The sequence below is a fragment of the Onychostruthus taczanowskii genome, unplaced genomic scaffold (genome assembly GCF_017590055.1).
Source record: "Onychostruthus taczanowskii isolate IOZ18803 unplaced genomic scaffold, ASM1759005v1 scaffold19, whole genome shotgun sequence".
Taxonomy (NCBI): Eukaryota; Metazoa; Chordata; class Aves; order Passeriformes; family Passeridae; genus Onychostruthus; species Onychostruthus taczanowskii.
In genome coordinates, this window is record NW_024499128.1 from 2,439,428 (window position 1) to 2,511,516 (window position 72,089).

Consider the following 72,089-nt stretch of genomic DNA (forward strand, 5'->3'; position numbering starts at 1 on the left):
TGCACCCACTGCTAAACTCCATCCAGCCCATGACTAATGGGGCAATAAAAAGTCTCCACCACTATTAAACTCTGCATTCCTAGAAGGTCAAAGCCTAGAGGACGTCATAACTAGGTTCACATAAAACACTGAGCTTCCTCCTGTTCCCACACTGTGTTAGACATTAGGTTATTTTTATGCTGTATCCTCAGAAACTGCAGGTACTCACCAGAACTGCTGAGCATGGAAGAGCAGTGAGGCTGGGGACCCCACAGCCCCCCACAGCTGTGGCTGTGCCTGGGCTGAGGTTAATGAGCTGCACTTGTACAGCCCATCCCTGAGTGCAGCCACACAGGGAGGTTCTGAAAACCCAATGGCTTTTATATTTTGTTCTAAGGATGACAGAAATGTGGTGCTTGTAAAGATGAAGAGGGGAACAGCTGAAAGAATCTGCAGGGTTTAGGAAAGTCTCCAAAAGTCAAATTGGAGAATCAAATCAATTTGTAAGGTTGGATGCAGTCTGGGAGGATGAGTTGAGATAATTTTTGTCACCATGAGCTTGTGTCATGAGAGGAGGAGAGTTCTTTGTGAGCAAATTGTTTGGGCTGTATTCTATAAATGGAAAGCACCAGCGTCTGGTCTCTTTATCTGCACATTATTTTGAGTTTTTTAGACACAGCAGCGATGTTAACATGTGGTTGATGGGTGTGACTAGTCAGTCTGGAGAATCTGTGAGTACACAAAGTTCTCCAAGTGCTCATAACCTCAGGTTTGGTCCTCAGCTCTGTCTGTGACAAACCTCTGACCCACCACAGACATTCAGAAATTTTCTTTCAAATCTATTAGCTCCAAAACCAGCCAGGGCATAGAAAACTCACATGCCATTTTCTTTAAAGTAAGAAAATTTCTTGCTAAGGACAGAGTAAATCTATGTATTTGCCATCCTTTAGTCCTCCTGGGGCAGTTGCAAACTGTCCCCTTGAGACACAATTTAATAATCTAACAATCTGGGTAGAACATTCACTTGTTCCTCCAGGAGAGCCTGTAACTTTTGGTTATTACATTTCTTACATAAGGTGCCTGATGTGTAATTATTTTTCATACATCAAATATTTGCAATAGCTCAAGTGTTATCTGGGTATTTTTGCCTTCCCTTCATAGATTCAGTGACAGCTTCCTCTGCAGAAGTGAAATGCTGTGGTAGAAAAGAGGTTGCTTGGGCATAAAAAGGCTGCTTGGAAGCCAAGTTGTGCCAAGGCAAATCTAAACTAATCACCACCACAGCATACTTTGATAAACTCTTTCCTTTTTCAAAGTGACTGGCATTTGGCAATTTCAAGCAATGTGACTCCCTACTGGAGCTATCTGAGCTTGTTCTCTCCAGTTTTTAGTTATTAATACAGACACTTTAGTTATCAAAGATTTGACAGGAATGAAGGATTGACCTCCTGTGATTGAAGATGCAGACAATCTCAGCTTGTTAAAATAATAAATGGGCACCTGTCAAAGAGACACTCTGAGCAAATGTGGCCCCTGTAGATATCTCTATTGTAGATTTTTAAAAACTCCTTCTGCTTCCTTGTATGGATATTAATTAATAATAATATTTTCTTTTATTGAGATAGATGGAACTGCTAATTACTGTTTCCCCATGAATCCCTCACTAGTACCATTTATCCTGTAATAATTAAACATCTCAAGGCAAAAAAATGGTTGGTTAGAAGTAGTTAGTAGTGATTTAAGTGCTGGTAAAGAATTGGCACATAAATTACGGCAAAGAAGGATGTAGGATCCATCTCTAAAGTGATCAGAAATAATAATTCAGGGCTTGGGGTTTTGTTGGGGGCCATTCTGGGCAAAGTAACACAAGTGCCTGATGCTGGAAGCACAGCAAGCTGTAGGAACACTTAGAGCCCAGTGCACAGCCTCAAGAGGCAGGAGCAGGGCTCCTGGGTGGAGCAGGGCCATGGGGAGAATTAACCCATTATCATTTATTTTCCTGTTCTGAAATAGCCTGCAAAGGAGAGGATATCCATCCAGTCTGAGATATGGGACCCCCTTTGTGGCAAGAGCTTCATTTTGTAAAGTACATAGGACCTTTAAGTGAAGGGCTTGAGTCACACCAACTAAGTTGCCATTTGCTTTAAGCTGGTACTCTTCCCATGAATTTCAGTGACTGGTGATGTAGCAGCACCTGTTCCTTTATGAGGTAAAGCAGGTTCACATAGATCCCCTACAGTGCTCGCGTTGTGCTTGAGGAGGCTGAGGACAGCAATTTTGCTCCCTTGACTCTTATTGCTTCTTGTGAGTCCCAGCCCCAAGCTGAGAACCACAAGACAGAATCACAAAACAGCAAAATGATGCACACTCAGCTTTAGCAAAAACAGGCTGAATGGTGCTGCAATAGGGAAAATTTAGCAATTCATTCACTTGTGTGCAAAGAAAAACCTGTAACTAAAGAATAAGGGAGAAAACATCAGTGGCATTCTCTCAGGAATCAATGTAGTGGCAGAAATCAGACCATTAGCTTTGAAATACTGAGAATAGGACCTGAATAACTTTTTTAACCAGCTGAGGACAAAGGAACTGACTCCAGTGTTCATTAGTCTAGCCAATAAAACAGTATCACTGCATCAGAGTCTTACAAAGATTGATGGAGATTGAGGCACAAATTTGATTTTTGTCTATGGCTAATAAAAATCATTCACCACTTTTCAGCCAGTGCAATATCTTTGGAACTACAACTAGACTTGGAACTCACTCCGTGAGTATATCATGATCTTCAAGAAATATCTAAAGTTCTTCATTTGTCAAAGTATTTCTGATAGGTTCCAAGATAGAAAGGTTTAACACAGCCTTGTGAGAATCACGTGTCTTGAGGAAAGGAAAAAAGTTCCAATATTCTCAGTGTGCTTTTTCAGACTTGAGATTCTGTATTGAGATCCATGCTAATGTATTTGTTTGTAGGAGTTTTGGGGGAAAATGAGTGATTTATCCTGGTTTCAAAGCAAGATCATATTTTGTCTTTCTAATCATATATTGTAATTTTAACATTCAACCTAACCATACAGGAAAAAGAAAAATAGCGATTTAGAAACTGTATTTTCAATTAAATTTAGCATCAACAACCTTAGATTGATTGAAGTGTATGTGTTAAACATAGGGGCCAATGTTTGGGACTAACCATTGTGGTGAATTTGTTCTCCTATTGAAGTACCCAAAATGCACAGGAGCCCTAACCTCACCCTCATTAAGGATGAAGTAGCTTTTCTCCAAGAAGTTAGTTAGGCTTCTAAATTTGTTTCATGACTTTTGTTAGGTTCACCATGAGGCTTCATCCTCTTTTTCATCAGAGACTCCAGGCAGGCAATTCTGCTTTTTCAACACCCGTTCTTAGCAAACTGTACAGGGTAAATATGTAAAGATGTAAGTCATATCAATAGGGTCAAAAGCAAACAATGAATGAGTGGCACATTGTATTGCACAGGGAGGCTGTCCTTGCACTGGAGCTGCACAGGTGGCTGGCAGCAACGAGGCACCCCCTGCTCAGCACTGACACAGCTGCAGGGGGAGCACGGGGCAGGTTCAGTGCAGCTCTGTCTTTTTCTTCTTGCTGCCTTAGGTTATTATGTTCATGGACCTTCACACTGTTCTGAAAGCTAGAACACAATGAAAATAAATATATATGCAGCAGTTGTATGTTTCCTGTTTCATCTTCAGAGAATGGATATTGTCACAGATAAGGAGGAGAATATAAATCATAAAATCATTCAAGTGTGTTACCACACCAGTACCATCTCTTTGCTACTACACTGTCTTCCATGACACTGATTCCCTTGGTCTGGAGGAAAGCAGCAATTTCTGCTTCTCACTTCATCAGCTGTCTAACCAGGCAAGCTTTTAAACCCCCAAACACTTTACTTGAAGTTCTAGATCTGCTGAATACAATGCAGAATTGCCATAGTCTTCTCTGAACATAAGATTTCATATTTTAAAGCATTAATCTATATAGGGTGGGGTGGTTTTTTTTTTCCTTTCAGCTTTCTTGTAGCATCCATTTTTAGCATAAAACCCTCCAGTGAGATCCCATTCCATACTGGCAGAAGCTGCACCATCTCTCAGTATCAATTTTGGGGACCCACCTTAGAGAACTTTCAGATGAGCAAGACTGCCAAGTATTATTAAAAACGTATTGCTGTGTTACTGCTTTCCAGCTCCTGCTGTGTCTTCCTAACAGCACAGAGTTCTTGAGTGATATCTTTAAGTCAAAACTGTCTTAAGTATGAATGAAAAGTTTCATTTGAAATTATGAATCAGTTCTTCAGCATACCAGGCATAGTTCCTTTGATATCAGTGAACTAACAAAGAATTGCTTCAGCTGAATATATGTGCCCTGTACATCCTTTCATTTCACAAGGGAACTGCTCAGGTGCTGCCAGGGCTCCCTTCCTTCTAGGTGTGTGGGGCACTGCAGGGGATGTCCTCTCTCCTGGCCTTGGGGAGGATGGAGCACATCCAAAGGAAGGCTGCCCACGAAGCAGAACTCACTCAAATGTGCACTCAGTGTTCTCATAGCAAGCACTGGAAATAATAATAAGGACTTCTGTCCCACAGTAAAAGCTTACAACATCTCATAAAGCACCAAAGGAAGGTGATTGCACACATGAAAAATAATCTGTTTGATGGCCAGAGGATCCTGTGAAGGCTTCTGTTGCTGGAAGCATCAAGTGGAAGTAGTCCATGTTTGCAGATCTACTGATCTTTCTCTGTGATGGAAAGAAGAAACACTCAGAGATGGTTCTTAAAGTAGGACTCGGCACCAAGGAGGTTCCCCAATTTGTTAAAAGTGCTATTTAAAGTCTCACATTATGGTGTTATGATATCTGAGTATCTTTTTCTTTCCTTTCTTCTCTAACAAGCACTGATAGATCAAGTCCTTTCTTTGGCACTAGAACTAGATGGAGTTTCTTTGCTCTTGCCTTGTCTGGTTAGCTGGGATCTGACAGGGCTCATCTAAACAGCTGAAAAAACCCTAAAAATGTGTTTCTAGCTAGCTCTTGGTCCCTCTTGCAGGCTGGAGCCAGTGATGTCTTTTTGCTCTGAGGCCATAGCCCCTCAGAGACAATGATTCTGGTCACTAAACCTTTTCTAACAGAGCCAACAGGAAAGAAGCACAACTCACTTTTGTGATGAACTTGTAAATTGAGCTGTTTCATATTATTCTGAGGGCAGAAATAGCAAGGCTGCTGTTTCCTTGCTGGTTACTTTTGGCTAGTGAAAGGCAGGCCACATGGCCATTTGTCTTGTTTTATAGCTGGAAACCTTGCATTGAGCTACGGAGAGTTCTGGTTGCTTTCATCTTTATGGGGGTTATTAATCTAAGGGCAGAGGTTGCATATCCTTACTTTAAGCATTGATGAAAAGAATTGACTAAAACCCAGTTGTTCTGAAGTGGTTTAAAATGTCACCCATTTTTCACTGCCCCTCTTTTTTTTCTGTAGGAATTCTGAAATCTATTCAGATGGCATAAAGTCCACACAAAGGGGAGCCAAGTGTTTTAGTGCAGGGCCCAGCATGCCTTGCAGATGGGGTATAATAAGACAAGAGCTGTCTTTGTCAGAGCTGAATCCATACTTTTCATGTACAACCTTTACAAATCGTGCCCATGTGGCAGAGTTTGAATTACTTTTTTTACAGCTCTAGAAAACAAATGCAAAAATCTTTCAAGTGCATTCGAAGTCATTACAGTTCTTTGCTGAACTGAATCAATTGTCATAACCTCTGTGGGTGTGTAAAATATGAAATTACCATTACTCTCATAGTCTTTCTGAGTTTGTAAATTAGAAGGAATTGATTATAGGTGCTTTTGGAAAGGACTCTGGTGTATTGAAAGTGTCTTGATGACAAACAGCAATATATTATTTGTAAGATCTTGCTTGATGAAACTGTCTTGTCCACTAATGGCTGTTTGTTATTGTTCTGACTTGCCTTCTAATAAATTGATGTGTGGGCTGAGATTTATCATGTGATGGCTGGAGGAAACAGGAGACTTTGCCCATTGAAGTGGTTGTAATACTTGTTTTATTTGATAATTTCAGATATTTTGAAGTTAGTTAATGTCAATATTTTCCAGTGGAGTCATTCTTTCCCCAAGAACCAATTTTTATAAATAGTTGCTGTAAATTTATTTTAAAATAAATACAATAGTCTGGTTTTCTCTCTATTTCATTATTCACATATTTTATTCAGAGGTTCTATAAGTTATGTTGTAGCCCTTTTCTTTATATATTGAAATTACTCCATGTCTTGCTATATTCTTATCTCCTTTTTTGTTTGTTTTCTGTCATATTTTGAAAAGTCTTTATATATATAGTGGAAAGTCCTTTTTTGATTTCTACTTCATAATGTTTTAATTCTAAATCTTCATCTTGTTATTAGCAGGACTTGTTCTCCCTGATTTTATTAGAACTGAATTGCTCTTCATTCATTTTCTAGTGCAGAATTGGCATCTCATGGTTTCATTTAGGCATGACATACAAGAAAAAGTGGAAATTGAAATGGGAGAGAGTTATTAAAATATAATTGCAGTTTGGTTTAAAGTTGGATTTTGAACAGCTGGATACTGATAAGACTTAAAGAGTATATCCAGAACCTGCTTTTCTGCTTTCCTCTGAACTCCTTCAGCCTTTTTTTAAGCACCAACAAAGTCTCCGTGCCAGCTTTGACAGACTGACCCATTCTGGCAATTTTTTCTGGGCTGTTTGCCCAAATAAGTGCAAAGAAACTCCATGGGCCATAGGTACACTTAGACAATGTGGTTTCAAAACAATTTAACCTTTAAATACATGTTTTCCATATTCTCCACTGTGATGCAGTGGGACCCTGTGTGTAGCTGTGGGATTATGATTTACATCAGGCAAACTTAGAGACTTTGAAGCTGTAGTTTAATATGTTTACATTGTTTAATAGTTTATATTGCTGTAGTTTAATATGTCCTGCAAATCATCTCAGCAGAAGAGCCAAAACTCTCCACGGGGAGATGCTGAGTTGGACACCATGGGATTCCTCAGGGTTGGAATCATGTTTCCTGCATCACATCATTGGGAAGCAGCCCTGTTGAAAATTCCCAGCGGTAACACCAAAGGGTTGTGATATAAAAGGCTGAACAACAATACTTGGAAGGAGCAGAGAGAAATCTGCTCTGTGCCATATGGGAAGTTTAAGATGCGTCAGGTTGTTAAAGATGATATTCCCATATTTTTCATTGAAGCTTTTAGAGGGAGATGTAATGGAAATAGATGAACAGAGGGACATATTTTTCATCAGGTGGGCTTTCTCTGTGTTGCATTGATTGTGTGTGTGTATCAGATGCCTGAATATATGTTGTATGAAAAGGTTACCGTTATGCTGCTTTATGCAATGTGTTTAGTTTTACACCGGCAGAAAAATAGCATTACAAACTGAAATGAGACATTAATTAAGACAAGAATTGGTCTTAGAAGAGTACAGTGTATGTTTGAATTTGACAGGGAAGGGCTTAAAGAGTGTTACAACAGCAACAAAGGTAGGATCTTGTCACTGAATCACAGAATTGTTCAGGTTGGAAAAGACCTTTACAATCATTGAGTTCCCTCAGCACTGCCAAGGCCACACTAACCAAGTCCCCAAGGGCCACATCTGTGTGGTTTTTAATTCCTTCCAGGAATGGGAACTCCACCACTGCTCTGGGCAGCCTGTGCCAATGCTTGCTAACCCAGTCTGAACCTCCCCTGGCTCAGCCTGAGGCTGTTTCCTCTTGTCCTATCTCTTGTCACTTTTGAGAAGAGACCAACCCCCAGTTTGGCTACAACCTCCTGTCAGGTGATTATAGAGAGGAATGGTCTCCCCTGAACCTCCTTTTCTCCAGGCTAAACACCCCCACTTCTCTCAGCTGCTGCTCAGAGTTGTACCCTTCCCCAGATCCTTTCCCTTCTCTGGACACACTCCAACCCCTCAATCTCTGTCTTGTCATGAGAAGCCCAAAACTGACACCAGGATTTAAGGTGCAGCCTCACCACTGCCAAGTACAGACACCTTTAATGCTTCCTTGGCATTGTAAGCTGACAAGGCAGTGAAAACTGTGACAGGTGGGGCTTTTACAGCTCTGCTAGAAATTGTGCCAAAATTCAGCCAAGTTCTAGTTCAAAAGGCAGCTCGCACCCTCAGATGACAAATTATACCTGGTCAGTACAAGGACTGAAAACAAGTATGTCAACCTTTTTTTTTTTTTTTTTGCCTCTGGGTTCTTTATGAAACCAAAGTGCTGCTTTCTTAGAATTTGTTTGAATAAAATAAACCCACAACAAAAAAAAAAAAAACAGCAGCAGTGATAAATGTCCAGGCCACCAAGTCCAACTGACCAATTCAAAGAGGTCATCCAGGTGTTCTTGTCAAGGAACAAATAGATGCTGGTTCCCTGCATGATCCTTAGTTACTCCACACAGTGCCTCACTGAAAAATTTCAGCATGTAATAGCTGTCACTCCTTTCAAAACCGTAAGCCTGTGATGTCTTTATATAGTGCAGCAGTGCACTGTGGCAAGCTTTATGGTTTTGACAATATATGCCTTTGCTCTTCTTTAAAACAAAAAGGGTATTGTTGAAATCCCTGTGGCTTTATTACATACAAGTGGCAAGCTCTTTACTTTTTCAGTAATCCACATCTGTCAGCCACTGCTTACGAGATAGCCCAGGGGTTATCTGCCCTTTGTTATTGCTTTGATTCCTTTCATTCGTTTGCTTGCCCAATTTAATAACAAGGAGAGATCCAGCTTCTTGATGATTTTGTTGGCATAACACCAAGCTCATCGGCACTTAACTCCACGGCGGTGCTGTGGTTGCAGCTCTGCGTGTTGGAAGCTGCTATATTGGGTCAGCATCTTTGCTGAAGCATCTTGCTGTTTGGTTTATTCTTTGTTCTTCCTCTGTTGCTCAGTAGTTGTTGTGCAGCAGCCATGTGGGCTTTATCATCTCAGAGAAATGTTTTGTAAAGCAACAAAATTTCCTCTGAGTGTAATGAACCATTCTGTTATGTGAATTTTGGGGTTTTGTCTGTCTAAATGTTTTAAATATGAGGGGATACCACTGCTGTAGCTCCTTGTTGTCTACCAGCATGCAGGAAAGCTGTGATACATAAATAACAGATGCAGAAGAGAACAGAGCAGAAAATTGCCAATTAAAGAACGTTGTATAACAACTCCTCCATCTGGGTCACCAGCAGGGTTTGAACCCAGAGCGTGCCCTGCTGCAGGCACGGGGAGGCTCTCAGCCTCTCCTGCAGCACCCGTGGAGGGCCATGCACAATAAACCTGCTCTCCCTCGTGCTGCCTCCCTGCTGGGGATGGCCAAGGAGGAGTTTCTCACTTAAACAGCACCATGCAATAAAAATGTGGCCAGTTTGTTTTCTAGTGCAGTCACAGCAAAACATCTCTCCAGACAATCGTTTCCTGACATTTAGCAGGATTGGGTTTCTCCCTCCACAGATGCAACCATGGTAACTAATTTTTTTTTTTCTAAAAGAGTTGATGTCTATTGAGTTGATGATGTGTGAATGTTTCCCACCTTCGTGCAGGTGCTGTTGCTCACCTTCATGAATGTTTTAACTTTGCTGATGGGTAACTTCTCCTTTCTGGCTGTGCTGTTGAACAGCCATCACCAGGCTGCCTGAGAACAGGCAGCTGCACAGAAAATACTGAGAAAGTCAGTGTGAAAGGCATTTCCCTTCCTCCCACATGCTCAGCACTACATGTCTGTAGTGCTTTGCAGAGATTGCCATCTTACATAGGAGAGTTTCCTGCAGTCATTGGTGCTGGGGATCTCTCTGATTCCACAAAAACTGATCTGGACACTGCTGGTAATGGTTATAGACAGAAACGAAGTCACCCACCTGCTTCTCTCCATGAAGGGAAGTAGTCATCAGTGCTGCCAAACAAATACACTTCAAACTGCCTGTCTGGTGTCTGGGGAATGCCCCAAAACAGCTTTGCTGCCCGTGCTTCCCACAGCCCTGCTGCACTGACAGACACGTCCCATCAGGTAACCCTCAAACCATCTCCTCCTGACAGAATTGCCCTGAGTGCCTGAGCAGCTCTCAGAGCGTGGGTTGGATTGCCACACTGAGAGTGGGGGCAATGCCTCTCACACTCCACTCAGAAGAGGGTTTCTGACACATCAGAGGGGAAGGTTCCCACAAATCCCAGTGTCAAGATGAATACAAGGATAACTTGGCAGTTGTACACCAGCAGAGGTGTTAGCCTTCACTGTCAGCTCTCAGAGTGATTTACAAAATAATTTTAAAAATTCATGAACCTCCTTCTTTATAAAGCGTTGTTGTGAAGTTGAATATTTTATTACACAAGGCAACCATCATTCACTGCTAGGGAAGGGTATGCGACTGCTGGTTTGAAAAGCCAGGATGCTGGGATGGTCGGCATAGGAGGGAAGGAGTTCTGGCTTGTATTTAGCGACTAATCACCTCAACAACACTTTCAGTCCTGGGTCTTCTAAGAAAGGAGTCCTGACATTCAGACCAATTTTTCAGATTTCCTTTCTATGTGTGCACTCTGGTTGTAATTTTTTTTTTCTAATTCCTTTTTTTTTTTTTTCTTATGATTAAAAATTCGTTCTTATAAGTTAAAAGCTGAACTAGTTGGAAATATAAGTTTTCAAGGTCAGATACAAGTTTTTCACATGGTTCACTGTGACTGCAACAGCCCACCCAGAGCAGAGCAGGACAGCACACCTCTACTGAGCTTTGCAGGCAACTCCTTCCCAGTTAAGAACAAACAAACACAGCACAACAAAAAAGCAAATAGTTCCTTTTTTGTAGCAGTGAAGAAATACAGAATTGTCTGTGTGGATAATAGGCCACGAGCTTTGTCCTGAGTTTGTCAGACCTTGGGACTGAGGCCTGTCAGGCCCACCTTGTCTGATCTCTTCTTGCTCTGCCTTTGCTTTCCTTGGTTTAGCTGGGATGGCAATTTCTATAATTGATCAGGAGTCTGTCTCTGGTTTACTTTTGTTTGTCTGTGATGGAGACCTGCACTTTTATATAGAGAGCAGTAACAAGCAGGTGTTCTGGGTAGAATGGGATATTTATGACTCCAGCAGAATGATGCAGTGTAGAGAAATACAGGCTTGGTGTGACAGCAGGGATGAGAAGGAGGTGCAGAATGCAGCAGGGAGGGGTGAAAAACATGGAATATAGGAGATGGGGTAGAGAACTGACACTGAAGACACGGCAGCTGTAAACAATTCATTAGTGGTCAGTTTAAAAATATGCAAAATTGTCTGTGCCCTCTTTACTCATAAATAAGAATTTGACTGTAACATATTCTACATTACTGTGTGGCACTGCAATAAAATAAAATTATTGCCTCTCATGTTAAGAGGTGACTGGCAAACCTGGTCATGGCACTAAAATCCAAAGCCCCCAGGATAATTTAAAAATGACTGCCACATCTCCATGAGTCATGTAAACCCACTCAGCTGCATTGAATCAAACATGTTCTGGTCAACTAGAGCTTGAGCACAGCCCGTAGAACAGGATTATTCATGAAAAGGACCATAGGTTGGGTTTTATTTCTATGTCTTTTATTGAAAAAGCAACCTTTCCCCCACAATTTATTAGTTTAAAGCCTGGTATTGACCTAAATTTGAGATAGTATTGGTAGAATATAACTCTGTGCCTCTGTGGTTAGTTACAGCACAAACACCTCCACATTCTCATTTTTCAGCCTGTCAGTCCTATGCTTTGGGCCCCATCTCAGCTCCCTCAGCAGCCCATCCGCTGGAACCGCACCCTGGGCAGCCACCCCAGAGTGGCACAGGCCAGTCCATCCCTGTCCTGCAGGATTCCCTGTCCCAGCTCAGGGGTTGGGCTCTGCTGGCTCAGTGCTCTGGGCACAGCGTGCTAAGCCCTGGAGAACGGGATCTTGGTCAGTGCTCAGGGAGCACCACTGGCTGCATGCTCAGAGTTTTACCTTTCCTGCAGACACCTGTTGTACTCCAGCAGGTTGTACTTCAGCAGGTCTGGGCCCACCTGTGTTTGTGTGCAACAAAGGGGCTGGTTGTCAGCTTTTTTTTTTTTAGAGGTTGGTTATCAGCTTTTGTTAATGGCTCCAAGAGATCGGGTGGTGGCACAGCAACATTTGCCAATGATCAGAGCCTTCACTTCAGTTATTTTGGTAATTGAAACTACTAAACATCCCCTCTAAGGTTTTCTTTTATGATTTCTGACCTTTGTAATACTTGAGCTTCAAGACCCAGCCAGGAGAGAGGTGCCTCTCCCCAGGCACGGGCAGCCTGGCAGCGCTGGAGGTACTGAGTGCTCGCCCTTCACACTTGAGAGACCCAGGTCTCCTCAGTCCCTGCTTGCTGCCAGGAGTGAGGGATGTGGTCTGTATGGCATCTGATGTTGTGGTGAGCTGTAAAAGCAGGTCCTTGGGGCGCCCTGATGCTGGCATTGCTCATGGGAGGTGGCAGGTCCTGGCAAATACACAGCTTCCCATGATACTGAATGGGACCCCGTGCTATGGTGAGGTGGCAGCAGACAGTCACAAATCAGCACTCCTGGGTTTTGGCGTGTTTTAAACACCACTGAATTCAGCTGCTGACCATCAGCCTAGGCACTCTGCTTGTGAGGATGACAACAAGCCATTACAGTGTGAGAGGGGAAGGGCACCTGCTTAAATTTTGCTCTAAAAGGGACAGTGGTCGCTCACAGAGAGTAACATCATAACTATGGAGGGCAGGAGATTAGCAACAGGCTGTGAGTACTCTTGACAGGGCAAATGTCCCGTCAGGTGGGTAAAACAAGCAGAGAGAAAAGCATCTTAAGTGCAGTTTTAGGAGCAATGACACTTTCTTTAAGAAAAGACAGCAAAATAGATCCACTGGACATGAAAGAGTCTAACCAAAGCAGGCCCTGTTGCACCATGGAGTGAGAGAATATCAAGCAAAATATTATTAACCTGGACATATGCATGCTAAAAATATATCTCGTGATAATGTGCAAGTATTCCCTGATGTAACACCACTAATTAAAAAAGAAACAAATGTGCAAATCTAAGCAGAAATATAGAAATAATGTCTATCAACAAATCAACCATTCAGGAATTGTATGCTTGCACAAATGGGGGTATTGGAAAAATGTGTATATGTTAAAACATGCAAAAAAAAGAGGGTATAAAAGGGTGGGAAATTTATATGGGAAACAAAAAGAAATATATATGGTTTAGGTACTTATTTATATGGGTCTGCATACAGTATATAGAACAAGCAAACAAGATGTCTAGTGAAAACAGAAAAAGTCCCTGTGTCCCTGAAAATAATAAATGGTCAGAAGCAGATTGGAGCTGCTTTCGGAGAGCTGAGGTATGAGCAGAACCACAGGAGTGATAAGAAAGATAGTGAAGAGCTCATAAGTTTGGCCACCCTGATTCAGCATTAACTACTTGCACCATCCTCATGGTAGCTGTACGCTCACAGCTAATTTAGAGTAAGATTCTTAAGGGCTAAGTTAATTGCATGTGTAATGCTAATTTTTCATGAAGACTAATAATTAACCTATATTGGTAAGTGAATGTTAATCTGGTGTTGTTCTGAAATATTGGAACTGGCCTGATCTCAGTCTTTTAAACACACCCACCACGTGGATCTGTTAATTGCTGGTTAGTACACACAAACACAGAATATATGTGTGTGTGGTCAGCTGCAGGAAAGCAGAGAGGAAAACATGCAGGACATGAGTTGCTGTAGCCTTGAAAGCCAGGTCAGAGGCTCTGGGCTGTGGCCCATGGCAAGGTCAGTAACACAGCTGAGCTAGGCAGACAGGGAACTGTCTGTGACTACTGACCACGGCCAGCAGCAGGGGCAGCCAAAAATCCTGATTTCTGATACAGAATCAAAGGTTTCTCTCCACGCCTCTCTTTTGCCACCAGCTGCTCAGCCCCTCTCCACTTCAGCCACGAGCACGAGATGAATGCTGCTCCCTGTAAGGAGCTGCCAGGAGGGCACATCCCCTCCCGAGGTCTCTGGAATTGTCACCTTCTGCCTCGTTAGAGACTACACCAGAGGTCAGCCTCTGGAGTGCAGCAAACTTCAGCCTCCCTGCCACCAATATGCGAGTGGAGAAAGGGAGGGTCAGTGGTGCCATGGGCACAAATTAGAGAATTGCATTTTCAAACTGGCAGTTTCAGGAGTTTCATATACCACTGTATCACATGTAATGTATATATACTCTTGTAAAATGTATGATATATATCAAAAACATTTAACATCCCTTTTCTATCCATTCCTCTGCCTCTTTTCTGGGTAATTTTTCTACCCCGGCACAGATTCTGAAACTTTGAGCAGCTGCAGAGACCTTTTAGTTAACAGAAATATTCAACCTGTCACATAAATATTCTCATAATTATTGTTTTCTTTGCAAAATTTTTCTCATCTTGGGCAAGTAGGAATTTTTATATCCATAAAAGTTTTGCATTTTTGGTTACCTTTGTAAGCACTGCTGTTTGAATAGGGAATTTGCCACCAAGACAACATTTCTCTCCCTGCACTCTGAGCTCACCTTTGTGTTTGGGACACCTTCAGATTGCCTTGTGCAGGGTACCCCACCCCTCAGACATGTTTGCTCAGCACAGATTTTGTTTTCACTTGAGATGCATGTATGTACTCAGAAATATTCAGATATTATTTCTTTGAGGTCTCAAGCCAGTTAAACTCTTGGGTACCCCTGGCCAAAGTCCCAGTGTTGCTGACAGGCTGAGGTAGCAGCATCTCTGTGGGGACAGGCACACCCCGTGACCTGTGGGGCCTGGGGAGCTCTGGGCCCGTGTCACAGGTACAGGTGCTCTGCCTGTTGCCATGATTGCACGGATCACACAAACACAGCTTTTCCAGGCACCATAGTTAGGGATAGACATGGGACCCCTCTGCTGTGTAACTGTGCATCTCCAGAGGGAGGGAATGAGTCCCTCGTGTGACATCTCCCTGCATTTGCCTTCCTGACAAACTATTTTGCAAGTGCAGGGAGGAATGCTGCTCTTTATTCAGTCACTTATTACATGAGGCTGTGGTACTGTTTGAATCACAAATTGCATGCTAATGGCCTAATTCATAAACCATTGACATTTTTTATGAGCCCTTAACATTCAAAAGTGAAGAATTTGTGCTCAAAAAATAATTTGCATTGCAAAATTCAATAATTTAGTTTCTCATATTCATTAATGCCTAAGCCCACACCACATAACTTATCCCAGTCTAACTACACTTCCCAGAACACTGATAAAAACAGGATACACACTAGTTCACCTAAAGGGCTTCTATTTGCAACTAACTCTTTACATGCACTGATTGATTATATTTGTAGAGAGGAAAAATTCAGCTCTGCAGCAAGTGTGATGAATGCACTCAGCAATGGCTGCTTTGAAGCTGCTTTCTGCTCTAATCATGTTTTCCTCCAATGGCATTAACTACCATAAAATATGAGATCATAAAGGGTAACGATATCAGACAACAAAATCATCCTGCAGACTGCTCAGTCCCACTGTATTAGGGAAGGATTCATGTTTCATTAATGAAAACTTGCTTTGCTTTTGACCTGATATCGCTAGTTGTTGAAACCAGGCGAGAAAACTAATAATAAATGTGTAGCTCCTAAATCATCCACAAATTCCTAGTGCTGTAAATCACCCCCTTTCACAGGGGGGAAACTGAGGTATATGCACAGTAAATAGCCCAATAACTCCTGCAGGGTCAGCTGGACCTCCCTGACTCTGTCCAGTGCTCAGCACAGCTCCTGTGGGATGTGCACATGCCAAGGTGATTGGTGTTATCTAAACAAGATTTATAAGTAGTTTTTTTGTACTGAAAGCAGAATAGGTCTGTCCCCCTGGGTCTCTGTCCTTCCAGGGAATTTGTGGATGGATGGCGTTGCACAGGAACTCCCAGACAGGGCTTTTTAAAGGCGGGTGTTTTGGGGGGTCTCTGCATAAGGTAATGTTCACATGGGGAGCCCAGTCTCCCAAAAAGGATGGGTGGTTGTTTCCTGGGTGAGGTGGGAGTCTCTGTTTTAGGTGTCCTTGCAGAAGTGTCTCCAGCCGGTTTAGGTGAGACCCCAAAGTGCTGTCGCTCAGCTGGCCTGTGGTCCTAGGGGACTGTTCCAGCGCGTTTAATTCATTGCCATTGGTATATCTTAACTAAAGACAAAACATCTCTTAAATAGCTTAACTACTTACAAATGACTGCAACAATTTCCATAAACTGTTTACAAATAGTGGTGCACAGCTTGATGCCTTCCACAGCAGAAACCATCACGGGGAGTCTCTGGAGGGCAAGGCTGCACTCTCCACCCAGTTTGTTAACTAACACATTTAGGCATTCAGAGTGGGCTAAACACAGCAGGAGCTGCCTGGGGCAACTTCTGCAACTGCCCAAAATTCCTCCCAGAGAGCTCCTACAACAATAATGCCAACATTTAATCGTGATGGTTCAGTCAATCACCTCCTTTCCAGCTGGCCTGCTGTCCCAAGCCAGTCCCTCACCCATCTGTGCAGAGACTGCCTAGGCCTTCCTGGGCCACCCAGAGAATCTGTGCTGACGGACCTGGGTGTGCCCCAAGCACAGCCCCAAAACCAGCTGCACCACAGCTGAGACTGGATCTATTTATTACTGACCTATCCCTTCTGTCCCCCAGTTCTGCTGCAGTTTGGGGTGTGAGGTGGTCAGGTACCCTCACACCACAGCGCAACAAAAGCTGTGGGCATACAGCTGCAAACCCAGCGTTACCAGAGTAAGGATTGTGCTCCATCTGCACGGGCATTTCAAATAACAAGCTTTACGTGCATCTTGAGGGATTTTCTGTTGCATATTTACTCAGTTCTAGTAAAGAGAAAATGATAATTGACAGGATAATTCACCAGCATCTGTTCCATCCCAATATAGGGTCTGAACTTACTTGCATTTGAAGCTTTCTCCACAACACAGTAGAGAAAGAGATGCTTATTGTAGATCAGTGAGTGCTTTCCAGTGTCATTACCACGTTGAAAGTGACATTTATACAGTCTCTTTTTTGGGTTGGCCCTGAGGTTGGAGACACAGCATGGGAAATGCAACATCAGGAATTTCATAGACACATCCTTGCGAAATGGTCTGCAAGACTCTGGCCTCTTGTTGTATTGTTTCTTTCTTATTTTCAGTCAGGACTTCATGTTTCTTTGGAATATTGGTATCTTTTGAAACCCAATAGCTGAAGTTGCTGATAATTAATAAAGAAACAGCTACAATATATTTGCAGAACTTCCTGCCTGAGGTTGGCTGTTAAACTGACCTGAATCACAGTTCCATAATTATGTGATGGTAAAGGCTTTGGGAGCTGCTGAACCATGGACACTTCAATTTTAAAGGTCAGATGAAATGCTGATTTGCTATAAAACAAATCAATATACACACACCAAAAAAAAAAAAAAAAAGGTTGAAAAATGTGAACTTCCACATTGCCAGTAGAAAACACGTGGATTTGAGACTGGCAGATTATGTGTGGGTGTAATGAGTGGATAACAGTTCTTCCTTTCTTTGCTAAAGCTAAAGCACCATGAGGCCTCAAGGACAGCTCTTCCCACACAGCACCCAGTGTTGGCAGGGAGGTCTGAATTGGTAGGAGGCAGTCAAAGGACCTTTGCCCATTAGGTCAGAGAATTGCAGAAGCTGCCTTTGGAATTCTCCACACAAAACATGTGTGAGCATTTTCAAATCTCCAGGCAAGCTCTCTTGTGTTTTGCCTTTCTGCCGTGTGAGGAAGATGCTAATGACACATTTACACATTTTTAGTGATCCCTAGGCAAGTTTCCAATCCCTTAAACTGTGCTGGGCATGTCCTTTTTGAACTATGCTGGCAAACTAGAGAAAGTGGTGTGGAATGTTGGGGTTCAGGTGGGCCCTGGTGAGCTCTGCCCATCCCAGGCTTTGCTCCTGTCTGGTAGCACCACGAGCAGTGGATTGCTTTATCCCTGCAAGAGAGCAGCTGGGCAGACACAGGACAGCCAGCAATCCCCCTGTCACACTCTCTGGGCTCCCAGCTCCTGCCCAATGGTGCCCTTTTCCCCACCCCTACAAACTGCTGTCTCACTGGGACCCAGAAGGTTTGGGCAGAAGTTAGATGAAATCTAAGATTCCCTAATTTGTCTCATGGAGCTAAAGATAACTTTTAAACCCTAGTTGGGCACCGTTAATATTTTATGCACAGCTGTGCCCTTCTCAGATGTCAGCATTGACACCAAAAAAACATGCAAGTCTGGCTCCAGTGAAAGCTGAAAAGTTGCAGTTCTTTTAATTGAATAATTTTGGCAACAAGAAGGGTGGAAGATTCTTGAGGCATTTGAGTAGTCTTGGGTCAGTCATATTTTTCTGCTTTTCTCTCTAGCTATATGCTCTTGAAAACATAAACTGAGAAAGAAGAGTTGATCTCTGAGTGTTCATATGATGTGATATTTAAAATAGTTTATTTATTTGGAATTTTAAATTTTTTTTAATTAACAAATTAATAAATCTCTGTGAAATCTAGAAAATAAGATGTTCATAAGTAGAAATGGACAGATCTCAAATACCACTGCTTAATAATACAGTCCTAAAAGGTGGTCATTCTTATTTTGAGCAATACTTTATTCTTTGTTCTTTGAGCAATACTTCATCTCTGAGGACCAAATAATTGGGTGACATAAATGAAGGTAGCTCAGTGGTGTTTGTCTGACCAGTATGAACTTTAATTTTTCATAGGCACATTTCAACATCTCCTCCTCCAAGCTGGAAGCTGTAATTATGAGTCTGCCTTTTATAAGACAGAGTATATTTCCCTTAAAAATGCATAAGCCTCCCTATTATTGCTACACAGCAGATGGAGTGGCAGAACAGAGCTGCCTTGTGGATTGTTAAACCAAACCATTGCTGGGAAAAAACACCACTGAAGACCAAGATCAGTAATCATTTCAGAAAAACAGGTTCCTGTGCCCCTCCAATATATTTCTGTGTTACCTCCATAGCAGAGACTGATGAACACATGTATTTGTATGAAATGCAGAAGCAGCATGAGCTTAATGTTACAACTGCTTCTAAGTGCAGTTTGCATTTGTAATTTAAAGTTGTTTCAAAGTAGTGAAGGGAACTAGGGAGTTGTTTGGGGCGATAGAATATAGAGGATCATTACAAGCACTTGCAGATCATATTTTGCTTGAACTAATTCCTCCTGATACTTTAATATCAAACATAACGCATGCCAGTTTTACATCTCAAATATATTTGGTATTTCAAAAAATAATTAATAGTGTCAGTTTTATTAATGTGTTAAAATATGAATTAAAAACATGACAAATCAACGTGAAACAGCAGTCTGTTTTAATGAATATTTCATAGTGTGCATCAATAAATCATAGATCAAAGGGAATGGAGCATATTCTGCAATACTACTTTTCTGTCAATGTGGGGTTACTAAAAGTTTTACAAGTTGTTTTGGCACTTACTTAGTTGCACATTTGAATTAACATTTTAGGAGGGAAATAAAAAAGTTATGGCACTGAATCCCAGGAGAGTCTGGTGTTCAAAACACATTGTCCTTCTTCCTTATTAATTAATTTCTTTAAAGAATCTGCGGCTGACCACAGCGTGGCAGGTCTGTGTGGTGTGTGCAGGTATCTGCTCTGCCTCCCCAAACCAGGCTTTTCCCAAGCTTCCCATGTGGCCACTGGCAGGTGAAACTTCTCCTTACAGAGCATCTTGACCTCCTTGTCCATCTTTGTGACTGATTTGCTGTGTGCACTTTGCTCTGTGCAGATTTCTGATCTCTCTGCTTTGCCAGAGCATTGAAGGGCTCAGATACCAGTGCCTGCATTACCAACTGTGTCTGCACATTTAACCTCTCAGATCCTTTGATGATGTATGTTATACAAACAGAAAAACTTGATGGAATGACAATATTTCATTGTTGGTGGCTGATCAGGCACAGAAATGCAGGAGTCCTCCTGTGGCTGCTTGTGGTCCTGGAGGGAGAGGTTTCTCCCAGCATGTTCAGATCTCTCTTGCTGGACTGTCCTGATGTGCTGCACTGCACAGAGGGGAACGAGCTCTGCTTGTCCTCGGTGTCACCCAGCAGCCACCAGCCCCATCACCTCAGTGCACCCTCCAGAGCTCTCAGCTCAGCACCACCATGGTCCCAGAGCTGCTGGCCACCATGGTCCCAGAGCTGCTGGCCACCATGGTCCCAGAGCTGCTGGCCACCATGGTCCCAGAACTGCTGACCACCATGGTCCCAGAGCTGCTGTCCACCATGGTCCCAGAACTGCTGGCCACCATGGTCCCAGAGCTGCTGACACATCTCTCCAGAAGATGGGCACAAATTTCCTGCAATGTGCCAAGTAGATGCTCCCACACAATATATTTATCTGTGTGATACCATCAAACTCCCTCTCCCTCCCTTTTTCTAATAGAAAACCTGAGAGGATTACACACATTCATTTAGTTAAAGATGCAAGGCTATTCACAGTAATTAGCTACCACTAATTAAGTAGTGAGATCAGGGATAGAAATGGAGACAGAAGTCATTCAGGGTATAACTGCTGAGTGATGTGATTTTGCTGTACTCCAATGATATTCCACAAGAACGATAAATTCCCAGATCTCTGCAGTGGACAATGAGGAGTTTAAGTCTAAAAATTATTACACTAATGTCAGGAAAGGCTACAGGATATCTTTGAGGGTATAGATAAGGGATCTGTCCTTCTTAGCCTCATCTCAGAGATGAGGTGACAGTACTGTGCGCTGCCCCTTTGATTCCTCTGGGAGAGCCCCAGCAGTGCTGGAACATGGAATTCCCATGTAATCCCAGCTAACAGAACAAAAAACCAACCAGAAAGGGGGAAGCCCTCTTGACCATCAATTTGCTTTCATCACAGTGAAAGCAAATTCAGGCTTTGAGGGCAGAACTGGAATGCCAGAATGTGCAGAGATTAATCTGTAACTAAGACCAATTGCTCCCTATCACATTCAATATATTTGATATAATTATCTTAAGAACAGCCTCAAAATGTTATATTGTGGAGCCTGCCATATGGAAGACATGCTCTTCTGATAGCAAGCATATCAGACAATAATATTGAAGAGACTTCTGAAGAGTTTTAATTAATCTGTCTCTCTTTTTTTTTGTATAATTGACATTATGTTGGGCTCATTTGTTCCGTGGAACCCAAGCACTTGGCTCTTGGTTACAGGACTTTAATGGATAAAGGTTTCCCTGAAGAGAACTACTAAAAGTCAAGGCTCTCAGCTTTTATGAAAATGACTGCAGGTTACCTTAAAGAGAAGATGGTTTCCTCCACTATGTGAAGCAAAACTTCATAGATCAATGCTGACATAAGATGGGGCTTAAATGGGTAATTTTTTTTCAGGCATTTATCTTCTCTGGCTGAGATCCATTATTTTATTGCCCCGGTTGGAAACCACCACACTGCATGACACAAGCATGGTTTTAATTAGTCTGAAAAGTTTTAATTGGGAAACAAAGGGAGATATCTTATAGATTATTATTGCAACCTTTAATTGTGTGACTCGAGAGACCATTAATTATCTTGATGGGGAGATGACACACCTTTCTGAACTATGACACTCATATTTACAACACCTTTTACAGAATACAGTACCTGTTGACTTTCTTCCAGCCTTTCATTAAGGAACTGCTGTGATAGGAATTAACTACAGTAATTCCATTACAAAACCTGCTGTCCAGTGGAATTTTTCTGGAAGATTAGATTTCTGAAAGGGAAAAAGGCCATTTAAGCTAAGCATTTCCTCAAGGCTCAAAGTAAATAACCGATGAAGAAGGTCAGAATGAATTTAGAACTCTTAAAGGTCTGCTGTACACTTGCGTGCAGTGTGCGAAAAATAAACAGTGCCGCTTTCCAGTACAGTGGTTTTTATTGTTTTAAATGTTTCACATTTCAGTTTAGGGGAGAGATGAGAAGCGCAGAGGACAGAATGTGATCAAAATTATTTTACTTGGAGGAAGAGCAGCATTTTAAGCAGACATTTCAAGGTTGAAGTGATACTGGTAGCAGTTGCTTGGCATTAACAACAAAGACTTGTTAAACCCATTGGGGCAGAACAGCAGAACCTGGTGACCTGGGGTTCAGCCCCTGCCACAGTGCATTCACCACGTGTAGGGAAGGTGCAGAGCACAGGGCTAGGCATGTACTGAGTGTTTATTATTAACACTATACCCACTGTCAGCCTGCAGTGGGTGGCATGCACTGCCTGCTTTCAGCTCCTCTTTTACAGCAGAGATGCTGTCAGGACCTGGTCATTTTTAGTAGTTCTATAATTGAGTCTGTATTGAGTAAACTAGTTGAGAGACTTTTAACCTTACTTTATATTGCCGTACTGGAAATTCAGGAGATTACTTTAAACTGTGTTAATGTAGTTGTATTGTTGTTTTTTGGGTTTTTTCCTGGAGGTCAGCAGTATCTACTCAGTTTCTGTGAAAGGAAATTAAAATATTCCCTGGGCTACCACAGGCTAACTAGATACTGAGTTTATTTTAAAAGTACAGCCAGGTGACCTCTTTTTTTGACCAGGAGCAGGTGGACAAGTGGAGGCTGGAGCTTTGATCCCATACAAACCTCCTTCCCTGCCAAGCTTCAGCTAATACAGATCAGTGGGAGACAATATTGCACTCCTGCTATTGGGGCTGGAGTAATGAGAAAAAAGGGTTATGTCTGAGTCATGGAACCTCACAGGTGTTTCACAGGGAGCTGCTCTGAGATGGAGCTAACGACACAATTGAAGTTATTGTACTTTTCTTGCACACACCAAAAGAGCTAAAACTAATCAAAGCCATCTGAACATATGCTGTGCACTAACCAAGAGGACATGCCCTGACAAAAATCAGAGAAATGGATTCCCCTTTGTGTGTGCTCTCTCTGACTGACCTACAAGTGGGGAAACAAAGTTTTAACAAGTGCTTTCACTTGGGGAAATCTTTCCACAACTACAGAAGTCATTAGGCTTCATCTGCAGTAGCTACAGTCATTGGAAGCAAAGTGGCCATCAGCGATGCTGGAATGTCTCTACAGCAGAGCTTTTGCAAATTAAGAGTCTGATGCTGCATACTGATTGAATGCTGCAAACTACTTCCCCCTTCTCTGTCCTTTATTTCTTCTTCTCTCAAGTTGCTGTCAGGAGTAATCCCTCTTCTAATATACTGAGATGGGGAAAATCTCTCTTCAGGGTTTTTCTGGTTGGTTGTTTGTTTTTCAATTAATCTCAGGGAGGGCTCTGCTGGGTTGGTGACATTGGTTTGCTCCTCACATGTGCAGCATTGCAGCCGTGGCTGTGCCCAGTGCAGGACGTGCTGAGGGCAGGGAGTGCAACACAGGGAGCATTGTCCTGCAGTAGTGGCCATTCAGGCTTGACACCCGCTCCAAAAACATACATGTTACTGTGCTGTGGGATACTCATTTTAAAATCTGTTCCCCTGATGGTGAAAATAATACTGTTCTGTGAACAACTCAGCAGTTCTAAAATATAATTATTGCCTGAGTGCATCTAACAGTGATGACACAACTCAGGGACCACAGTGACAACTGAAAAGAATGTGCCTTGGGGCACTGGCATGTACAGGGCTACATATATATTGGTGGGGAGGAAAAACTGGTGTACAAATTTCTTGGAATAAGGTGGATACACAGCATAAATCTTTAGTATTTATTTATTAATTTCTTTATATCTCTTTAGATGTAGTCTACTTTCCTACCTGGAAGAGGACCTGAATGAACATGGCCAATCTGAATGCCTTAAACTTCTGGGGAATTTTTTCTCTTGGAAGCCAGTGTCAGCTTCACATCTTTGTGCGAATATGTGACCATGAATATGCCCATTTAATTCATTGCACTGGAAATACAGCTATTATTTCAGATTTAGCTAAATACTAGAGCATTGTAAAAATTCTTTGTAACCAAAATAAGTGGAAGAAAATGTAACTTGGTTTAAAATTATCTTAATACTAAATTTTAATACATTCTTCAAAAATTCTATTTAATGTGTCTCATCTAACTGTTAGTTTTATTAACTGCCTCTTAAATGTTTAATTTGGGGGGGTGCAAATAAGAGCAGAGCACACAGTGAAGACATCAGCATGAATAGACTCACTGGCTTTGTATTCACGTCAGTGCTGTAGGCAGAAAAGTGCAGCAGGCTGGACGGCAGGAACGCTGTAATTACTTATTAAACTGCAAACTTTAATCACATGCTGAACCAGTTTTAATTTTAACAAGCATTAACTGTATGAACTGGTGCTCTCAGCTCCAAAGCCTGATGTCTCCAAGATGACAGAAAAGGTGCATGAGAAGCCGCGGGTGACAGTGGCTGAGTTCCAGACTCTCTGCTGACCCTGAGCACAGGAACTGCTGCTGGAGCTCTGAACCTTCGTCTCCACTCTCCTGGGCAAAGAGGGACCCAGAACCATGCAGTGACCTCTTAGCCTCAGGGGCACTGGGACAAAAATCCCAAACTTTTGAATGTTCTCCTTTTCGCCCCCTCTTTCTGTTCTGACTTTTGTTGGGGTTTGTGTGTTTGGAGGTGGTTTTTTTAATATACCAAGACCTTATGCATGAATTGAGATTTTTTATTTCTTGTACTTTAGTATGTCAGGAATTGAAAATATCACCAAAAACTCTTTCCAATATTTGTGGGCTTTTCCTTTTGCAAGCAATTTTGGTTGTCGCTACAGATGCATCATAGAAGTAAAAATCACCACTTTTAGTCACTGGTGAGCGAGAGGAAAAATTAAGCAGATTCTTGCTTAGGTGTAGGAGGAAGTAGTTTAGGGTTAGAACCACATTGTTTAAAAAAAATCCTTATCTCTCATTCATACTTGCACTTGCCAATAGTTGGTTCTTATCTAAAGACCAATAAAGCCAATGGAAATATCCTCCCAGGGGTATTTGGCATCAAAAAAATGTGTGGACCTGGATTTTCAAAGGACCAAAAGTAGATGACGAAAAATTGTCTGGTTTTATTTTCTTCATGTTCCAGATTTAGATGCATTTTTTGAAGTGTTTGGAACCAAGAAGGCACATGAGCAGCTGTGCTCTAAGAGCACAAGGATCTTGCTGTCTTTGATAGGGTTCTTTGCTCACCTGAAACAAAGATCTTTGCTAATCCGGGGACATGTGAGTGACTCAGGAAAATCTGCTCTGAGAGGGTGAAAGGCTCATGGCTGTGCAAAGCTTCAAAGTAAGATCTCAGTTTTGTTTAAGGTGGGCCTGGCATGAGCATGTGCATTTTGGTTTTTTGTAACTTTCCTCTCTGCCCCTTCATTTTTCACATTAGCAATAGCTGCTGATTATTTGAATATCCTCTTGGTGTTCTTCAAGGAAGACAAAACTCACCATTAGGAACTGAAAGTCTCCTGAGAATAAAATCCCAAAGAGCCATTGAGTATGGCAGAATTAAATTATGTGAAAGATGATCTTAGGCACTGGAAATTACTGTGCAGATCTTCAGAAAGAACCATGAAAGGGAAAAAAAATAACAGCCATATTTCAGTATAAAATGAAGAGTTCACTATTTGGAACTATTTGATTCCTACCTCTGAAACCTCCTACCTACACTGTGGGTGTGTTCAAGGGTCCCAGGATGAGGGAAGAGATGAAAATCTTGACTCCATATTTCAGAAGGCTGATTTATTATGATATTATAGTATATTAAAATGCTATACAAAAAAAACTATACTAAAAAGAATAGAGAGAAAGGATCCATCAGACAGCTAGAAAGAAAAGAAATGGAATGGTAATAAAATCTTGTGACTGCTCACAGCCTCGACAGAGGTGGCTGTCATTGGTCATCAAGTAAAAACAATTTCACATGCTGGGTAAACAATTCTCCAAATCACATTCCAAAGCAGCAAAACATGGAGAAGCTGAAGCTTCCCAGCTTCTCAGGAGAAAAGATCCTGGCAAAAGGATTTTTCATAAAATATGTCTGTGACACTACACCACTGCTTTCTCCTACTGGCTGAATGTCGACTCCAGGTTCCAAACATCTTTGTTTCCAGGAAGGGCTTATGGTCCTAAGACAGCCAGAATGGCGAGGTTTGTAATATTTATACCAAAGCTAGGTTTTAAACTGGATTTCCAGTGAGCATTCTCACAGAAAGGGCTCTGTCATCAGACAGGTTGCAGGGAAACACAATCTCTGTAATTGATAAATAAAGCGCAAAGGCAAGGCAAAAGTTTGGGGCACCCATGCAGCTTGATGCATCCTGTTAAATTTCTGTGCACCTCTCCACAGAATGAAATAATTTGGCTGAGATGATCAGTGACTCCTTTGTGCTCTGAGCTGGGTGGAAACTGCCTCATTTCCTGAGCTGGCTCTGGCACCTGCCTCCATGGGTTTGTCACTAGGATTTCTCCTTCCTCAAAGATGGGTAATGCAGTTATCCCAACACATTGGGATGCTGACAGGCAGCATCAAATCTCATGATAGCATATAATGACTCTCATTTTCAAACAAGAAAGAGAAATGGTGGTTATTGGGAAATGTTGTTAGATTTTTGTATTAAAATCTTGCATAGTAACAGTATAATTATAATGTGTCATCTCTGGCTCAGTAATTTGACAATTCAGTTCTTTTTTGGGGGGCAGATGGCCTACAACATACCATATTTTTATAATTAGTTTATTCTCTGCAAACTCAGTATGTAATTACTCCCTCATTCATTACTAGTTTCTTTGAAATCTTCCTTTTCAAGAACTAATAAATCCTCCAACACAAGCGAAGCTTAAATTTCTCTTTGTACTCTTCTCTATCCTCTCTAAGGAGCTTTAATACTTACCACCCTGGTTACTTCACACTACACATTATTTTAAATACATCTTCATCCTTGCCCTCTGTGCCTCTTGGCCACCTTTCTTTTTTACCCCCTTTTTTAAAGAATAGTGAATTTTAAGATGACATTTTCTTGCCAGCAGTGTAGGTACATAAATAAGCACAGAGCTATAGGCAGATGTGTATATCTGTGTGCTACATTCCAGTGAGTGATGTGAGAGCATTCTACCTCACAGTGCAAGTGCAGCAGGCATCTGTAGAAATAAAATCACATTGTTTCTTTTTTAGCATTTGAATCCCTGCTGCAGCACTTAGTTCATTTTAAATTGTTTTAGGCAGTGACATAATCTTCTGACAGTAAAGTTTCTTTCCAAATCCAGAGCCTCCCACGTAGTTGCAGGTGCTTCAAAGTCTCTCAAGCACTCCTTTGAGCCCAGCTTAAAGCTCTGCTGTGAGCTTTGCTCCCCAGGAGCAGCCCCTTTGTTGTGGTGCTTATCTGGGTACTGCCTGTGGCCTGAAGCTGCTGCTCCAAAGTGCTTCCCACACTGAAATAACAGGCTCAGATTTTCAGGTTACCCTCGAAATAAATCAAGTGTTTAACAATAAAATAGCACAAACTTGAGGGGAAATTTGGCTTTTTCTATCCCTCTTCCTTTTAGGCAAGGTTGTGTTCTGTCTAATTTCAGACTAGCACTGTTATCTTAGATTTAAACCATATCATGGAGGCTGAGATTTTCAAAGCAGCTTAAAGGATTTAGAGACATTTTCCATTCAAATTAAGGATCTTTGTTCCAAAATCCTTTTCATCACTATGTCTTGGTGTTTTTGTAGATGTTCTTTAAGCAGTGCTTCACTTCAGTCACACAGAAATTCTTTGTGCTGCTACTTAATGTTCCCTAAAAGGGCAAAGAGGAAAAGGAGTGGGAGAATGGGAATGCTGTGCATTGCATTTGCTGTCTGCAGCATCTCAGGCTGAGTAGAGCTGCTCCAAAGTGCTTTAAAATCCTCTGTGCCCCATGTGACACTGGCTTCAGGTGTTCCCCTGCATCCAAGCATGTGGGAGTGAAAAAACATCAGGACTTAAGGTGGCAGCTTCCTCTCCTGCTGCCTCATTTAGTCACTGTCATTACCAGCTGTTCTTCTGCCTGTTTCTTCATCCCTTTCCTGCCTGAGTTGGTCCTAGGCAAGAAATGAGGCAGTACTGTTCCACATAATCCTTGCTTTCTTCTCTGCCTGCACAATACAAGCTCCTGAAAACAAGTATGTTATGGGGAGCTGTCCTCTGCACCAGAACTGATGGCTGCACGTTTACCTTGTAAGAAACGACTCGTGGTGAGCTGCATGCCACTGGAAATTCAGATTTTCTTAGGTCAGAGTAGCCTTGCTGCATGATATCAGTGGCCTGTTTGGTTCAGAGATTATCATTGTGACACTGGCACATATTAAGAGCTGAAAGAGACTCTGTAGAAACCACTTTCAAAAAACCTGCACACAAAATAAAATACTTTACATTTGCTAAAAATTTTGCTATAGAACTTGAGACTTGACACAGCCTAAATCAGTTTAGATTTTTTTTCTTTCTTTCTGATTTTTGCTGTTAGTGTAACCATTAGCGTTTCAAATCTATATAAATTTTAATGTTAATTATGTATGTGTCCAACTTCTTTTAAGATGCATTATATATATTAAAATCAGTCACTTTAAAAATGAATACATTCTGCTGCAGTGGATATCTGAGATTAGCTGAAAACTTAGTCTGGAGGATTTTGCCTTCTTTTAGGTTCAGAGGATTTTGTCTTCAGTTTTCCACAGGGCACATATCAGAAGTGTCACACCTACTGAAGGTACAGTGTCAGCACAGCCCACCCTTGGCAAAGGAACAGGAAAACACCACCAGGAAAATAGGAGTGTGAGTGTAATTATTGTGTGTGTGGCTCCAGTCCACAAGTGCTCATACCAGCTTGAAAAGTTCTGTCCAAAACCGTTCATGCTAAATGGAAAAATGGCCAACAGCCAGATTCAACAGCTACCAGGGAATTATTAAATTTAAAAAACAAACAACTAAAAAGGAATAGCGATGAGCCACACAGCACAAAATCAGCAGCAATGAGTGGCTCTTCCAGTGCATCACACCCAAAATCTCCCCCTGTGCGCTTCACTGATTGGTGTATGAAGAATCCCCACTGGAATCTGGAACATGGTGGTTTGACTGGGCAGGTACTGTTCTGCTGAAGGGACAGCACAAGCTTTTTATAGAGACAACATTTTAGATCCTGTTGAGTCACAAATAACTCTTCAGGAGTTACTGTTTTACTCTCTGATGTTTGTAAAGCACCTGAAAAGGCACAGGGTGAAATGCTGAGGCAGCCTATCTGAGTCAGGCAAAACTATTTAAAATTTCCCTAAATGAATAAGAGCCCTGATGATGGAGTTATTCCCACTCAACTCGAGTTCCCTGCCTCAACAGGAGCACAGCCCTGCCTGTGACTTTCCAGACACGGGTCTGAGTTTCTCAGAACATCTGTGCTGCACCTTCCCAGTCAGCCCAGGCAGCACCATCCTGACAGTTTTTCCCCACAGGCAAAATTTGACCACTCTGCTGCAATTTAAACCAAAGTACCTTCAGCGTGGTGGCTCTGTGCATCCTGCTCAATGAACACCTGCTGCACTGAGGGCATGATGGCTGTAATTGTATCCAGGACCTTTAAGAAGTTGTATTTTTTTTAATGAACCCATTATAAACCCTGCGTTAAAGCCCATGTTTTTGCTGTGATGTTTCAGTTTCAGCCCATTTCCTCCCAAACTGTAAGCATGCAGCTCCATGAGCAGTGCACCTAATGAAGCCTGCTTTTCAATAGGTTTATATCCCTTTGGTTGGGTTCCCTGCTGCCCAGGACCATGCAGGCTCCTTGCCAAGCCTGTATTGCACTCTCCCATTTCTGCCCACCTTCCACACCCACCCCTTGTGTGGGAACTCTTTGTGCCTAGCAAATGCAGTGTCAGGCTGTTTGCCCCTCAGCAAGACCTCTTTCCTCACTGAGGTTTCCTGTACTGGAGATTGAGAGGAATTGATTTGATAGCCCTGCCCCTGGTGAGTGTGGATCAGATCAGAGGGTATCAGGGACAGATGAACATGCATGGTCATAACTTCAAGAAGCCAGACTTTTTGTTCCTCTCTCTCCTTGGTTTTTTTTTCCTTAATTCCAAATTGTTCCCTATGCAAATCTTTGTCTCCCTGATGGATGTTTGGTGCTGCAGTAGCAGTTGCAGGGCACAGAATAAGGCACCATTGCAGTTCAATGGGAAAATGTCCCAGCCCTGGCCCTCCTTGAAAGCTGAATTCAATTATTTATTGATAAAATCCCCTTGACAGGTAATTTGCTTCAGTATTCGGCTTCTGCAGTGCAGTGTAACGTGGTGTTAGATATTGGAAGGAGAAAGAGATATAATGGAATTCACTTTATTTCTCTTTCTAAACTGCACAGGCTTCTTTTATTATTTTTTTTCCTTTCACTATATTGAAGCTTTCTAAAAATCTGCCAAGTTCATTGTCAGTATCTGTTTTTAAAGCCTTACAAAGCACACATAGATCCTTAAGTTCCTTTCAAATTAATTGTAATACTGGAAAGTTAATTTTTTTCAGTCTTTCCTAGTATTTTCAGGAAGAAAAGGCTGAAAATCAAACAGGAATTTGTATGCTCACATGTTCTCTGTGCTTGTAATGGTTACTACCATCTGTGACCACCAGGGAGACAGCAGATTCAGTGAGATTTATTCCAGTAAATATCTAACAAAATACCATAATTATTAAGTAGAATTTTTTTTCCTAAAGATTAAAATTTGTCTGTCCTCAGGTCCTTTGCTATAAAGGACAAAGTGGTTTGAGGTGTAACAACCTTTACTAGCAGAAAATTATGGATAGCTTATCTGTAGAGAAAGCTTCATCTTAATTGATACCCATTAGCATCCAGCCCAAACTTACAGAAGTAATTTGTGGGGTTTGTGCCCACAGTCTAATCATGGGCATTTGATAGATGTTCTTATTTTTTATTATAGATGTCCTTATTTGTTATTCTAGATTTCCATAAAAATGTTCAATCCCTTTCTGAAATCTGCTAAAATAAATTATACCTACCCGTTCCTTGCACACTGCTTACAGAACAGAGCTACAGAATGTTTCTGTATCATCTTTGATCTCTGAAATGGAACCGACAGCCTCTCAGCAATAATCACACTCATGAGATTCCTGATACTTCCAGCCTTTTACCTGGATGGGAGAAACAGCATTTGGCTTTCTGGTCCACCTCTGTAAGGATTTAGCTGCATAACTTTAAGACCAAACCTTGGAGTAAATTCTGCTGGAATTTAGCATAGATGTGTGAACGGGGTTTTAACTTGTCTGTGTCAGTTTGCTGAACTCATTCAGACATCCCCAGCTGTTAGGAAATGCAAACTGCTTTGTGATCTTCTCAATAAATCTTGACATTGTATTTAGCTTTTGAGGATGATGAGACAAGCCAAAACATGAGGGAGTTGGTAGAGCTGAAAATGCTGCACAATTTGCAGTCTTTGCTCAAAAGGCAGAATATCCATATCCATATATCCTTTACTGAAGTGCTGTGTTTGCCTTGGTGTGACCATTCCACAGAAGGTCTGGTGTCATCCTGTGCTCTACCCATATTGATTAACAAATTCCCTAAGAAGCAGAATAATATTCTTACAATAACAGCTCATTGACAAAGAATTGGACTTCTGGGACTCCTTGAACCACCAACCTGAAATCTGTGACTGGTCATTGGATCCAAAGGTGGATCCACCATTTTCTGGAGTAAGGGATATTATAACAGCAAGTATTGTAACCTAGAGGGGTTTTACTGCCATTCTTTTGACATCAGACTATTGCACTGGCTTACAGGAGGACCTGAAGGGTTGTTTAATACCTATGCTAACAGGTAGTGGGGAAACATACAGGAAAGGGTGGCTAATACATTCCTGAAGAAATATGGATGAGAGGACAGTATATGTTGCATATACTATCCTCCCATATCCATATATCCTGGTTTGAGTAAGCCAAAAAACATTCCAGAATCCCATTCCTTAAAATACATTCTGGGAGAGGAATTTGCAAAGTAGTGTGGTGTAAAAAAGGAGTAAAGCCAAGGCAGGTTGCTATTAGGAGTAAACTGGCTGAAATAAAAGTACTACTCTAATGAGCCACTGTATTTAATAGCCCTCTTCTGAGACTGGTTTTAAAAGGGGGAATGTGTTCTGTAGCACCTGCATGCTCTTCTGCCTTGCTGACCGTGTGCTTAGGCAAGAAGTCATGTCACCTCCATTGCTAACTTCTGTGAGATGAATTTTTCTGTCTCCAAGTCTGGGCTGCTCTTTGTCTCACTGGCCCCACAGCCAGAGCCAGGCAGGCACTGCCATGGAGCAGAGCAGGCTCATCCTAAGGGCTGCTTCTCCTTGCTTCTGAGGAGCCAGACCTCATCCATCACCCACAGTTGCCTTTTCCTCCGTGCTGTTGCCTGCCAGCCCAAACCTGAAGCACAACTACCCAGCCTCTCCAGTCCTGAGCAGCGTTTGGCAACTCTGGCCAATTATTTGCACTGCCCCAAAGGAAACTGGGAAAAATCATCTTTGGAAGCAGACAGATTTTGCTTGCTGTCACCAGAAAGGTTACTTTCTTTAGTCTCTGAAGGCTTTGGTGGATCAATTCTTGTGCATGGGAAAATAGATTAGAAACTCGCCGTCAGGTACGCTGTGCACAAGATAGACAGATGGAGACAGTGGTATCTATCTGCTACAGGGAATTGTCACAGGGGCACAACTCATCGCACAGGTTCTTAGAGGGCTTAATTTGCTGCTGGTAAATAATCTATTTTTTATTACCTCACATCCCCAGATTGTCAACATTCTCAGCTTTTTGCCACAGCTAATTAGACAGGCAAAAGCCTTATAGCCTAAAGAACAAGTCTGAGCTAAGCACCTGCCAAAATATCTGACTTTTTTTAAGAACTGGAATGTCAAAGAGTGAAGGGGCTGCAGATCACATTTAAACGCTTTGAGCATCAGTAAGATGATTAGACCCATGAGGCAAACGTTCAGAATTTCTCTCAGACTCACCACTGAGAGAAGGCAAGATAAAACTCTGATAGATAAAAACTACTGTGCAACGGTACCAAAGCTAATTATTCTGCTGAACTCTTGGAGAAATCTTGCAGGGATGTGTTGACAGCATGCTCTGTGTGGCCACTTCTGTTCAGGAAAGCAATATTTAATTGCATATGTGAATGAAGTATCTCCGTGTAAAGTATAGCTCTTGGAAAATAAATTGTCTGAACCAAAACAAAGAATGACCTCACTGTTAGCCAAGAAGGGCTGATTTGGCAGGGAGAAGGGAGATTTTGTTCTTTTTTTCATGGTGGTTTTATTTTGGTTTTCCCATCTTTATTTTAAAATCCTGTTTTCAAACAAATAATTTCACAAGGATCTTTTACAAAAAGCTCTGCACCAGGGACAAAAGGCACCAAATGATGCCCCTCTATCAGGCGTGCCACGGCTAAGGAGTGCAAGCAAATAGCAGCAAAGGTATCCTTGCAGCCCCTGTGTGTCCTCAGTGGACAGACTGGTGGTGTTAATGGCTCAGTGTGTCCACGTCCCACATTCCTGGTGAGCCTGCTCCAGGCTGGCTCCACCCAGCACAGGGACTGCAGCACCTCCTTACCCTGCACTTCATGACCAGGAGCAGGTATCTTGTGTCCATGAGGCTGATGGGGTGTCCAGTATTTGTGCATCTGAAGGAAGAGGTGATGTTAGAGATACTGGAGAGGGAAAATGGCTCCCAGCCTCTCCAGCCTGAGCAGCAATTCAGCACAGTGGGACTGTCACTGTTTAAGGAGTGGTGCAAAGCTATTGACTGCCTTTGGCTTATGAGCCCCAGCACCTACTTGTGCCTTTGGAAGTCATCCCAGAATTTGCTGACTTGTGATTACTCATCAGGGACCCCATTCTCCCAGCTAAAGTGAATAAACTGCTTTTCCCCTATATTGACTTTTACTGCAATAACTTTTTGTAGTTTTCTGTTTCTGGTATTGCAGAGAGAGAGATGGAATGGAGTTCAAGCAGGGAAAGTCGAGATATATCATCTGCATGCACCAAAGTATGAGCAAGTCACCAGCTGATGTCATACATTGCTTGATGACGTTGATATTGCTGAAAAAAACCTCTAGGACTGAAAATAGTAAGCATAAAAGGCAGATTGTGTGTTTCTTTTCCTGATTGAAAAGAATGTGATAAATTTCTTTTGCTTCCATTTGTAGTCATGGTCTTATTTTATATTGATTTGCTGTTCTTAAAATAAATTTTAAAAAAAATCAACTCCAAATAATTTAGGGCTACAACAAAACCCACTGTATTCTGCCAATGCCTTCTGAGTAGCAAACTGTAAGGCATCTTTGTTCTCATTCTCCATGCTGAAGATGTTCTCTCTCTCTCTGTCACTTCCATAATTTCTATCTAGAAATAGAATTTATATATTCTGAAACCAGCCACACTTTGGGATGGATTATACCTTCTCCTTTGTATGAACTAACTCTGCTTGAAACTCAGCCTCCAATGCCAGACCACTGTACCACGCACAGAGGAATCCCTTGTGCAGAGTTCAGGGTTACACCCCCCAGAGCAGGCACAGGAAGGGGCTGTGACTGTGTGTGTGCAGATGATGCTTTATGGTAACCCTGCTCTTCTGTCACTGCATGAGAGCCTTTCACACAGTTTCTAATTTGGGTACCACTAAGCACTGCAAGCTGTCTAAAGTGTTTGTTGCATAGATGGGCTCCCAAAGCTCCTGTTGAGGAGGGCAGGAGCAGAGCAGCTGGGTGGATGGCTGGCATCTGGCCAAGGTCAGCCAGCACAGATGGGAACTCTGCATGGTCATGGGTGAGAAGAAAAGTCAAAGTGCTGACATTTTTCTTTCACTTTTTTGAGTTGAGCCTTGAATAATTTTAAGTGCTTCTAGTTATCGTTGCTTACCTGAGTTTTTGAAATTCAAGTTCTCTTTGTCTGCCTATTCTATTGCAAAGAGAGTAAATTCTTGTCACGATTCCTTTCTATCTGAGATATTTTGTGGTGTTTTCTCTCCTAGGCAGAAATGTCTGTAAGAAATTGGCAGGGCTCTACAGCCATGGTCTGGCTTTGCCATTCAAAGTTTATCGTTCTGCTGAGAAAGCCTTGAGGATTTCACATCCCAAAGCAATGATGTGAAAATCAAGGTAAGCAGTGACTAAATTAAGTGCAGAGACTAAATTAAAATTGGACACTGTATTGTGTGCCCATAGCTGGAAAGGGTAAAATTAAAACCAAAAGGCACTGTAGCCACTCTCTTTTCTTAGCTCTGGATTTAAAATTCTGGCTAATATCTTTATTCAGATCAAGGTATGCTTGATTCTAGGACAATATTGAGTCAGGTTTCGTGTGTCAACAGGAGAGTCAGCCTTTCCTTTGAGAAATGCATCCCACACATGGGCACCTACTGCAAAAGGTGGGGTAGTGATAGCAGAGGTGAGAAGCTGAAGTGGTCTCGCTCACACTCTCTATTTATTTATTTCACATAAATATGCACATGTAGGTGTCTTTCATATCCTTCCTTGTGTCTTTTCCATAGGTCTTAGTCAAATTTGCTTTTTTTAAACTAATTTAACAGCTCCCATATCCAGTGAGAGCTGCTCAGGCTGAGCACGGCTTGTTTGCAGCTGGCACTGAGCTGCACAGCTTCTCCAGGGGTGCTGAGGTTTGGGCAGGGCCCTTCAGTGCTGCTGGCTGTGGGATCCAGAGCTCACCTGGGGCTATGTTCAGGTTACACACGGAGCCAGAGCAGCAATTTATACAGCAGTCTGTGGTGCACCTCCACCTTTCCTGGCAGTCAGGTTAAGCCATCTCAGAAATCCCAGCCTCGACAGGGAAATCACTCAGTTTTCTGGCTCCCCTAGCCTGGAAATGCATTCCCTCTCTGCCAGGACTTGAGAGAAATGCATCCATAATCCACTACTCCTGTTTATAGGAGCAAAGCTTGCTTTACTGCTCTTGAATTTAAATAAAGGTATTTGCACATCCCTGATGAATTTTTTCCACCTGTATTTTTATCCATAATAGACTGCCTCTGTACTAGCAGTGAGTGATCAATTGTTTGGGGGTTGTTTGTTTTCAAGGCAACGCGTGGGTGATTCTCGATCCTCCCCTGTGACAGAGCCTGCTGTTATCAATATGTTACTTTCCTTTCACAGGGAACATAGCTTGCAGAAGGCATGGAAAATAAATGGGGTCTGGTTTAACTCTAGTGACAATCAGGGAACGTGCCTGGTAAATCAACTTCCAAAGCCTCTCCCCCTTTGGAAGTGGCCAGGGCAAGACCTGCACTTGCAAGGTGCAGTGCAGCCTGAATTGTTTTATCTTTTCCTAATTAACAGGAGTTAGTCTTTCAAAGTATCTGCAGCAAGTGGGAACCAGGCGGCTGGAGTGAGTGCCCTCTGTGGTCTCTAAAGATAGAAATGCCTTTGCTTTTCAAGGAGAATAGGAAGATTAGAGAGAGGCCTGACTTGGGCTGTCAGGTCTCTAAAGCAAAATCCTTCGTGGGGCCAAAAATTCAGGGCCCATGGAAGTGTGTGAGAGCAGTGTTTTCTCACCTGTGAGCTCAGCATGTGCAGGGAGCAGCCAGATGGAGACAAGCACTCAGCCCAACACAGATGTCACCCTCAGGGGTGTGGGTGGCAGCTCTGACTCCAGCAGCCCTTCACTCCTGGCCAGAGGGTGCCAGAAAGTTGTGTGCTGCCAAGGACCAGAGATGGTCACGCTCTCTGTACATCCTTTTCCCCTTCCCCATTTTGTTTATTTGCTTTATTAAGGCATGGAGACACAGAATAGTCCTCACGTAGTTTCTACCCTTCCTACTGTGGAGGGGTTTCTGTCTCATTTAGTGGCTTTAGGCAGTGCTGAAGTTCAATGAGGAGGAGCAGGGACTCAGCTGGAAATGCCAGCATGCCTGCCAAACTGTCACCCGAGGTGTTTTCAGATGAGGATGTCTGCAGAAATTACACTGAGGCTTGGCATCACCAGGCAAAGTGACTCTCTGAGCTCCACTGCTGACTAATGCAGACAGCATAGTCCGTCACCCCATTAAGGAGCTGTAGCTGTACTGAAAAAAAAAATTAAAAAAAAAAAAAGAGTGGAATTCTGTAGGAGCAACTTTTATTACCAGGAAAGAAACATCTCCCATATAAAGAGTCAGTCCACTGCTGCAAATTCCGTTAATTTTCCTCGTCTTTCCCCATCCATGTCACTCCAGCATGGTGTGTGTCCTGCAGCAGGATGCTGCCACTGCCATGGAGGTGCCTTAGGGCAGCAGCACAGCCTCTGCAGTGGGCTTCCCTGCATCCTGCTGCCTGCAGACCTGCCCTTTGGGCTGGCTGGATGCGCAGGGAATTCCCCTCTGGGCACCAGCAGCTCTGCAGGGCAGGACTGGGCACCCTCCCAGCCCCAGCCTCGATCCCTGCAGCTGGGCAAGGGCTGGAGCTGCTCAGGAGCCCTGCTGAGCTCCTGCTGCTCTTGGGCTGCTCAAACACAGCTCCCCTTGGAACAGCGGTTTCCAAAAAGTGCCATTCCTCACCACAGTGTTTCATTTCTCCCAGAAAGGTTTGGTGGGGAGGTTTTTTATTGGTTTAAGTGTAAGGAGGGGGGTTCCCCTGGCTATCCACAAGCTCAGTTTGGTCTCTCTTTGTCAAGCTGTGCTTTTTCTGGCTTATGCTTCATTACCAATAATAATAAAGAGTTTTCTGAGCAAGAGAGATTTTAAGGCTTTAGCATTTTCACCATTCAAATGTGAGTAGACCTAAATCCTCCTTGCCTGTGTGGCACCCTCCCTCAGTGGCACTAGCACAGCTGAGGATAAATAAAAGTTTTTTCCTACAGTGAAAATTTCAAGGGCATTGTTTCATCCAGGTCTAGCTTTATGTGTCTGTAACACTGAGATTTTTCACCTCTTTACAAGACATCCTGCAGATTTCTATCTTCTTTCTGTATATCTTTTTCCTGGTAGTCTATTTGTATTTTACTGGCTTTGTTTGTGAGGCTCTTTTCTTTCTATTTCATCCTCTTGTTCTTAGTTTTGGATTCCCAGATTTTCTCTGAGGAACCATCTGGAGCAAAAATATATCTGCTGTCCCTCTTAGGTCTCACAACTGAGAAAGCTAATAATAGAATTTCTGTGCCTGGTCCTTTCCCTGCTCTCTCTTACTATCCTCTGCAGTTGATGATGGGTTTATTGTCAAATTTAAACAAATAGGGAAAGATTGCTGGTCCAGCTGGAGGAGTGCTGCTTTGTGGTTTGTTTGACTGGGAGATATTTTAAGTTGGCTTGAACACACTGATTGGTAAGACCAGGATTGCTGAAAAGCAAATAAAACCTTGAGGGGGTTGGAGACTTTTTTTCTTTATTCTAAAGAATATATTAGCCTTCAGTTCACAAATAAATCACAAGTTCCAGAAAATCTGAGTCTCTTGCTTGAGCCTCTAACAGGGTATGAATAAATGTGTGCTCTGTTGCAGCATGAGTTGGGAGTTAGATATTTCTGCTTTGCTAACCCTGATGGCTGTGTTTGATTCTGCATTTACCTTAGCCAAACCTGAGGAGTGTTTCATTAATTTGGGGAATGCCAGAGCTTTTGAAAAATCAAATATCTCACTCATATCACCTCTTTTAATTTCAGTATTGGTCCAGTCAGGGGATGTGAAGCTATGTTGTGGCTTTGTGCCCAGGAGCAGCATTTCAGGTATTTGTGTGCTGCAAGGCAGCACAGTGCATTACTTGCAATAGCTGGCTGCCTTGCAGAGTCCAGTAAGGCTGATTTCTGTGAAGGCAGAATAGAAACAAGTTAACTCCCTCTATCAATGCAGACATTTATATTTAGAGCTGAGTTTCCTAGTCTTGCTCTGCCTGTGCTCTCCCCCAGCACTGCTGGCAGCAGGGGTACAGTGCATTAACTACAGGCAGTGCTCAGCTCTCCTCATGACATTCCTGTTCTCAGTCACCAGGGATTTTGGGGACAGGACTAAAGAAGCCTAACTATTGCCAAATACTGGGAATTGAGCCTTTGGAAATCTTTTAAGAACCTTTTGGTTCACTCAAAAAAAAAAAGTCTGACTGCTTCTGACAAATACTGGGAGTTTTACAGTCTGATTTTCTGTAGGAATCCTTACTTACTTTCTATAGATTACTCAGTCTCTGTGTGTGTTTTCCTCCACCAGAAATCCCTGAGCCTATTGACAGACTTAAACTCAGTCTATCACAGGTTAGAAGTCCTAAAATAAAAAGATAATTAAATTCCTGTATGTTTCCCTGAAAATAGTCAGATGCAAGAGACTAATGTTGGAGTATTCCCAGTAATAGTTTTAATAACTTCTGAACTCTGTTTTGACATGGACTTGATCCCCTCATATCCTCCCCAGCTCAATGAATTTTATGACAGTTAAAACCTCAGTGTGATTTAGTTTATGGTTTTGTTGTTGGGGTTTTTTTTATTTAAAAGGTCATACAAGAGACACCAACAAATAACAAGGAGGATTTCTCCATTGCTTTTGCTGATCAAACAGATCATTTTTCTTCTGGAGTGCCCAAGAGATTTGGATCCACACTGGGCTGATGGAAAGCAGTCTTTGGCACAACTCTCAGATGTTCATCATGGGCTTTCAACCAGACCTCTGATTCCACCTCTCAAGTCACTTTGGTTAAATTTGTCTTTCAGAATTAATTTTAAACCCAAATAATATTTTTTCTAGTTGCTGAAATAGCCTATCTTTTCTTTCTTTTTTTTTTTTTTTTCTTCAGAAAATGTACATCCCTAGCTCTTAGACAGAATGAGAGAAATGTTTAAACAAGTCAAAGATGCCATTTTGGGACTAAACTATTAGCATTTACAAGGAAGAAATTATTTAATAGATCTATCATCTGTGTTAGTAAAAGAAATTCACAGTAAGACATTTACAGGATTGTGGCTTTCAACTACATTCCTTGAGGCATTTTGATTTTATCTTTAAATCCTCACAATGATGTTTTGGCACTTGAAATGGCCCTGGGAACACCGAGAGTCTGGAGAGCCCCGTTGGCTCTCTGGGTGCTCAGTTTGTAGGGGGTGTGTCAGAAAACATGAGCCCTGTTCAAAACAGCTGGCACTGACATGTATGGATAAAAATATGTTAAGATAAAAATATGTTAATCTTTAAGCACAGGGTTTCTATAACCAACGCTGTCTGTAATTATTAATCAAGCATTACACAGGATAGCTGGAAATGCTCCTGGTTTTGTCATTCCTAATGATTCCATCTGCTCTGTCTCTCTTGTCATTCATGATTTCTTAAGTCAGCCTTAAATCCTTTAATCAATTTTCATAATATATGCTGCGAATCTTGATTGTAAGTATATGAAGAAAACTCTGAAGGCTCTCCAAATCTTGAACCCAAAATCATATTTAGCATGAATGCTGTTTGCACCCCAGCCAGGAAAGCTGGGAAATGCTTGCTCTGCTCCCAGCCTGAGCCAAGCTCCAGCAGCCACAAGGCTGTGCTGAGAAAGAAATGAGATTCTTTCGAACATGGACTGGAAATCATCTGAGGACAAGACCACGAGAACTTGCGACACTTGCTGTGTGTTACCCACGGCTGGGCAGCCTCTGAGGAGCTGAGGAGATGCTCCCAGAGCTGGGAGGGCTCAGCCACAGGAAGGTTATTGAGCTGGGGACACCCAGCCAGGCCCCAGCATGATCCCAAAGGAAGGAAGGAGTGTCCTCCCAGGGGACACAGCCCAGGATCCAACCATCCCACAGACAGGGGCTGTGGAAGGTGCAGAGAAGGGACCTGGAGCTCTGCAGAGCCTTCCTTCCCCAGCTCCGGCAGGAGGCTGGAGCTGCAGCTGTTCCAGCTGTTTGATTAGCAGTGAGCTGCTGGCTCAAGCTTCACGTTGAAGACTTGGGATGTTTGAGCTTCATGGGATTTAGGGATTTCTCAGTGCTGAGCAAGACCTATAAAACTGATACTTCTGTGGGCCAGCAAATAGCAAACCTGAAAGCTTCTAGAAAAGTCTTCTCTGCTAAAAAAAAAAAAATGCTCATTAGTTTGGTTTTAGGGTGTTTTATTATTTTCCTCTTTGGAGATTTTTTTTCCTAAAGTCACAATCTAGACAATGTGGCATAGCTCCCAAATCTGAAATCAATTTGGCATATCTTCACTCCTCAGTTTGGTTTTTTCCCCTCTTCTAGGCATCTTTAGAAGGACATTGAACATAGAGAATTGGAAGGGATGGGTAATTTGTTATAGGTGACTGAAATATGTGAGGAAAATTAGATGTACTTAGTAGACAAAGGTCAGAATTAACATTTATGTATCTGAACACATACATTTAGAGGAAATGGCGTGTTAAACCTGAACCTCTATTAGCAATGATCACAAAATTCAAATAAAACATTTTCATATTAGGAAACAGGATTTTCTCACCAATTTGTTGCATGTTGGCTGTTCTGGTATCTCCAACTATTTGAGGTAATGCTCAGAGAGAACCCTGGTTTCTGAAAACGCCAGTCCCAGATAAACAGCCAAACTCAAATGCTTTGCTGAGCTGATTTGCAGACACTAGGTCTGAAGCATTTTATTTTTGCTCTGTGTGCAGACCCTGAATCCCTGAAACATGTGTGATTCACTTAGAATTAATCTTGTTTCCCTCCAGACTGCTATTTTCTCCATAGCTTTATTTCCTTCACCCCTTCCGAAATGAACATAAGCTATCCTGTATAAAAGGTAGTTCCTGCCTGGCACAAAGAACTCAGAGCTTCATTCTGGTGTGAGGCTATTGCTGGCCAGGGCAGCCTTTCAGTGAGCTGACCCAAATCCTACAATCCCCTCAAAAATACATCTAAACCTGCCTGTCTGATTTCCATCAAGGATTGGGATTCTCAGGCCTGGTTGCTTGGCTTTATTTATTTTGTTCCAGTTCAGCTTTTCAGCACATCACAAACACATTTACAAATACCTTGAATTATGCATTTCCCATGGGGTGAAGTATCTTTAGTCTGAACCCTTTGTGTTTTCTTATATCTTATTCTGGTGCCGTAACTCCCCAAACAGAAGGTAGCTGTAAAAGCTAATTTAACACAACACCATAACACAGTCCATGGTTTCTGGGGACAGGAAGGCAGGGGTTGCAATGTTTGGGGGTTTGGTGGTTGAGGGGTTGCAATACAATAAGACTTCTATTTTCCTCTGCAATAAACCCTAAAGCCCACACTGTGCAACCCCCCAGAATGAGTTACCTAATGATTATTTCCAAGGGATCCGTGATTTGCAGGCGCCATCATCTGGGCACAGCCTCTGTTTGCAGCTGGAATTAACGGAGCCGACTCAGAGAGACAAACTTTGGAGCCTCGGCAAACCTGCAAATGGTTCCTGCTAATTAAACACCATTTTTCTCTAAATAAATATATGTGTCCGTACCCCCCAACACACACACTGTCTGTGAGTGTTTAGAGATGATAAATACTAGGTGGTAAAGATGGATTAATCCTTCCTTAAAGATTTAATTATGTCCTCGACTGTTGGGACTAAATCCGTTAAATCAAGGTGGAATTTCTAATCTATCAGCATGTCTATTCCAGGCATGCTGGTGTGCACCACAGGCAGCTCATCTGTGAGATACAACCCCGTGGCTCCAGGCCATGAGACCTTCCCGGACTGCTGGTTCAACTTTGTGCCTCTTGGGCACAAAGAATCATGTAGGGTTAAACTAGAGTTAAACGGGAACCCAAACCCTCTTTGCATGCTCAGGAGTTTCAGTCATTTGTCTGATGGTGAGGAAGGGAAGACCACCCTTCTCTCATCAAAAAAAATCACTCTTTTTCACCCAGTGCAAAGAAAAATAAGTCTTTGCTCCCAGTGCCTCCAGGGAGAGGAGCAGAAACTGCACTTGTGTGACTTCAGGCACAGGGTGCAGGAACTTCCTTCTGAGATAATAGTTTCTTCCACAATGACCTGAAGAGCCTGGGTTTCATTTGCTCTTCTTTTTGAAATCTTTTCCATGCTGTTTGGGGGATTTCCTCTTGCAGAAGCGTTCCAGGGCACTGGTGTTTCTCAGGGGTTTCCATGGCTTTGACAAGAACAGGACAATGGGCAGTTTGACCCCAAAGGTAAAATCCTGGCAGCTCTGAAGTTGACAGAACCTCCTAATACTTCTGCTCTGGATATTTTGCCTTTGCGGAGTAATTCAAATGGATAAATATCTAATGAAACATAAGAAAAACATTGGATTTTAGAATGAGAATCACTCTGGAAACAGCAGAATTGGTGTGCTGGGACAGAGCAGATCATACACACATGTTTTTGCTGTTCCTTCCCTCCTGCTTTCTTTTCTAAAATTCCTATAGGTCCCATGAGGAGCAGGAGAATAAACCTGTTGTCAGTTTTATTGCAGAGCTGGCTGCCTAAACTGATGTCTCACTGCAACATGGTTATAAAAAGGAAAAAAAGAAAAACTGCCAAAAAGCCTTGGTGATGTAAATGATATTCCTGTTGGAAGACTCTCCAGGAAAGGGCCTCTGAAACAGGAGAAGCCTAATACATACAGCAGTATTTTCAAAACACCAACTTAAAAATTTAAAGCCCTATGGCTTTTTTTTTTTTTTTCCCTGCTGTAAACTGTAAGCAGAGCTGCCTGGGCTGTGCTTTGAAGAGGATGGAGAGAACAGATCAACACAGAAAACCACAGCAGCCTGGTGGTGATATGGTGATATGAATTTTAAATTACCCTGCAAGACAAATAATTTTTCCATATTTTGGAATGCAGCCTGACCTAAAATTTTCATTTATGTGTTCATTATAACTTCAGGAAATTACTATCACTGACACCCCTGATTTCTAGTTCCCAACATATGGTGTTCTTTCTTCTCTTTCTCCTTCACTAAGGGAGGCATTTTGATGATATAACTCCTTGTGTCATTCAGATGAGGCACATTGTTGATACAAATTGTCCCAAGGTCTGGCATGATTGCTCAGTTGTAGGCTGTGTGTACTCTCTCCCCAGGAATCACTGCATCCCTTTCCAAAGTCAGGCTTGTCATGTCGTATTTGAAAATGTCAATACACTTGGAAATTTCATTAAAATCTCAACGTTGTCTTGGGTTTGCATAATTAGGATGGCAATCTCGTGAGAATACTTTTCCCTGTGATGCCACTTATATTTCTTCCTTATAGCCAGGCAGAGAGCAATACCAATACAAAGCTCACTGAATTCATGTACATTAAAATGAAAAATAACCAGGGAAAGGTACTGATTTCAACATGTCCAGAGTTCAATTTGGTTTATTTGGGGACCTACATGCTGAGCTGTTCATTTGTTACACTCATTCCAAGTGGCCTGTCACTGATGAGATGCCAGGCTTCCCAGAAGAACAGTTCAAGGGATAAGCATGCTCTCCCAGAGCCCTTAATGCCACCTGAGAGCCAGAACTGCAGCTTCTGTGCAGTACCAGCTCTTGCCTGTTCTTCATTGCCAGTGCTTCCTTCAAAGGGGATTTAATTACCAACTTTCTCTGCTCTCTGCTTGAAATTTTAGAGAGAGAAAAAAAAAATGTGTAAGGATCCATTTGACCTCTCTTCTGAAAAGCAGTGATGTGAAATGAATATTTGTTGGACTATTGATCTTTGCTTGTTCTTAAATACACTGCAGCCTTAATAAATGCCTTTGGTCCATCCCTCAGCTGGTGTAAATTACCACGGCTCAATGCAGCTGAGCAGATTTACATCATCTGAAGGCACAGTCCTTGGCGTGCTTGAGCAGCTGCTTTTCAAGAGCGTGGCAGCTCGTGTGCCACACTTACAGCACATCTCACCCTGCAATCCAGCCCTGGCCTGCTCTGATCAGGCATCTTTGGGGAAGAAGGGCAAGCACCCTTGCTTTTTGCGGTGGTTTGCGTCCTGTTCTCTGTGTTGTTTTGCTGGGCACGTGAAACAGTGGGGCAAGGGTGACTTTTGGGGGGCCTGCACACCCCTCGGCCCTCGTGCCACGGGGTGGGAGGGCTCCCTGTGCACCCTTGTGCCTGCTGCTCCTCACCCCTGAGCCAGCCCCACCGCCAAAGTTATTCAGTGTGCAAGCGCTCTCATTTTTATGGGCACTTTATGACTCTTCTGTGTGGAACATATAATTTTAATGGGTGGAAATCAAATTAACTCTAAACCCCACTTGACTAGTGCTTCTTGTGAAGACAGTGGAAATTCTGTTTGCTGCATTCCCAGCTCTCCAAACCGTGGTAACCTCTTGGCCTCCAATGCTTGCTGTGTGCAATGGGAGCCCAGAAATCTGTACCATTTCATTCTGCTTTGCCATTTCACAACAGTCTGGGTTTTCACAAAGTGGAGAACTCAACTAAAACACTGTCTCACTCCCCACACCACACCAGCACATGTGTGCACTGATGGAGACAGGACTTATCTCCCTTTGCAAGCTGCTAATTGTGAAGTCTTGCAACATAACAGGGAGTGTGCTGGGATATAGAAATTCTAAATAAGACACAAATCAAGACCGACTTTGAATTTTAAGAAACTTTTGTCCATTACTTGGCTGTATTCCTCAGCCATTTGAGATAGTCAAAGGGAGTTGGGAATAATTGATCCAATATAAATCTCTGACTTCAAATGCCTGCCCTCTTCTTGCATGTCTGATCTCCTCTTCCAGGCCTGCTGAATGCCTCTGCTTTGTATGCATTTCTGGATGTGCTTTTACCTTTGCCAAACAGTTTCTGTTAACTAGTTGTAATATAAGCAAAAAATTGCAATTAGATGTTTTATTGATTTACTCATGAAGTATGAAAATTGTTAGGTAACTGCATGTTGGTAAACACTGTTTGGCACCTCTAAAATGAAAAATAGATTAAGATTATAAAATACCATAAAAGGTCCTGAAGACTGTTTCTTTATCTGTTGGAAAGGCTTGCAAGGCACAGTTATTTATATATAATATCTTCAAGAAGAATTTGGTTGGGAAAGGAGGGGGAGATCATGTTTTGGGTTTGCAAATTTGATGTGATTTTTATTGCCATTATAGGCATCCCTCTCAGCTTTTCTTCTGTCAGACAGTTTGTCTTTGCTGTCTGTGTTTGATATTCACTGTTTCTTTGCAGGTGCATTAATTTTATCTGTAATTCAGTTTGCTTAAACCAAAGTAGCACATTTTGTAGGTGGTCAGGGCTCATGATTTCATAATGCAGATTATGCATTACTGCTAACTGGCTCCTTCTTTTAACAAATCTTGCTGTACAGTGTGAATTCATGTGAAGATGCACCACTGTGTGGACTTGCATTACCTGTGGCCTGACGATTACTCCTCAGTGGCAAGGTGTGACATTACTTACCCACTCTGTCCCCACAATGTGGTCTTGCTGTCATTTGGGAGGGGACTGAGGTGATCCGAGGCACTACACTTATACAAAAGCAAATGAAAATTTGATATGTAGCCAAGGACAGCATTTGGTGAGACAAATGCATGGTAACATCCTAAATCAAAGAAATTGCAGCAGAAATTACAAGGTACAGTTATATTTCCAGTGTTTCTGGCAGTTTGGAGGTTTAGGTTTGTTTGTTTTTTAAACCAAGTTTAATTTTTTTGTACAGACATTACCAGCCTCCCCTGAGCAAGCAAGCAGCAGAATTTCAGCTCTCCTTTTCAGTCAGGTTTAAATGAGCTGAGCCAAGCAGCCAGACCTTGGTGCAAATGTTATATCCCATTGAGTCAGACAGCTGTAAAGGCCAGTCTGGGTTTTAAGGTCTTTCCAGAGCTAAGGATTCCTTGTAGCTAATCATTCAATGCTTGTCCTCTCTTCACCCTTCTTAAGAGTATTTTTCACTTGAAAGTTTCTGTTCCTTTCACTTGAATCAAGCTTTGGGTCTCCAGTGTTGCTGTAAACAGTTCCCAGGCAGCTGGGTTATCTGCATTGGCACCAGTGAGGGACACTTGCAAGAGCAATTTTTTGGGGAGGGGAATAAGTGTTTGATCAGGAAATCAAACAGGGAGAATGAAGGTAGGATTTCATGCCATTGTTTTACAGAGTTGCTTTTTTTGCTAGCACTGTGCTTTAGTTAGCACAGACAGGAATTTATGCTGACACTGCAGAGCTGAAGTTTGAATCTTTTCCAAACTTCCTTACTGACCAGGAGCCTTAAAGGTTTTTGAGAACTACAAAGGAACATCTGTGCAACAGAATTCATTGAACGGATGTCTGCCAGAGCCTCTCCAGGGCTACCTGCACCCTGCTTGGTTTCCTGCTATAGATTATTGCAGAGGGGATTTTGGCATCCATCTGATTCTGTCAGATCTTCCAGCACAGAGCATCTCTTCTGATCTCATTCATTATATTTGTTATAGTTATTTTTCAGTACATTTTTATCTTTCACAGGTTACAATTCTAACAGTATTGGAGGGCAGACTCTGTGGTGTCTTTTAGGCCAAAATATTCTTTTCTATTACACACCTTTGACACTGATACCGGTCCCATGAAGAGTTACCCTGATCTAAATCTCCTCTGGTCTACTTTGCAGCAACAGAAGCCAATACAGCTTGAACTTTCTCACGTGTAAACTTGCATCTAGACTCTGCTTGTTATCCCTTCTGATTTTCAATATTTACTCTTCAAGCAGTTTATTAGAAATATCTTTCATCTTTGTAACAATTGCTTGCACTGAAAGATCCTCTATGATCAAATTCTGTCGTGGTGCTGCTCTGGGAAAATGGGGAGTCCATGCAGATAACAGGAAAGAACTCGGGTTCTTGCAGCATCAACCAGCACCTTTAGCATGGTGCAGTCCCAGACAGCCTCCCATTCACACCCAGTGCCTGAGAACAGGGTACAAGACCCTTCCCCAGGGGATCCCCCGCTGTGGTGGGGACAGCAGCCTCAGACAGCAGCAGGATGGCTTCTCTGGAAGCCAAGAGCACCCAAAATTGATGAAGATCATCTCAGAGGGAGATTTCTTTCCTGTGCTTGTGCACATGAACTGCTCTGTAGTGTTTGGATGGCGTGTGTCACCAAGTCACCTCTGCATGCTCATGTACATGTGCCACTGCCCCACTTGGGTAAACTGGGATTATGCTGGGGGTGTGGAGAAAATAAACCTTACCATCTGTGCTCCTAAAAGGAAGTTTGTTACTGACCTATTTCACAGGGAAGGTAAAAAGCAAGACCACAGCCTACCAAAAAGAAAATATGTATGTAAGTGACTCAGTATATGAAGCCTCTAAGGACTTTTTAATTATTTTTTTTTCATAAAACCGAATTAGCTGAAAGCATCTCAGGGTAATACATAAAACAAGATGGCACAGCTGTCAAGCCTAAATTCTGTGCTGTTTTATAGGATTATGCTTCATAGTTACGGGAATGATTTCTGGGGTGGATGTGGGAAGAATGAAGAAAGGAGACCCCACCACTTCTCTGCAGCAGGTCTTTTCCACGTGGGTCCATGCTGAAAGCTTGTACCATGACCTGCATTTATGGGAAAGCCTGCTGGGCAGCTGGCTGCTCTGGCACTTTAAAACGAAACACTGGGAATGTAACAAGTTCAAACCTGAAGAGAAATCTGAAAAAATACAGCTTTGGCTGTCTGTAGAATAATGCTACTCTCTAAATAATTTGAAAAATTGTGTGTGGACTTGGATGTGAAAAACAGAAGTGCAGATAGATGCCTAAACACGAAAAGAAAGAAAAAAAAAAAAAAAAAAAAAAAAAAAAAAAAAACCACTATGAACTGTTAGCAGATTTCCTCGAGTTCACATCTAACCTTCAAGACTGGGTTAGGTTTCCATCCAGTGAAGGAGGGCATGCTGCTGGATGCTCCTTGAGCAGGTATCTGCAAAGAATGGGGAGGAAAACTCCCCATGTGTCATTTCAAGCCATGCTACCTGTTTAGTTTCTAAAGTTAGGTTAGCTTTCCTGGAAAAGGAAATATTGAACTTCCTCATGAGGGACAAGAAGAGTTACTCAATGTTGTAACTCTCGGTATTCATGATCTGAACCTGTCCTTGATGAGCACAGAACAAGCATGAGCCTGCTGTCCCATTTTTGTCCCTGTTTTGAGTGAAAGGTCAGATTAGATGACCTCTTGTTGTCCCTTCCAACATGAATTCTTCTATAATTCTATCCACCTGCTTTTTTCTCAAAGCTTGCTGTGGTTGTCAGGATTCCTGACAAATCACACTAATGGAATAAATACTGGGCATTTTCAAGGATAGTTTATTGAATGCCCAGGAAAGTACAAGTATTCAAATATGTACCAAATTATGCTGGGCATAAAAGCATCCTAGTCAGAAGATATGTGAAAGCAGAGACATAAAAAAAAAAAAAAAAAAAGAAAGAAAAAAAAATCAAACACAAAACCTTAACACATAGAAAAACAGAATAGAGGATGGGAAGAGAAAGGAAGTAAAAATTTGGTGGCCACAAAGATCAGACACAGTCTGTGTTTGGAAATTCATGTTACCACTGGTGAATAATGTGTGGTGGCACTTCAAAGTGGAAGAGGTTTTGAATGGGTCCAAGGAACCTCCAGAGCCTTTTGAAGCCAGAGGCAGAGATAATGAGTCTCTGTATGTGTTCCTGGTAAGCTGTTTTAGTTGCAAGATAGATTAAATTTAGGAAAAAATAAAACCTTTAAGCCTCCAGAGTTAATGTTGCAGTTGAAATAATTTTTCCATTCACCCAGGTGTTGGGTGCCCACAGAGCCTTTGTGGTGCTGGAAGACCAGACTGAAAATGGTAGGAAAGGACAACAACCAGGATGTTTTTCTGGCTGTGTGGTTACTGCCAAAGCCAGGCTGGGACACTGGAAGTGGTTTTGTTGGGTTTTTTAACAGTGCCTTGTAGGAATCAAGGGACTGCCTGCAGGACCACTCTGTTCCCATGCAGCAGGCTCTTTTCAGAAGTCCCCAGAGCAGTTCTGATAGCTTTCCCTAGCTGTGTCCTGACACAGCCCATCCCTCCTTCTGCAGCTCAGCAACCCAGACCAGGGCACTGGGTGGTTCTTTCCCCCAGGAAGGGAGGTGGGAAGGCAGAGTCCAGCTGCTGCAGCATCCCACCACAGTGTGAGGATCAGGACACTCTGCTGGGTCCCCAGGGCTCCCTGGGTGTCACACTCAGGGATGGTCCCTGTGAGGAGCAGGACACTCTGCTGGGTCCCCAGGGCTCCCTGGGTGTCACACTCAGGGATGGTCCCTGTGAGGAGCAGGACACTCTGCTGGGTCCCCAGGGCTCCCTGGGTGTCACACTCAGGGATGGTCCCTGTGAGGAGCAGGACACTCTGCTGGGTCCCCAGGGCTCCCTGGGGGTCACTCAGAGGCTGCTCTTTGGGCTGTCAGTTTGGTTTCTGTGTGATTTCTTCCTCAGCAGCACCACAAGCCCACACCATTTGTCACCCAGTCCTAAAAGCTGACAGGGATGCATTTTCCAGAGCCGAGCAGCATTTTGCAGGACATAAATCTTGAAGGTGCTTGGGGAGGGCAGGCTCCATGAGGGCAGGCAGTGACCCTTTGTGCTGCCCTGGGTTTGAGGGGTAAGCCTGTGCTGTGGCTGGCTCAGTCTCTGGCCTGGGATGTGAAATTCTTTGCACGTGTACAGATGATGGAATGGGAATGTTTCTGTTCATCTACAAATCCAAATTTCTCGTTAAAATTGGTCATTAGTGAAATTAGTGAAAGTATCTATTAATATATTCATTATCATTTGCGAATCTGCTGCAGGCCTACCAGCTCAGGAATCAATTTAGATGGCCATTTCTGTGGCTTTGGCTGTAGAACACACACGGCTGAGTTAATTCACATTAAGCATTAAACCCCTTGCAGTTTTTGCTCTTTTTAACAAGCGTTAGCAATGCATAGAATTTTTTTTTTTTAATTTCAAGTTTATGGGCTAATTTTGGCTTATTTCAATTTTATATTTAAAACAATTTTCTTCTTTAACATGTTTTCAGGGATAATCTATTATTGAGAGCACTAATGACCTTGGATATTAAGTTCTAACTTTCATTTCCCTGTGGCTGCTTGTGGTATCAAAATGGAGGAAGTACAGGGCAATGTTGGCAGCTCTGATTCCTTTTCCCTTCAAATGGGCTCATACCTAATGCATTTTTCTTTGGATTGTTTTGTTTCCAGTGGTGTTTCTTCTGAAAATTGCATTCCTGTCTCATCCCATGAATCACAGCTTATGTCTTGGCGTGGGTTTTAGTGTTTGTTTCCATTTCTTGTGACTCCCACATATAAGCGGATTTTGATGCATATTGTGCTAATATTGTGATTGCTGCTGGCTGTTCTCTCTCTGTATCAGGTAACCTTACTGATTTTTTTTTTTCACCTCAACTACCTGCAGTTTTGCTCTGCCTGACCTAATTTCTGCCACTGAAGATGCTCTAAAGTATTGATAGGAGCAGAGAGGTTATCTTTCTTTAACCATGACAATAAAAATAAGTCTGGAATTACCCTGGGAAGATCCAGATTCCAATAGTTGCCTGTACCTGTCTGCAGATAAACTGAGAAATTCCATTAGCTGCAGTGGAGGTTTCTTGTCTTGAGGGACCCAGAGTTTTCAGAGGAAACTATAAGCACTTTAAGGACACACATGCATGGGTGTCTTTAGTACAGTCCCAGATAAAAGTAGACAAATTCCTGAAGGCCAAAGACCCATTTAATTCAAGTAAGAAATTTCTTCAAAATAAATATTTTTAATGAAGATGCAGAACCTTGTTAATAAAGTAAAACTTTCGCTTTAGCAGCACATAGAACTACTTTTTTTAACACTCTGAAAGGTGAACTGCTCTGAGGTTTTTAAGACTATTCTTTTTTTTTTTTAAACTGCATCTCCTTCTCTCTCCAATTTACTGCATCTGCTGGCTGTGAGCAGAGCCTGGACTATGAGAGCTGCCTATTGCTCATACCAGCCTCTTTTTGCATTATTTATCTCTTGAAGAGCATCTGCTGAGCATCCATCAGCATGGGGTGTGTGCCACCACCATATGGGCAGCCAACTGCTGGTGGAGCCAGAGAGGGGCTGCTGTGCTCCATCCATCCCCCAGCAGTGCCACTCACATCTGGCGTGCCATGGTGGAGCAGCAGCAGCAGATCACTCATCCCTAACTGTGATGGAGCTCCTTGGTGGCACTGGCCCAAAGGATGCTGGGGAAACCCTGTCAGAGCAGCTCTGCAGCCCTGGGGAACAGTGTGCACAGAGGGCACGGACGGGCTTGGCTCCTCCTGAGGGCTAAACCAGCCCTCGGGGGTGTTTGAAAGGCTTCTAACGCTGCCTCCTGCCTCTGGCTGCAGCACAGGAGGGCAGCAGCCACAAAAAAAGGTGTTCTCACAGTCAGTGAGGTAGGATCGGTGTCACGGTACTTGATGCTGGTCTGCAAGCCCTTGATGTCACTGTGAATGCATTTTCCACAATGTGTCACATTCATGACTGTGAATACATTGTCAAAAAAAAAAAAAAAAAAGAAAAGAAAAAAAGAAAAAAAGAGGCTGGTATGGTGTTCTGCTCAAAGGCCCAGAGGTCTAATCGGTTGTCGAGTGACCACATGTTTGTTAGCGGATGCTAGAAATGTTTTGCCTTCTGTTTGATGACCATAATTCCTGCTCTCCAACCATGAGTAGAAGGCAGGAAGGATTGTTTTGTTTCTTTATGTTGTGTGTCCCTTTCCACAGCCCTGAAGTTGCTTTCAGATCAAATTCACTGTTCTGTGTTCTGGGGCATTCAGGCTTAAATCTGAATGCTTCACACTCTGGCAGGATGAGGTTACAGAAATGTTTCAGATTTTCTTGGAGTGTATTTCTGGCTTACAGAAACTTGCTGACATTTTTTTTTCCTTATCCTTAAGTAGCTTTGCAGTGATCAGAGCACCATTTGTCCCTCTGAGGTTCCTGAGGGCCCTCATTGTGAACCTATCTTTCATTCTTTATCACTAGGTAGCTGCCAAGGCACGTGAATGAACTCTCTCACATGCAGTTTTGCCAGGAATCTCATGGTAACATACCAAAATTCATTTTTTCACACTCTGTAGTTGATGATTTATGGATAGACTTCTGCCAAGAGAATGCACCACTGCAGACTGTCAGAAAATGCTATTCACATGCAAAGAGTATTTTCTCCTGGGACTCAGCCATGTGGGTAACTTCATTCATTTCCCTGAAGGAACTCCATTTTAACTAAAATTTATTACATGAACTCAATTAGCAGAAAAAATTTATGGTTTATTTCATGCAAGCTACCAGATGTCAAAAAGGGAAAACCAGCTTTGGAAGTGTTTGTCATACATGCAGCACCCATTCAGATGTTAAAAAAAAACTGGATAGAGGCTCAAACCAGCTCATTCCACAACAGAATTCCCCATTCTCTCAAGATCCAGCTGCTTCACTCAGACAGCTCTATAAGAGTTCAGACCCAGCTTCTAAGATGTATCTGGGGCTGGACTCCTTTCAATGTCAGCTGGATCCAGATGGTAAAATGCCTGCTGAGGACCTGGGTATCAGCTTTCCTGAAAGTCTGTTCTCAGCTGCAGTACAGAGCATTTCTGATGCAGGGCTCACAGATCAGCCTGTACTCAACTGTTCAGTGCAGACTAATTTAGGCTTGATTTTGCTCTGAAAGGGAAAGAAATAACAACACAGGAAACTGTCTTCTTTAGGATAGGCAGAGTAAGAGAAATGCAGTAGGAAAAAAGTCTCATTTGTTCATGGTTCCTTGCTCCCTGAGCTGTGAGTGCAAATTTCAGCAGTGAGATATTTAACTACCACACCCTAAAAGATTGTCTAGAGTGAGCAGAGCCTTCTTGTGTAGTAGGACTGAACAGCAGGCAGGAGTATGATTTCCAGTTATAGCAGAGAGGACATTCAAACTTGACAAATCCTGACATTGTTCCAGTGCTCTGAATGGTCCTTTTGTGCCAAAGACACATTTAAATGCCCCAAAGTGCACAAGTCAGACAAGGAGGGTCCTCTAAGCACAACCAAAGGATGAGTGAATGTGGACATAAATTGGTATAAATTGATGGGTTTTTTATAGCTTGTTTCTCTATAGATGCTTCTAGTTTGTGCTTGCAGGAAACCACTTCCCAGCAGATGCTTTGCATGTGGAGGAACATGGATACACTCATCCCTTGCTTTGCCTCTTGGGGTGACCTTGCAGTGAGTCAGGGAGAGGAGAGGCAGAAGAGATGCAGAGCAGTTTGGTTTCTCTCTGTAGCCATGAATTGCTCTCAAACTAAAAGCTGTGTGGGAACCCCAAGCCCCATATTTTCATAAGTCCATACCCATACACTTGCTGATGAAGGATTTCTGTCCCATTGTTGACTCCTATCTGTGATTAGTTTGGTGGACACAGTGAGTAGGTTTGAATTTTTCTATAATTTAATCCTGTAAAAGAAAAACCTGGACTGCTAAACCTTCTTGCTCGAAGACTTAAGGCTGCTCATCCAGCCTGAATAAATTAGAATTTAAAAAATAAAGCTCCAGTGAGGTTTTCCCAACAGTAAAAACAGTAACCATTGCTTTGGTGTCTGAAGGGCAGCAGCCCTGTCCATGTAAATGGCAGCTACAAATGGGAGATACCAGAGGAAGAAAATGTAGAATTCTTTGATATCTTCTAACCTACAAATAGGTTAATTTTTAAAAGTTGTTGGCTAACTTGCATCACAGAAAGAATAAAATGATCTGCAGGTATTTTGTCACAGCCATGTGTTAGAAAAGGTCTTTGTGAACAACCTCTTATCAGGCTGCCTGAGGTGTGGGACACGTTTCTGATGACACTACTGCTCTCATCTCATCTGAATGTAGTGCTGGCATCCTCACCCCGCCGGTGCAGCCCGGGGACTCCCACTGAATTACTTATCTGCTGGCATTTTGACCAGGAAGTTTGCGTTTCCTCTCGAGCCTCCAATTCCTGCAGTCATTGCCAAAATCCTGTCAGAGAGTCTGGACAAGGTCATGACTGCAATTCCTCTGTGGCTGGCGAAAGCACGCTTCTCAGCTCATTGCTAGACTCCTTAGTTGTCTTTAGGAAGGTTATCATCTCAGGGAATCGCTGCTATCAAAAAGATTATTCTTAAAAGCTGCGGACTTACTTATTCAGTCTGTCAAGGCTCGTTACATTAGAAGACTCCATGACAGAATATCTAAGAAATTTATCTTTTTGTTCATGGAAGGAAATCATGGTCCCACTAAGGAAACTGCAAATTTAATTATACAGTAGATTTCCTCACAGACAAAATTTCCAAGGACCTCAGTATGTCAGCACTTACTTTCCAATCTTAATCCTCAGCACTGAGTTTGGTTTTTGCTTGCTAAAACACTTCAAGTGACACTGTTCATCCCAAGCAGTCCTCTAGGTCCCAGGTCTGCAGCCCTAATTCGCTCCGAGCTGTATTTGCTTCCCAAGGAGGCCAGGGGATTCCTCATTTAATGTGGAGTTGGTAGGAGTGTGCCCTTAATTGCTGTTTTAAATTCTTTATTAAGCATTATCTGTTGCTGAGAGAGCCGTGTGCTATTCCTGGCTGCTCTGCCTCGCTGTGTGCCTGCAGATAAGGCGCTCAACTGCTCAGGCCTCACCTCCCTCCGCCCGAAATAGCGGCACTTTCCCTTGGCAAGCACTTTCCATCTCTGGTGTGCTCTGGAGTCAAGGGAAAGACTTCCCAAGGTCGCTGTCACTACTCCTGCTCTGCCACGGAGAAACTGAGGCAGGCGAGGGCACAGACCTGCCCTGGCACTGCCCATTCAGCTCTGAGCTCACCTCCCACACTTCCCGGCACCCGCCAGGCCAGCAGCCTGCCCAGGTTACTCCCTCTGTGCTAAATCATCAAACTTGGGTTTGGATTCACTGCTAAACTTCACATCTTCCTCCCTGTGTCCTTTCTTTGGGTATACTCTGACTTTTGCAATATCTGAGCAGACACTTTTTGAATAGCTGGAAGAATTTCCTGACAGGTTTGAAAGAGAGCCCCTTTGGGCAGCAATTGCAAAGCTTAAGCTGACGACCTCCCACTTGTATTTGCCAGTTCATTTTTTCTCTAGAGAGGTCTAGATTTTTCTCTTCGCTCACAATCATTATTAATAGATCTTTTTCAATTTAGGGGAGAAAGATTTAGCCCTGTATTTGTAATTCTGGCCTTTCAGAGAAAGCCAGCATAAACAGCACTGTGTCCTGGCCCAGATCCATTCTGCGTTATTAGGGTGGCATTGATTTGAGATCTCACTCCATTAAAATTTGAAGTCTAAAGCAGTTCCTGCTACAAATGGGGTCTCTCAAGGTTTATACATTAGCTTAGCCCTCAACATTGCCAGATGGTCAAAAACTGGAATGTTTCACAAATGTTACCGGTGCCCTTCACAAAGTGACACTTTCAAATTAGTCCCCACTTCCAGCTATTTACTGTAAGGTGCTACTTCCCATATGTAATATATGGTGGTTCATTACTCCACCAAGAGGAAAACAGATTTTGTTGAAAGAGGTTGCTGGGATTTTCTTTTTTAAAATGAGTGAATAAGCATTTTCTGCCTGCCATTGGGGTGTTTTTTCAAACCACTTGCACGCTGATTATCCTGTCCCTTCCCAGTGTACCAGAAGAGAAAGACAGGCAGCAACTCCCCAGTTCCTTCTCCAGTGGGTACAGAGGAGGGTGGTCTCCAGGTGGGGGGGACCTGCTCCTTCCCTCACCCCAGCTCCCTGGAGATCTTGATCTGGCCAGGCTTAGTGCTTCCAAATAATCTCATTTACTTTCTTTACTATGAGGTTCATGATTGAAATCTACCTAAGATTATTTTGAACAGACTAGACTCTGCTCTATTTCTAGGTTATCATAATGAATTTTTAAATTTTTAATCTTTTTTTATTATTTATTTTTATATATTTCTATTATTTCTATACAATCTTAATTTATTTTATTGGTTGGTTTGGTTTTTTTCACACTAGTCCCACTGTGACTGTGATCTTCCCCAGAACTCTTCTCCAGCACAAGTGGGTCCTCTATACTGACAAAGCACTGCTGGTATCATACTTATTCCTGTCAGATTCCCTTATTTCCACTCAAGCCACAGATCCAAAATGTTGAGGAAGGCTACAAAACTAGGAGTATGTTTGCTACCTCTTCCCCACATACAGCTCCTACCTGGTAACCTCTGTGTTGATGAGATCTGGCCTTAATGCATGCAGACACATTGTCAAGTTCCCCAAAATTTCAGCCCTCCAAAATGTAGAGAAGCTGTAATTCTGGGTAGGTTTGTGTATACCTGTGTTGGTTTCTTTCTTTTAAAAACCATTATATACTGTGTGGTACGTGATGAAGCAAGAAATTCCTGAGCTTTCACTGTGTCTAGCTCATTGATTTTTAAGAGTCTGGGAGTTTGGAGCCTCTGGAAGCAGCTTGACACGTAATGTGAAACCTGCAAATCCTGCCAATTGCCACGGAAAGGTGAGAGAGGTGAAAAAAATCATTTTACAGTGTAGACTTTGGCTCGTTTTTTGACACTGAGAAAACAACTTTTGCCAGCAAAAGCAAAACTTGCAGAGCATGGGGTGGGGAAGAGAAAGCCAAACAGGCAGAGTTGCACTCAGTGCAGTCCCAGGACCAGCCGTGTGTGCCTTGTGTACCCTGAGCACTGCAGCCAGGGCAGCCAAGTGTTCCCATGCAGATTCCAAATGCTTTTCAGACCTCAGCAAGATTTTTATTTGCAGAAGAAGTCTTTGAGACAAGAAGGTGACAAGGGCTGTCAGAGGCTGACACACGGCAAGGACAAGTGCACCACATTCCTGCCACGGGAGCTCGGCGTGGCTCCCTCCAGTTCAGCATTAACCTAATATTGTCTTTAACAGCCACGTGTGGGCTGCTTCCCTCTTTGAAATTGCTCGGGTTGTGATTCTGTAATCTTCCTGCTGACAAGGACTGTATCATTCTTTAACCCCTACTTCCAGCATTATGCCAGTGTCCACCTTTGACTCCTGCTGATAACAAACTGGCACCTTGCTGCAGCCCGTAAGGACACAGGTAGGACAGCGTGTGTAGGCAGTGATGAGATCTTTGTTTAGAACAAGTGGTAGAGCTGGAAAACGTTATGGAAACTTTTTAGTGCACAGGTAAACAAATGTGTATGTTGCACTAATGAACCTGTCTCCTTATGGAACTCAAAGCACTCCACAGAGACTAGTAAAATGACTCAGCCATTTCTCTGTGATTTGCTCACCCACCAAAATGCATGGAAATTTTTTTCTCCTGCCTCTCCTGCACCACTTCCTCTGCTGTGCAGTAAAGTTCTATTTCTTCTCTCACTTCTCAGGGAGAGAGGAACAAGATGGAATCTCTCATGTGCAGGGTGACTCCTCTCACAGCACATTAGGAGGGGAAAGGAACACCAGTTCCAAGGTGCATCTAAGATGAAAAATGGAAGACACTTTTCTTCCTAGGGTAGAAGGAACTAAAAATCAAGACCCAACACAAAAAAAATCTGAGAGCAAAGTACACTCCTTTCACAGAAATTATGGAATGGTTCCTGTTGGTACAGGAAATGGTGAGTTCCCTCCTTATGTTTCCCGTCCCTTCCTCATTTGGCACATATTTCCACGTATCTGCTTTTAACAACTCAAGATCCTTGGGGCAGGGTGTGTGACATGTCACACTGATACTTTTAAGTCCATTTCAGTGGTATCTTAGCCTGAAGCTAAATAACTGTTCAGCATTTAAACACTACTGATAATAAACAATTGTAGGCAATGATATTATTTCTAAGAACAGACAAATTCTGAGTGTCCTTTAAGACTGTCATCTTCATCTAGAACTCCTGGATGTGTGTGCCATGCAGGCTAAAACCTTCTTGTGGAAGAGCTTTGAGAAAACCCCACTACAAAATACTGCAGCTGCACATATGGCAGACGCAACCATTCATGTCCTAGCTCAAAATCCACTGAATGGATCATTCTTGAGACATCTTTTGTTGTTTTTCCTTCCTCAAGGAGGGCAATAAATCAAGCTAAGTTAAAAATTTTATAGCTACAGCTGGTTTTGACGTATGCAAATGCAACATTTCAATCACAACATATGGGAAAAGCATATTTTTTCCCATTTCCTCACATAACTCAAAAGCTGCTATCCTGATTTTTTCTGAAGCTCTTCATCTCTTCAGAAATTATCATCTTTGGGTGGAAGCTTCAGACAGGAGGTACAACCCAGCTCAAATTTGTTCAGTTGAAAGACCACTGAGCAAATGAAGAGAATAGAATTGGAGATTTTAACTGCTATTTGTTTGCTGGCAAGAACTGTAACCAGAAAATACTTGTAAGATAGCTCAATTTCCAGTTTTAAAATTATGATAATTTATTACTTAGGCTTCTCCCTAACAGAGCACATTTGAAAGAGTTACAGTAGATCAGTCTGAGTTTCATTATTTCTCCATCCCCGCCGTTGCTCATTGTGCTTAAAGATGCTTTGTGATGAGATTTCTTTGCTGCAGACACAGTTCAGAGCCACACGAACTGAATTGCTTCCTGATGGAAGTGATTGTCATTGTCTCCTCTTTTCCTTTTGAAGCATCAGTATATCAGAGGCTCTGGGAGCAGTGGGGACTGAGTGTGTCCTGCCTGCTGCCCCAGTTTAGGGAGCACTGGGGCTGCAAAAAGCTGTAGGACCAGCACACATTCAAAGCTCACTTAACTCTGCAGGTTTTTTTCCTTCTCTCTCTTATTGTTTAATTATTCCAGAGTTGTACTGGAGGAACAAACCCTGCAGCACTGGAGCACAGTCAATTACAGGTTGAATAATCCTGAATAAACTTGTGCTAAAGCCTCATTCCTGGGAATCTCCTCCACAAGCTCATCCAGCCCTGGTTGTCTCCTCCAGCCTGCACAGGGAGAACGAGGGACAGCTGGAGCTCATTGGGAAGGGATGGTGGCACAAGTGGGAAATCCACAGAATAAGCGTGTTTCTGTAATTATAATGATACTATTTATCATTCCTTTGCAATCCAACATAAATCCCTATATGCTGTGCCAGAGAAAGTGGCTTTTCGTGAGAAAACCTCCTGGTGCCAATCCAAGGGCTGGTATTTATCCTGAGAGTTCAGCAAAGTCAGCTCTGGGGCAGAGGGCAGAGAGAGGAGGGCAGGAGGTCATTAAGCATGAAAAACCTTCAGGGATTAAGCAGAATATGCCCAACACAGGAAACCTAACCCCCAAACTCTGCTCCTTCAGCTGCCTGTCTCAGGACATTTTTCAGTGGTCTGGTTTCACCAGCCACAGACCAGGGCAGTTCTGGATGAGTGAAGCTGAGACCGGGAAAAGGGGTTGATGTCTTTGGTTCTCACTGTCCAACCCTATTTTCACTGTCAATAAAGTATATTTATTTCCCTCAAGTTAAATCTGTTTTGCCCATGAAATTGGTGAGAGATCTCCTTTCTTTATATCAAACCATAAGTTTTCCATTGTCGTTTCTCTCTGGTCTGGTGGAGGAGGTGATGAGAGCAGTTGGGGAGGCAGGGGCAGCCAGCAGGGCCAGCCCAGCACACTCCCCCGCTCTCCCGGAGTCTCTTGGGAGAGCCCAGCTGGACTCCAGGCCCAGGTGAAGCACTGGTCTTTGGGAATGCAGAGCACATGCTCACCAAGCCGTTGGTACAGGTGAGAGGAGAAACTGCAACTCAGGTTTCTTCTACACATTTCATTAGGTGTAACACAACCAAAGCCTGGGACCCCTCCCCTGAGGCTGCCACAAACCCATTGCTTGTGGCTCCAGATGGAATTTAACCAGGCATAAAATGTACAGGTATGGCTCCACACTGTGGGCTGAAGGCAGCTGCTGGCTCAGGAGATGCTCAAACACTGACAGGGGAAGTAGAGCACTGTCTAGAATAGGAACAGCACATCAGGGAGACTGCTCAGGACCATCCTGCCCTTGCAGGATGCCTTCAGCATCACGTATCAGCCCATGCCAGCAGCAGGATGCTGAGCTAGACAGACCTTTGATCCTGCAGTTTTATAGCTGATCTTGCAGTCTGGTATTGAACAGGAAGGTTTTTGTGTGGTTTTTGTACATCCCTCCACTTGGAGCAACAGGGTTCTGTCCCTCTAAGAGTTTTCTTTTCTCATCCATGATACTGCAAGAATCCCATTTGGGACCTGGAATTACAAAACAGTATCTTCATAAAAATATCAGTATTGATTTCTTATTGTCAGAACCACAAAGCACATGAGACATCCAGAGTCACAGGGGCATGTGCATGCCAGCTTTGCCTAGCTCCTGCCAGCTCCCATTCTGTGATGAGTCACACCAGTCTGTGTCTGTGGGCAGCTCAATGTCCATGTACAAAGTGCTGCCACCATGGGAGTGCCTGTTCCTCCACCACACACCTGCTCCAGCACAGGCTCCTGTGTTGCTGTCTTCATGAACCCTCTCTGGCTGCTTATTCCCAGCTGCAGAGCCTGAATGTTAGTCCCTTTCTTCTCTTTTCTTCTCAGCTTTGGAAATTATCATGGCTGGGACCACATAGCTGTGTCTTCATGGCTACTGTTGAAAGATTGGTTAGCTAAACCAGTGTGAAACTGTCCCTTACAGGTGAATCTCATACCACACCTGTGTTTCCACATTTGCCACAGACCTGAGGAATCAGCAAAGGAGCTGCTCTGAAAGACCAGCTGAAGTCTGTATGGAGCAAACATTCTGTGTTTTGGAGGTGACAGCTTACACATCCTCTTCCCACCACACACCCCAAATGCTGGTGCTGAAGTGTCAGAGCCCATCCCTCACCACTCTACCTCTGGCTGCACCTCACTGCTCCACAGTGTAAAAAAAAAACTCCCTACCTTTTTACCTCCCTGGTTTTCCCTCTTTCTTTGCTCACTATTAAGAAATGGCACAATTTCCCCACAAAAGTAATATCCAGCTCCTCACATAAGAGAACAGCTGTATTTACTTGACTTACGAGTATCTTTACTGACAGATTTATCCTTTGCATCATAAAATGCCTATTTGGGCTTTAAAAAGTGCACTGGCTGCTATTTCAAAGCTTGCAGCAATAGACCACTCTCATTTAAAAGACATATTATTACCCCAAAACTAAACATGTTATTTTATACATCCCAGCCACCCTGATTCTTTGTGCCTGGGGGCATCTGAGCAAAAGGTGTCATTTGGAGCACGCAGCAGAGAAAACTCAGTTATGTAGATATCACATTGCTCTGCTCCTTCTGTTCCAGGAGAGCCACATCCACACCTCTTGCTGGGAAGCTGCTGGGTTTTTCCTGTCTGATGGTAAGCTGTATCTGTGTAGATGGTAGTGTTATTTTTGACAGGCACATACTTCACATTCTTAGCGTGAGGAGCAGGAGCTGGCAGCCAATCTCATTCAGTTGTGCCTCATGGTTTGGATTTTGACATGAGCCAGGTCCTCAGGGGTCAGGGTGAGGCATTGTAAGGCTGAGGGGGAAACCAGGGCTGGGGGATGAGGTGGATGAGGCTGGGCAGGCTGGGGGAAAGGCAGGGCTTGGCTGGAGCCAGAGTGCTGCAGAGGTGTATGGTCAGCACTGCACTCACCTGAGCCCTGCTGCCCCAGAGCCACAGCCTTGCCTGTCCAACCCCACCCAGGCATGGGGGATGCCACAGACACCCCAAAACCCAGCAGATTTCCAGCACAAGTGATCCCCAGACCGTGGATCCCAGCAGCCACAGGAGGGAAGGGAGTAGGGTGTGACAGCCTCTGGCCAGAGCGAGAGCAGGGATGCTGCTGGGGAGCTGCCTCTGCCTAATGAACTGCTCCTTTTCTCTGCAGCAGCAGATAAGAGCAATTAAACACTGGAGAGCAGATTAATGATTACTGCAACATCATGCTAGCTCATGGTGACAAATCTGTATAAACATTCACCACAGTGGCAGGCGAGGTGTGCAGGCAGTGATGTGCCCTCTGCGTGGCAAATCGCTCAGAGACGACGCAAAGAGAGCGTCTGCTGCTTGTCATGTTCATTAATTACCACTGCAGATGAAACTGGAGCAAATACCAGCTTAACTGCATTACCTTGCATTTGCCAAAGGTTGTTTTGGGCCCAGCTGCCACCCAGCAAGCAAGGCAGGCTCTGGATGTGGAATTTCCACCCTGGGAGTGTGCTTGGTTTTGAGGTGTGATGGTTTGCAGCCCTGGATTAGCAGCTTTCCTTAGAGCTGGCTGGAGTCTTTGGCTTTCCAATGGAAATTCTGGGGAGAGTTATGGGCTGACACATTATACCCATGGCCTCTGGCTCCTGCTTTCTCTTCTGCTCACCTCTTCCTTGCCATTCCTGCAGACAACAACCTGGACTAAGTATATTTGGGGTCTGATGCCATCTAAGAATGCCTGTTAATAAAGAATGGCATGGAATAGATGAACTTTCTGTCACTTAAACTGAAGTGCTGGCTCAATTATCTTTCTGGGTTTTGAAAGACTGTGATATACAGCCCTAGTGGTGTCTGAGATACCCAAAGGGTGTAGTACTGTGCAGTAATTTGGAGAAACAGACTTTATTGTGGCCTGTTTCTTGTTGCACACAAAACACCTCCAGAACACTGTCAAGGCAGAGAAAGTAAAATGACAGCTGGACTGAAGAAGATCTGGATTCCTGAGCTGAAATCTCTGTTTGATTGAGAGATTTTACAGAGAAGCTCTATTCTGAGGATTCTGGATTTTGTTCCCTAAAGACTGCTTTGCTAGAGTCTACAAAAACCACATGTGAAACATGGGTAAGGAAATAATCTATTTCTCTAATATGTTTAAAATGTTCAAGAGCAATTTGATGATTTTAGCTGAGTTCATGCCTGAAAATTGTCTATAATGGTGTTCTGGTGTGCAAGAGATGGGTTTCAGCACACTGTGTCACTCTACCTTGCCATCACAGGATGGACAAGATAGCCAAAAGCATGAAGGGCTATTTGTAAATCTTGGTTTGTTTTTGGGGTTTTTTTTAAGCAGAAACTTCTGGCTCATCAGCAACCACAGACTGCAGCTGGGTTTGAACCACCATCACAGTCACCTCACAGAACATTCTGTGTACCTGTATTCACAAATATTCTATATAACAGAGAATTTAATTAGATTTATTTCTTAACATGTCAGTTATGTCCCACATCAAAGGCATTTAAGTCTTTGCAATATCTCCAATTGTGTTTGGATCTGCCCTGTGATGGGCACAGCCCTGAAAACAGGCAGCACCTGAACAGTAGCTGGTAATAGTATTTGAAAAGATGATTGCATCTCAGAATGAATCATTAGGTCCTATAAAATGCATCTGTCACTGTAGTGTTTAAACTCTGCTTTCCCCACCCTCTCCCCACCCCCCCATTTGCACTAATTAGTGTAGGGTGAACTGCTGCCTAAAAATTAAGAATTCTGGAATATTTAATTGATCAGAAGCAGAGAGCCACATGAGCATGGCTCATACAGGGGCTGCGTTTCTGGTGTCCCCCGAGCCAGGGAGCCCAGAGTGGGGCTGGTGGCCCTGCCAGGCACCTGCTGGTCCGTGAGCCAGCTGAGCCAGCCCCAGCTGCCACTGTCCTCACACAGCAGGTGAGTGTGTCCCACCCAGAGCCCCCGAGGGAGGACTTACCTGAGCAGAAATGGCCTCCTGGAGGGAGCAAGTGTTTCAGTGCATGCTAACTTTTCAAACCCTGCTCTTTAGCATGCAGAAGTTGCCAAGGATTATGAAGTTTTACTCCTAAAAAGTGACACAGTGTGGAATCATGCTTATTGCACCCCAGTGGCTCTCACCTAAATGTGCTCAGCCGGCACATAAAGATGTGATCTGTTTTTCACTCATCAGCTCTGAAAATTTACCTTGGATTCTTGCTTTATCATCCGTAATTTGTTTTAAAGGCTCTGCTGGGCAGGTTGTTACCGGGAGCCTCATCCAGGAGCACGGTGTACATAAAGCACCGTGGCCCCTGGGGCTGGCAGAGCTCCCCTCCCCAGCACTTCTCTCTGACAGCCAGCATTCCCAAATGCCTTCCTGCTGTGCACACCTCAGTGCTGCTCCTCTGTCACACCCCAGCACTTCTATGGGATTTGCAGGAGTTATTTGTGGTTAGGGATCTCTTTCCTGGCACCCGGCAGCCCCCAGCCTGCAGAGTGTGAGCAGCAGTAAGTACCGAGCACAGGAGAGGAGAGCTGAGCACAGGAGAGGGGGATGCTGAGGGTGCTTTGCTCTGTTCAGTCCCTGCTCCTAGCAGGACAAATGGGCCCCAAAGCCCTGTTGTTGTGAGAACCACAGCAGAGGTCAGGGCAGGCACATTTTGCCAGTGCAGGCTGCTCCCCAGAGAGCCCAGAGCAGGAGCATCCCGAGATGGCAAACTGGAAATGCCACACAAGTTGGGCTTGGTCTTCTGTTTGTGTTTGGCATTTGGTTCAAGGTCTCTGCAGACCTAACCCCAACAAAGGCAGCAAAGAGTTTGGCAATTTTATTTCATTTAAATTCTTGTCAGGGCTTTTTTCTGGCCTCCTTGGCATCCCTGCTCTGTTTGCTGGGACAGCTGCTTAGCTGGCCTGACGGGGCGTGGGGCTGAGAGGGCAGGCCCAATTAACTGCACAGTGATCAGTTCTTCTGTCTTAAAATCCCACACGCTTCTGAATTAATTTAGAACAAATTCAATCATAGTCATTTACAAGGTCTGCTGCTGGGCACTGCAAGGAGCAATTTGCTGGTGGGATTCTCATTCCTTGCAGTGGCAAATTGCCTAAGTCCACCATACCACAGGGATAAAAAGCTGGAATTTAGACCTAATGTGGCTAAATGCTAAATATGTGTGTCTGTTTATATTAAAGCATACTTCTGGTACCCAGGTGAGGTCAGGGGCTAATGCCAGACAAGGTGATAGAAGAACAGTTTCATTGTCATTTGTCTGCAGCTGGGAAGGGGCAGACATAAACACTTGGAGGAATATGTCTTGTAGTGCAGCAGCCTTCCCAAAAGTTCTCACTCACACCTCCATTTCCTTGAGCTGTGACTGTCCACAAAAGAAAGCCACACACAGCTCAGCGTGTGCTCTCTCCTTTTTTCATTACACCACTGTCTTCAGTAAATCTCTGGCTGAATGCCCATGTGTGTGCTTTGATTGCAAATGCCCGTGCGTTGCCCTATAAAAGAGAAGTGCCCCATCCAGCCAAGCTTTCTTCTTTATGGGCTGCTCAAGTATCACTTCTGCTCTGCTGTGTCCAGGCACGTTGACCAGCTTGGGCCTCTCCTGTGATATGAAACAATTCCAAAATAGAAACATCTTCCTTGTGAAACTGTTGATCTCCCCACAGCCCTTGTTGTTCGATTCCCCTGCTGCCTTTCATTCCTTCGGGGTCTTTCAACATGTGAATTCAAGGGTAAATAATCTCTTTTTTTGTTTGGTTGGGTTTTTTATATGTTTTATATCCAACTGATGGCAAAGCTCTAGTTCAGGACACGAAACTTCTCTGGACATCAACCAGCAAGAAACACGTGCACTGGAATTGCCTTCTCAGATTAGTAATTTTCATCTAATTCCTACTATTTCATCTGCCATGTGGCTACTGAAGTAAGGAAAGATTGTTCATCTTCTATTAAGCAGAAAGGTCGTTAAGCAGACTGATATAAGGCAGGCCCACAAGGAAATATTTCTTACCTCTGGTTCCTGAGCCCTTCCCTCCCACTTTAAGCCTGGATGGGCTGCAGAGGGTGCCAGGAGGCTGCTGTGAGTGGGGGTGTCCCTGGCTCTTGGGGTGCACAGGGAATCACCTCAGATGTGTGGACAGTGACAACGAGCTCAGGTTTAGGGCTTCTCTCTTATCAGCTCTAATGGCTTCAAAGAATTTGCATCCACTTGGCTGAAAAAATGGCCAAGGGTGAATGAATGAATGAATGTAAATGAGGCAACTCCTCATCCTGTATTTCTTTATCTGAGGAACAGTTTATAAATTCAAGGTAAGTATATCTTTCCACCAGCTTTGCACATTTCTACTCTCTCAGGGTGAATAAATTTTTTTGATGGGTGAGTTAAAACATCATTATTTTTTTCATTATCATTGTCATCAGTATAAATGGCAGAGGTGTAGGGTTTTTGCCCAAGCTTTTAAATTTTCATGACAATTTTACTAAGCTGTTTTATACGTTATTAAACACACTCGTGATTTGTTTCAACCTATACCTTAATAGGATGTTTTAAGAGAGTGTTCCCAGAAGAGGGCAAAGGTATCCTGCACACTGGGGACTCAGCTCCAGCCTTGGGCTTCTCCCCTGCTGGGGCCCACAGACAGGGCTGGCCAGGCTGCCAACAGTGCTTATTTCTTTCACTGAGGTTTTTCTTTTGAGATTCTTCTGAAAATCCCGGCCTAAGGGATTAACAGTGTTGATCATTCTTGAGAATCAGGACACTGGTGTTGTTAAGACTCAAAGCAATGGGTTTTTGCAGGTTTCTGCTGGGAAAAGGGAAAAAAGGGCTGCGGATCGAAGGTCTCATTTACCCAAACACAGAAATAATTCCTTCTTGTGGCCATTTCTAGAAACCGAGGTCAATTCTTGTACTTATTTTTTGAACAAGATTTTTAATGAGTTTTTACAGACAGCTGCTTTTTGTAAACCACTGAGAGAGAGCAGGGGCACCCAGATTTCAGCACAACTCACAGAGTCACATGTGGCTTGGGAGGAGCTGAATGGCCCCCGCTCCTGGGAGAAAGTCTATTTTCATGACATGACACTGTTCTCAATACTGCATTGGCCATATTTCATGGTAAAATATTGATTTCTGCAATTTACAATGAAGTTTAACTGACCAAAGCCTGAACAGTGCAGTGTTTGGTGTCAGTCTATGAGGGCTCCAGATCTGCCTCTCTACATTGTTCCAACCACACTTTCCAAATGTTGGTTGGTTAGTGCTCTCTGTGACTGATGTACGTGGGACTGTGCTGGGATCTGATTTTTATTTGTTTGTAAAAAAAACTATCTGACAAGAAATTTAGGTTCTGCAATTTGCTTTCTGCAATTTTTCAACCATAATAAATTTGATTATTTCTTTTAACTGTGGTTGTGTAAAAAATATCATCTTGCATGTACAAATTACTGCCCCCTTCCCCTCTTCCCAGCCCTGATTTCACAGAAACGACCAAATCCAGAGCATTTTTCTCAACTCTGGCTGCAGTTAGTGGGAGGTTTTTCTGTTAAAAAACTTTCTGAACTGTTTTGGGAATTGAGGATTAGATTTGAGTAGTGTTCAGGGGGCAGGATAATGCATCATGCTAGAGGCAGACTCTGGCCTCCTAGTCTAACTTGATGTGTCTCCAGTCTGAACACAGAAGTTTCCTCCTACTCACCCAAGGGATTATTTAATTTTCACCACATTTCTCTTTCCTTCCCCATGTATTTTTGCACCAGGCACTCAACATGTGTCCCCATATCTTCACAAGAGGTGAAGGGGAGTGCAATAATCTGATAGAAAACTGGCACTTTTGTAAAGAGGTGAGAGATTCTTGTTTTTCTGGTAAGAGATTTCAGGCATAAAGGTATTTTCCTCTTTTTTTTATGCTGTACACCATGGTGTGTCCACCAGGCCTTTCAGATCTCAGGCACACCATTAGGAAAACCTAACACTCCGTATCCCAAATGGGTCACTTCCCAAGCCCACTGCTGAAATCCTTTTAGCTAATACTGTTCAGGTGACTTAGTACTAAATTATATTTTAGAAAGATATGGTCTGCCCTTTACTTTTTCATGGGGCTACCATTCAGTCAGCTTTAAAGCCATAATTCTTTTTCGGGTTGCCATGGAAACAAGTCAGTGTTCCACTGCCGCCTTGTGCAAACGAGCAGGGTGCTCATACATCATGCTGCTGCTGCTGGGTGGTTGTGCAGCCTGGCTGGGCTGGGTTTCTCCTCTCCCACACACACGTTGGCAGAGCCAGAGTCCTCTGTGTGCTGCTTTAGCTCCTCTCCCCAGAAGGAGAACCAAGGCAGTATTGAAATTGTGGATGCTCCGTTGGTTCCTTGTAGCCACATTTGTCTTCACAGAGAAAAGCAAGGTTGTAATTTGAATATTTATTTTTTCTTGACATACTACTGTAAAAAGGCAGGGTCAAAGAAAGGTTGTTGTATTTTTAGGATTTCATGCCATAGACCTGAGGCTTCTGGGAACTTGGTGTTTCCTCAGAAAGCTTCCAAGAAAATACCTTATTAATTTTATTTTTTTTTTATGTATTGCTGAAACTCTTACGATTTAAGATGACAAGAAATTATTCAGGATGCAGTTGTGATGTTGCTCTTTTACTAGTGGTGGTTAGGACTGCAATTAAGGTAAGAGCAGGAGTTATTTACAGGGAAGGTGTAAATCTAAAGACCAGGCTTGAAGGCATTATAGAATGTAGACAACACACACAGCCAAATAAAGTTCTTTCCTGGCCCCCTCAACAAAGCAGCATCAATGAGATGCATTAAGATTTTATCCTATCACCTTATCATTAAACTGCTGGCTTCCATGGCACTGATTACTGGTTATCAGACATGAGGAACCCCTGTGAAAGACTGCTTTAGCAAAAGAAATCTCACTGCTCTTGCAAAAAGTTATTAACAAATGAAAGGCATGGTGTGGAAACATGGCCATGTGCTGCAGCAGAGCCACAAAGCTCCCCAGACATGGAGCTTTAAGTTAGCAATTAGTAATTAGTGCTCCCCCTTCTTTTCTATTTCATTTCATGCTCAGAATGCTCTTCTCTTACAGGAATGTGCAACACCCATGACTTTGACCCAAACTCTCACAGCTACCCTGGCCTGTGCGTAAGAGCAGGCTGATGGCTGCAGCACGTGGATGCTGTACTGTTAGACTTCCTTAAATGTTTTAGGGCTGTCCAAGTGAGCCTTGGACCCAAAAGGTAGAGCTGTAGTAAAGCTGTACACAAAACCTTTGGGAAGCCAAAACGCCCGGCATGGGGCACTGCCTGTACACCTGAGCTGCGGAATGAACTTTGCCTGCACCTCGGAGGAAAGCTTGACCCTTATAGAAAGTGACTACCTTCATTTTATGATTGTAATGTACTAATAGCAACTCTTGGTATAACCTGGAGGGCTGGAAATAATGAGGGAACTGAATACAATACTCCCAGGGCATGGGCTTAAAGTGATAACTATTCGAGCGTAGCCTTTGACTAATGCAGCTGCTCTTGCGCATCAAATAATGTCAGAAATGCCACACTTCATAAGAAAGGGCTATAAAGCTTCATTGTGATCCTTCAGCCCAGAAATCCAGGCTCAAAAAGCTAAGAGGTTTTTAAATGTGCTGTATGACATGTAGGGAAATGGACACAGGAATGGAAAATATTCCAGGTCACCTGCATTACGTTAAAAACATGTTCTCCCCTGTCAGTGGTTTTATACAAATATGTCTACGCACGTCGCTTTTTTGCTTTAATCTCTACAGTTTTGTTTCTGCAGTATTAGATTAGCCAGATAAGGCTACTGGAGGGCAGCCAACAGTGATACTTGGAGAGCAGCATGGATGCCTCTTAAAGCATTTGGATGGCTGGCTCCAAGCAAGCAGTGAGTCTGATCCATCATGAGTTTAGCCATGTTGGCAGCCGGGACAGCAACAGCTGTAGAAAATGCAAGCACAAGCATTTTCTGCTCAGCAAAGGACTAGGACATCAGAATGAGTCCTCAGCACTGATTCCTGCAAGGAAAAACACCTGCTTTTGTTGTTCTTTCTGGGACAATTCCTGCGATAATGGTGGTGCAACAGAAATAATCATTCCAAAAAAAAAAAACCAAACAAACACATCTCAAGCATGGGCTGAAGCAGCTCCTGTGTTTACCATGTGCTGCAGCAGAGCCACAAAGCTCCCCAGACATGGAGCTTTAAGTTAGCAATTAGTAATTAGTGCTCCCCCTTCTTTTCTATTTCATTTCATGCTCAGAATGCTCTTCTCTTACAGGAATGTGCAACACCCATGACTTTGACCCAAACTCTCACAGTTACCCTGGCCTGTGCGTAAGAAGAGCAGGCTGATGGCTGCAGCACGTGGATGCTGTACTGTTAGACTTCCTTAAATGTTTTAGGGCTGTCCAAGTGAGCCTTGGACCCAAAAGGTAGAGCTGTAGTAAAGCTGTACACAAAACCTTTGGGAAGCCAAAACGCCCGGCATGGGGCACTGCCTGTACACCTGAGCTGCGGAATGAACTTTGCCTGCACCTCGGAGGAAAGCTTGACCCTTATAGAAAGTGACTACCTTCATTTTATGATTGTAATGTACTAATAGCAACTCTTGGTATAACCTGGAGGGCTGGAAATAATGAGGGAACTGAATACAATACTCCCAGGGCATGGGCTTAAAGTGATAACTATTCGAGCGTAGCCTTTGACTAATGCAGCTGCTCTTGCGCATCAAATAATGTCAGAAATGCCACACTTCATAAGAAAGGGCTATAAAGCTTCATTGTGATCCTTCAGCCCAGAAATCCAGGCTCAAAAAGCTAAGAGGTTTTTAAATGTGCTGTATGACATGTAGGGAAATGGACACAGGAATGGAAAATATTCCAGGTCACCTGCATTACGTTAAAAACATGTTCTCCCCTGTCAGTGGTTTTATACAAATATGTCTACGCACGTTGCTTTTTTGCTTTAATCTCTACAGTTTTGTTTCTGCAGTATTAGATTAGCCAGATAAGGCTACTGGAGGGCAGCCAACAGTGATACTTGGAGAGCAGCATGGATGCCTCTTAAAGCATTTGGATGGCTGGCTCCAAGCAAGCAGTGAGTCTGATCCATCATGAGTTTAGCCATGTTGGCAGCCGGGACAGCAACAGCTGTAGAAAATGCAAGCACAAGCATTTTCTGCTCAGCAAAGGACTAGGACATCAGAATGAGTCCTCAGCACTGATTCCTGCAAGGAAAAACACCTGCTTTTGTTGTTCTTTCTGGGACAATTCCTGCGATAATGATGGTGCAACAGAAATAATCATTCCAAAAAAAAAAAACCAAACAAACACATCTCAAGCATGGGCTGAAGCAGCTCCTGTGTTTACCTGGGGTTTGAGGAGGACAAAATCCCACTGTCACTTGCCAAACTTGCCAAACCAGCTGTTACCTGTGCCTGTGGGTGGAGCAGGTGCTTCTGAGGGCACACTGGCCAGTCTGGGAGTTTA